Here is a 72,089-nt window from a genome sequence, read left to right on the forward strand (position 1 = left end):
AATGGGCTATGGAGATGCTCATCGATTGATGTTAATGCAAAGAGTAGGGATTGCCATGCAACGGATGAACTAGAGCTATAAATGTATGAAAGCTCAACAAAAGAAACTAAGTGGGTGTGCATCCAACTTGCTTGCTCATGAAGACCTAGGGCACTTGAGGAGGCCCATTGTTGGAATATACAAGCCAAGTTCTATAATTAAAATTCCCACTAGTATATGAAAGTGATAACTCAAGAGACTCTCTATATGAAGAACATGGTGCTACTTTGAAGCACAAGTGTGGAAAAAAGGAATAGTAGCATTGCCCCTTTTTATTTTTTATTTTTTTGGGCCTTCTTTTTCTGGACTCTCTTTTTTTGGGTGTCGGTGTACTAGAGTAGGGGTACCCTAGTATCCTGAACTTGTGCACGGGCAGTCGCAGCATCCCGCGGCAAGGCTTGCCGGGTGACCGCCAAGGTCCTCCGTGGTTCCTTTGGAGCCATTCAAGGACAAAGTATCCAAGCCAAGGAGACAAGACCCCGGCAAGAGGAGCTTGCCGGGAAGGCCAACCAAGGCATCTCAAGGAACTTGCCGCGACACGGCACGCATCCCGGCAAGGCCCGGTGAGCGACAAGCTCCCGGACGCGACGAGACAACGACCGCGGCAAGGCGCTTGCCGCGGCAAGCCACCACTCTGTGTCCGCGCTCCAGCACATCCACCAACGTGTCGCTCTGGGACCCTTCCAGGCGTACATGGCGGGAGGCTGTGCAGCCAGCGGTGCGCGGTGGCAAGAGGCGCTGACAGGATTGCCATCGTGGCGAGCGGTGGTGTCCCTGACGGTCCCTTTTGCATTATTTAGGCAACGCAGACAGGCATTTAATGCCCTGGTCCCCTGCCGTCAGGGTTAGGTATGATACACTATAGCAGGTAGCTGTACCAACCGCAACACCTTTCCATTTTTACCCTTGTCTACGTTGCCACCTGTCGGTGACCCCTTGAGCATATAAAAGGAGGCCCATGCGCAACGTAGAGGGTGGAGGAGAAAGAGAACACTCACGCTCGGTCTCGTTAGCTGTTGGGGTGTACTGTAGCACTCCGCACTCCTGAGCAAGAACTCAATACAAACCACAAAGCAGGAGTAGGGTTTTACGCATCCGTGCAGCCCGAACCTGGGTAAACTGCTCGTGTGCTTCGCCTCGATCCGCTCTTCGTGCGACCCTCGCCCCCGCCGAACCGAAAGGGACTTGGTCCGCCGGTCCCATGGGTGCTCGTGGATTGGTACCCCGACATCCTTGGCGCGCCAGGTAGGGGGTGTCGAGGTTGTGTGAACCAGATCCGGCGTTCACACGAGCTAGATCTTCATCATCTTCATCGACATGCCACCGAAGAAGAAGGCTTTAGAGGCGGCTGCTCCGTCCGCGCTGAACCCACCACCGCTGGAGCAAACGGCTGATGGGGCAGACGCCGGCGGAAGAACGGGCGTCGACGAGGGAGCTCACGGTGCTGCCAGGTCCAAGGACAAGGCTGCGCTGCCCATCGGCGGCGTAGCCGGCTCCCACAACGACCGGGCGCACTCCAAGACCTCGGCGTCCATACATGCACGGCGCCCATCTCAGGAGGCGCGGGACCGGCAGCGTCATGGTACTCACGGTACCATGCGTTTGCTGGACCAAGATCGAGCTGGTGGATCTCGGAGTGCTCAAGACCAGCATGCACGCCAACATGCTGGCACGAGCGAGGCACGGTCGCCTGGACGGGATACTACTCCTTCTAATATAGTTAGAAGTCCGAGCATCTCCTGCTCCTCACACCGTTCGCCACCGCCACCCGCCACTACAGCAGAAGCTTTGGCGCGAGCTCAACTGCTCTTGGACTACCCTCAAACGGCAGGCAAGATCGACGACTGGAGGGCCACCATTCAGAGTCTCATCGGCTTCGCCAACGGCGACACTCAACGGCAGCCGAGCACGTCGCAGCCACGGCAAGTCAGCCAGGCACGAGCCGGTGGCGACAAGACCGGTGGGGGTGCAACCACTGTGCACTCTCCGCCCCGAAGGCCAAGATCGCCGACTCGCCGGATCCACCTCGACAGCGACTCCACCGCGTCATCAGATACACGAGCTCGTCGCGATCAGCGCCAAGTTCTTCACGAACGACAGCAAGAAGACGCTCGTACTCGCATCGAGCGCCAAAGAGAAGCGTGACATCAATCGGACTAGCGCGCTGGGCCCTCTGTCGACATGCATGCGCCAGGGGAACCAGGTGACTTGCCGTATGCGGTAGGTTGCCCTGCGTTTACTCGTGAGCTGCGGCAAGTCCAGTGGCCCAGCACGAAGAATTTCAAGCCAGACGTACCAGAGAAGTACGACGGCAAGTCGCATCCGTCGGAGTTCCTCAGCATCTACACCATCGCGGTGCAGGCTGCCGGGGGGCGGGACGACAAGATCCTTGCCAACTACTTCCCGCTGGTGCTCAAGCCCAATGTCAGGTCCTGGCTCATGCACTTGCCGGACAACTCCATATCCTCCTGGGCAGACCTATGCCATCAGTTTGTCGGCGCCTTTACAGGTGGCCACAAACCTCATGGCCAAGAGAGTGACCTTCATCTGCTCGCCCAGAAGGAAGGAGAGCCCCTGCGCAAGTACATTCAAAGATTCAGCCGTGTACAGCACAACATCCCAGATGTCCACCCTGCCGCGGTCATCAGCGCGTTCCATCAGAACATGCGTAACCGCAGGATGCGAGAGGAGATGGCGATGTGCAAGATCAGAGACGTCAGTGAGCTGTATGCCCTGGCCGACAAGTGTGCACATGCTGAGGAAGGGAGGAAACTCCCCGGAGAGAATACAAGAGCAGGAGGATCTGACAGCGAGGATGCTGCCCCGGCAAAGAAAAACCGGCAGCGGAACAATAGGAAGAAGAAAGGCAAAGATGTGCTAGTCATTGAGCAGTCCGGCAACGAAGGTGGCGCCAAGAAAGCCAAAGCTGGTAGCTCCGGCAAGGAGATTGCCGCATGCACCAACTGCCAGACTGTGGCGGTCGCCGACAAGCAGGACGGCACCGACAAGCAGTACTGCAAGATCCACCGCACCAAGGGCCATGACCTCCAGAGCTGCAAGAAGGTCGAGCAGCTTGTCCAGCAGCAAAAGGCTGAATACGAGCAACGCGACAAGGAGAGGGCCTAAGGAGCCGCTGGAGAATCCGGCAAGAAGCGCGCTGGCCGGGGAGGACGCCGCGGCAAGGCCAAGCAGCGGCAAGGAGACAGACCTCCCCGCGGCCGCGACAAGGATGAAGATGACGACGACGACGAAGACATGGATGGTGTCAAGATCAGTGAGCAGGAGTTCCAGAAAGCCACAGAGGTCTTGTGCGTTGACGGCGGTGCTTCTCTGCATACTTCGCACCGCCAACTCAAGCAGTGGGTGCGGGAAGTCAATGCGGCGGAACCACCTATCGAGTCACGCTAGCTTCTGAAATGGTCCAGCACGCCTATCATCTTTGATATTGAGGACCACCCTGATCGCACAACTACGGTCGGGTGCTTGCCGATGTTGGTTTCACCAACTATCCGCAACCTCAAGGTCACTAAGATGCTAGTTGACGGCGGGGCCGGCTTGAACCTGATCTCCTCCGCTGTACTCTAGAAACTCCAGATCCCTGACAGCGAGCTTGAAGAGACCGGCACATTCCAAGGAATCAACCCGGGAAGGAGCAAGACGAAGGGGAAGGTCACGTTGCCAGTAACATTTGGCAACGAGGTGAACTTCAGGACTGAGAGGGTCACTTTTGACGTTGCCGATTTTCCATTGCCTTACAATGGGATACTCGGTCGTCCAGCACTCGCCAAGTTCATGGCAGCCTCTCACTACGCATACAACATGCTGAAGATGCCAGGCCCGATAAGCGTCATCTCTGTCCCTGGCGACAAGAAGGATGCTCTTATCTGCGCCGACAAGATCTACCGGGAAGCGGCAGCCGCAACAGATCGCAAGTCACCTGCCGTTGAAGCTCCCGGGGGGAAAAAGAAGACCAAGTCCGGCAAGAGTTCTGATGCCCACTCCGGCAAGCGCACCTCTTCGGAGTGCTGCGCTGCCGTCAAGGACGCACCATCGAGCTCCACCCGCAAGTGTAAGAAGACAATGGCAGCTCCGCCAGAGACCAAGAAGGTGTCCGCCAAGGAGGACGGCACTGGTGGGACCTTCACCATCAGTGCCACTCTCGACCCTAAATAGGAAAGCGCGCTCATTGCTTTCTGGCGGGCGAACATCGACGTGTTTGCGTGGCAACCGTCTGACATCCCCGGTGTACCCAGGAAAGTAATTGAGCACCATCTTGCCGTTTGTCCTCATGCGCGGCCCGTCAAGCAGAAGGTCAGGAAGCAAGCAGTGGAGCGCCAAGAATTCATCGAAGAAGAGATCAAGAAGTTGGAAGCAGCAGGCCTTGTCAGAGGAGTGCTCCATCCTACGTGGTTGGCCAATCCTGTAGTCGTGCGCAAGGCGAACGGGAAATGGAGACTTTGTATTGACTTTACCGATGTTAACAAAGCTTGTCCCAAAGACCCATTTCCTTTGCCGCGCATTGACCAGATTGTTGACTCCACGACCGGATGTGACTTGCTTTCATTTCTTGACGCATACTCAGGATACCATCAGATCTTCATGGCAGAAGAGGATGAGGAGAAGACTGCATTCATCACTCCATGTGGCACGTACTGTTTCATACGCATGCCTTTCAGTTTAAAAAATGCTGGTTCAACATTTGCAAGGGTAGTCCATGTCGCTCTTGAGCCACAAATACACAGAAATGTGGAAGCCTACATGGATGACATAGTGATCAAGAGCAAGGACAAGGCAACTCTGATTCAAGATTTAGACGAGACCTTTGCAAATCTGCGCAAGATCAGCCTCAAGCTCAACCCCGAGAAGTGTGTGTTTGGAGTCCCCTCCGGCAAGCTTCTCGGGTTCTTCGTGTCTCAGCGGGGAATCGAAGCCAATCCCGACAAGATCAAGGCCATTGAGCAGATTGAAGCACCAAAGCGCGTCAAGGATGTACAAAGACTTGCCGGTTGCGTGGCTTCTCTCAGCAGGTTTACCTCTAGGTCTGCTAAGCGCGCCCTGCCGTTTTTCAAAATATTGAAAAAGGCAGGTCCAATGAAATGGACTCCGGAAGCGGGGGCTGTGCTGCAAGACTTGAAGAGATACCTGTCCTCCACTCCAACACTTGTCGCACCTAAGCCACAAGAGAAGTTGCTGCTGTATATAGCAGCAACCAATCAAGTGGTTAGTGCTGCGTTAGTAGCAGAGAGGGAGGCAGATGACGAGCCAGCAACCACAGCAGGTGCATCCAGTGACAAGCAGGGGGCTTCCCCGACAAGCTCTGGTCCCGACAAGGATGGATCTGCGCAGACGCGCGAGGAGATACAGAAGAGAATGGTACAGCGCCCAGTTTACTTTGTCAGTTCCCTTCTGCAGGGGGCTAGGTCAAGGTACTCTCGCGTGCAGAAATTGCTTTTCGGCCTTCTCATGGCCTCGAGAAAGCTGCGCCATTACTCCAAGCACATGAGATCACAGTTGTCACTCGTTTTCCGCTGAAGAGGATACTACAGAATCCAGAAGCGACAGGCAGGATTGTTGAGTGGGCACTGGAACTGTCAAGCTTTGGCCTCAAGTTTGAGATTACTTCAACTATCCAAAGCAGAGCATTGGCAGAATTCATAGCAGAATGGACGCCAACACCAGATGAAGAAATTCCAGAAACGAGCTTCCCCGTCAAGGAAGCAAGCAAAGAGTGGCTGATGTACTTTGATGGTGCCTTTTCGCTGCAAGGCGCCGGCGCTGGCATGCTGCTTGTCGCACCCACCGGAGAGCACCTCAAGTACGTAGTCCAGATGCACTTTCCCAAGGAGCAAGCAACAAACAATACTACAGAGTATGAAGGCTTGCTTGCCGGTCTCAGGATCGCGGCAGACCTTGGGATCAAGAAGCTCATTGTCAGGGGTGACTCGCGGCTTGTCGTCCGCCAAGTGAACAAGAGCTATCAGAGTCCGTTGATGGAAGCCTACGTCGATGAAGTGAGAAAGCTAGAAGAGCACTTTGACGGCCTACAGATGGAGCATGTTCCAAGAGCTCAGAACGCCATTGCCGATGGCCTATCAAAGTGCGCCGCACTTAAGTTACCTGTGGAACCAGGGATCTTTGTGCTCAAGCTGACTCAACCGTCTGTAACGCCATCAACTGGACAGAGCAAGAAGAGGAAGTTGATTTCTGGTGACTATTTTCCGGCAGAGCTTCCCGAAGCCGCCGCCAAGAAGGTCCCCAAGATCAACGCCAAGAGCGCTGAGGAGCAGTCTGCTCCGGCAAGCCCTAGGGTTTGTTCCGTTGAAGCAGAAACTCCCGACAAGTTTTGCTCCGGCAAGCTTGCCGGGGGACGTCAAGCTCCGGCAGAGCCGCAGGTTCTCTCCGTAGAAGCGGATGTTCCCGCAGCAGCAGATTTGCCTTTAGTCCTTGTTGTCGAGCCACAAGCTCCAGCATGGACACAGCAGATTGTCCGTTTCCTTCAGACAGGAGAACTTCCCGAAGAGCAAGAAGAAGCAGAAAGAGTAGCCCGGCAGTCAAGTATGTACCAGTTTGTCGACAACACACTGTACAGAAGAAGACTCAACGGTGTGAAATTGAAGTATATTCACCGGGAAGACGGACAAAAGCTGTTGGCAGAGATACATGGAGGCATATGTGGTCACCACATTGGCGCAAGAGCACTTGCCGACAAAGCATTCCGGCAAGGTTTCTTTTGGCCGACAGCCCTCCAGGATGCAACTGCACAAGTAACCAAGTCTGAAGCGTACCAGTTCCATTCCAAGCAGATACACCAACCAGCTCAAGCTCTCCAGACGATCCCTTTATCCTGGCCATTTTCGGTCTAGGGGCTCGACATCCTCGGCCCCTTTCCCCGAGCAGTCGGGGGCTTTGAGTACTTGTACGTTGCAATCGACAAGTTCACAAAGTGGCCGGAAGTGGAAGCAGTGAGGAAGGTGACAGCACAGTCAGCAGTCAAGTTCTTCAGGTCGATTGTTTGCCGCTTCGGGATCCCTAACAGGATAATCACCGACAACGGTACGCAATTCACGAGCCGCACCTTCATGCAGTACGTCCAAGATCTTGGCGCCAAGGTCTGCTTCGCTTCTGTTGCTCACCCGAGAAGCAACGGTCAAGCGGAGAGGGCAAATGCTGAAGTGCTGCGTGGGCTTAAGACCAGGACTTTCGACAGGCTGCACAAGTGCGGAAGAAACTGGATCGAGGAGCTGCCGGTGGTTCTTTGGTCGATCAGGATGACGCCAAATCGAGCCACTGGCTAGACACCTTTCGCTCTAGTCTATGGAGCAGAGGCAGTTCTCCCCACGGAACTCGTATACGGGTCACCTCGAGTGCTCGCTTATGATGAGCTTGAGCAAGAGCAGCTGGGACAAGATGACGCGCTACTCCTTGAGGAAGACCGTCTTCAGGCTGCTGTACGAGCTGCTCGCTACCAGCAAGCTTTGCGCCGCTACCATAGCCGCAAAGTTAACGCCAGAAGTCTCGAGGAAGGCGACCTTGTTCTTCGGCGTGTTCAGTCCGCCAAGAATTCCAACAAGTTGACGCCGAAGTGGGAAGGCCCTTACCGGGTGAAACGAGTCACTAGGCCTGGCGCTGTCCGCCTTGAGACCGAAGATAGCATTCCGGTGAGCAATTCCTGGAACATTGAGCATCTTCGTAAGTTTTACCCGTAAGGCGCGGTTGCCGGAACCTGTTCCGGCAACCACCTTTTGTACAAGTCTTGTCGCTGTTGCATGTAATCCATTGTACAAAGCCGGGCGCAGACCCCGTGAATAAGTAAATCTCATATGCTCCGCACATCTTGTCAATTTCATGCTTTCTATTTTTTGCATATGTGATCTGACACTTTGTGCAGCACCTACTCCCCGGTAAGCAATAACGAGCCGTAAGGCTCCATATCTTTATTTTCTCCTCTTTCTTTTTTCTCAAGGAAAGGAAGGTTCCCTCGCCCACAAGTTTGCCGGGGGGGAAAGGAGAAGATAATGGTATGGACCAGGCGTCGTTCAAGAAAGTTTCGCCTTACCGGGAAGCAAACAACAGAAAAGCTAAGTTGCCAAAGTTTGAGCAATCAGATTTTTTAAATTTTTAAGTTATCTCCCTTGAACGACCGCACTTTGTATGGAAAACCTGTGCACGGAGGAACCAACTCGTAGCTAGTTGCGCCCTTACTTTGTTTCGAGTCCGCTCAACAACTTAAGTGAGCTGCGACTAGTTGCGACAAGGTTTCTTGTCGGTAGCGGCACCGCCAGCAGGCTGCTGACGTCCCACACTCAGCGCTCGCGGCTAAGGTGCCTGCACCGGCAAGTTCCCTAAAAGCGTAGGGCAAAAACATACAAAGGGAGGAATCAAGTAAAGGGAATAACATTGCAATCATTACCCGGAATAGAGTTATATTACAAGGTAGCTTGTCGCGGCTCTAACAGATTGTTCTCATAACATGACCAGCAGCGACAAGAAAAGAACAAAACGGACGGCCTAGTCTACGCGATCGCCCTCAATCCTCTTGATCCCGCTCACCTTATCCACAATGGGTGCGACAAGGGTCTTGAGTGTCTCCAGATCAGCATCCGGCGGCAGGGTCTTGAGGACGTTGGTGAGGTTGAGGCCCGGGTTGCGGAAGGCCACCTTCACCAACACCTTTTGAAGAGCTCCCGCGCAGATCTTGCGCAACTCGTCGGCCAGCTGCTTTGGGATCTTCTCCCGGAGCCGCTGGAGGGCCGTCGTCACGCCTTTGAAGAACAAGGTGAGCTTGGCGCTGGGTTGGAGGTTCTCATCAGAGGGATACCCGAGATCCTCCACCCCCAGCTACGCCAGCTCCCTATCGATATCTGCGGCAGCATTCACGAGACCCTCCGTCCAGTGCTCCACTTTCTCCCTAAAAGCATTCTGGGCGGCGGCAGCACTCGCCAGCAGCGCCTTGTCGCCCTTGATCTCCTCCTTCAAGGCCACCTCCTGCTCCCTGGCGCCGTCCAGCATCTTGGTCAAAGTGGTCAGCTTCAACTCAAGATCTGCGTTGGAGTCCTTGGCGGCGCTAAGGTCTTTGCCCTTCTCGGCGAGACAAACCTGTAGCTCTGAGTTGCTGTGGGCGTCCTTCTCCCGCTCACGCTTGAGCGCGGCAAGCTCTTCACCACTCGCCTTGAGATCGGCCTCCAGCTGCGCCACCTTCGTCTCCAGCTCCTTGGCGGCCTCGGCAACTGCGGCAGCATCCTCTGCTTGCTTAAGGGCTCCGCCGAATTTTTGCTCACGCGTAGCAAGCTCCTCCTCGTGGCTGTCGAGGTTAACTTTCCGCTGCACTAGCTCGCCCTCCTGCGCAGACAGCTTCTCAGCGGCAAGCCGCTGTTGCTCTTCAACTTCGGCCTTCTCAAGGAAGAAGGCCTTCTGCTCTTCAGTGAGTTGCTCCCGCTCCTCTGCCAGGGACCGGAGAGCTTCCTGGTTAAGACCCCGGAGCTCCTCCGCGCGCTTCTCGATGTCCGCTCCCGCCTTCGCGACAAGCGCCTCGGGGGATTCCAGCTTGGCTTGCCGCGCGCGGTAGAGCGACAACAGCTTCCGTAGCAGCCGCTCCTCCTCAGGCTCGCCACTGCTGCTGCTTGGCGCATCAACTAGCGTTAGCCCAGCGGAGGCGAGCGCCTCTCCATCAAAGCTCTCTCCCTCGACCGGCGCCCTGGAGCTTGACGCCCAGGGGAGATTGATGAAGACACCATCGCCGGCCTTCAAGTAGACGCCTGGCTGGGGCTCTTCGGAGCCTGGCGCTGCGGCAGCGGCGGACGGGTCGGCGGTCGACGTAGCGCCTGGCGCTCCTGCGGCCTCAGGGCCATCAGTGCGATCGCCAGACCCCTCGCCAGCTACTGCGGCGGCAGCTTTGGCGGCCTCATCGCCAGCGGGATCATCAGCGCCGGCTGCTTCTTCAGTGGCAGCGGCGTCGTCGGCAGCAACCTCGGTCTCCATCGGCTCCGCAGCAGATGGGTCTGATGGCCGGAAAAGTGAGAAAAGTCAAGCAAATACCCAAAAGAAGAAGAACCCAAGGGAAGCTTTGAAGCGAAGATTACCTGTACTGGGTTCGGCAGTCGTAGTCTCCGCCGCCGGGGGGACGCCGGTGCTGTCCCTTGCCGGAGAACTCTCCCTTGCCGGAGGACTCTCCCTTGGCATTTCGGGGGCGGCCTCCGGGCGCTCCTGGTGGGGCTGCTCTGCTCCTACACAAACCAAAAGTCAGATGTCAGCAAAGAAAGAGTATCCATGCGCGCCTAACAGCGTAAAGCGAACCATATACTTACGTTGGGGGCTGCTCTGGAGAACAGTTGCCGGGTCCGGCAAGGTTGTCTCGGACGCGCCCCCTGCTGTCGCGGTGGGTTCGTCCTCAATGACAATCACCGGGACCTTGGCTCTCTTCGCTGCTCTCTGGGCCAGAGTCCTAAAAAGGAATAAGTTCAGAGTAAAGCAAATGAGATACAAGACAAAACAGCAAGAATTGAAGAACTACAAGTACAACAAGAGAATCTTACCCTTCTTCTTCCTCGTCGGAGCTGAACGCGGAGAAGTCGAAGTCCGGCTCACGTCCGGCGCGAGGAGGCAGAGGAGTAGTTTCCCTTGGCCGCTTGGCGGGAACAGTGGCGGTGGTCTGAGACAACCCCGCTCCGGCTGCCGCCGCGGCGTGAGAAGCGGCAGGAGGAGAAGCGGTGGTCCACCAGTTGCCGCAGCAGCGTGAGGTGCTCCCGCAGCAACAGTGCTTGCCGCGGTGGAGCGTGTCGCGCGGCGCGGCGACTGTTCACTCGCCCGCCGCCCCGCTACGTCCCCGGCCTTGCGGAGACGCCTTCTTGGTGGGGATAGAGGCTCTGCTTGCGGCGAGCTGCCTGAAGATGAGGAGGAAGAGGAGTTGATCTCCAGCGAGCCGCTCGTATCCTCGGCGGACTTGCTCGACTCGACGTCATGCCCGGCAAGCTCTTTCTCGCTGACGAGCTCCTCTCGCTCGGCACGGCTTGCCTTCTCTGCTGCCTCTGCCTCCTCCACGGTGAATCCAAATTCGCCCGCGGCTGCGGCTGCCGCCGCCTCTTCCAGCCTAGTGGCGATGCGTGTCATCTCCGCATCGGTGGTGTCGCGGGTGAGGCTATTATTTTCGTCGGAGCGGACCGGCACTTCTACCAAGCCATCAAATAACTCCTGCACGACGTCGTCTGTAGGCTCTTGCCAAGTTGGGACAATTCCATGTGAATCGCACAGCGGCATCATTGCACGGATGCGGTCGAGTGCGGAGTTGTTGCACAGCGGAACGACACCCTTCGGCAACCTGAACACTTCGGGATGTTGAGGGTCGTACTTGAACAGCTCCTGGAGCATCGCGTTAAGCTCCAGAACAGTGAAGTTGAAGTTAAGGCCCGGACGCAGCCTCATGATATCCGCCGCATTCTTGAATTCCCAGGCGGGTCTCCTCCGTTCCTGCAGGGGGCGATGCGGCGGCGAAGAAAATATGCGCCAACAGCGCCTACAGTGAGCCTGGCAAGCCTGAGGCGTTGGATCCGGGTGACGGCAATCTTAAGCCTATCGCCTTCCGGGGCCACGTCACTCCAATCGCTGCCGTGCGCTACTGGGGCTTGGCGCCGGGCGGTAAACGGCTGCGGGTTCTCCTCGACAATCCAGCACCAGTCTGCTCTCCATTCCTCCCACTTGCCGCGGAACTCTCCCTCCAGATAAGTGTCCTTCTTGCCGGCCCTCGAGATTCAGGCGATTCCGCCGGATAAAGGCTCTCCTCTCTCTACTCGGGGCATAAAGAAGTGGCGAAAAAGGGCTACATTGGGATAGACTCCGACAAAGTTTTTGCAGAGATGTGCGAAAACTGCCATGGTCAGAACAGCATTGGGGGTGAAGTCAAGGAGGCGGAACCCGTAGGTGTTCATAATATCGCAGAAAAACTCAGAGAAGGGAGGGTAGAGCCCGCAGTAGAAGAACAAGGCGAAGAAAGGATATCCGTTTGGAGCCATTTTCCAAGCGGCGGCTGGAAGTACCTTCGTGCACAGATGCGCTCGCGTCTCCGTCGACCAGAAGAGGTAGTAATTCTCCCTCAGCTCCCTCGCGGCGAGCTTGGGGGGGAGATTGCCCATTCCTTTCGCAGCGCCGCAAGCCACTGCGCCTCGGTCGACTTCACAACCTTCCCTTTGTCGGCTCTCGGAGCCATGGTGGAAGTGGTGGAGGAGGTCGACGGCGTTGGTGGTGCTGGTGGCGATGGGGGGTGGGGCGCTGCTCTCTTTCAGCTTTGGGAAGACGAGGGAGCAGCAGAGGTTTCCAATATTGGAGTAGCAACCAGCGAATGGGCGAACTACCCCTGTTTCCCATGCTTATAAAGAGGGAGGGGGCGGACGTTCCGCCTTTCCGAATAAAGAAACCACCCACGATCTATCCCACGATGCCGCATTCAACGCGTGCCGTTTGGGGAGGGCGCGGTGGATACGGGGAGAGATACGGCGTAACCCAGGCCGCGCGTGCCCGTGCCCTGTTTTGGGCCTGGCCCAACAGCGCTCGGCACCGTGTATGGCCCAGGCCCGGGGGCTCCTGTCGGTGTACTAGAGTAGGGGTACCCTAGTATCCCGAACTTGTGCACGGGCAGTCGCAGCATCCCGCGGCAAGGCTTGCCGGGTGACCGCCAAGGTCCTCCGTGGTTCCTTTGGAGCCATTCAAGGACAAAGTATCCAAGCCAAGGAGACAAGACCCCGGCAAGAGGAGCTTGCCGGGAAGGCCAACCAAGGCATCTCAAGGAACTTGCCGCGACGCGCCATGCGTCCCGGCAAGGCCCGATGAGCGACAAGCTCCCGGACGCGACGAGACAACGACCGCGGCAAGGCGCTTGCCGCGGCAAGCCACCACTCTGTGTCCGCGCTCCAGCACATCCACCAACGTGTCGCTCTGGGACCCTTCCAGGCGTATGTGGCGGGAGGCTGTGCAGCCAGCGGTGCACGGTGGCAAGCGGCGCTGACAGGATTGCCATCGTGGCGAGCGGTGGCGTCCCTGACGGTCCCTTTTGCACTATTTAGGCGACGCAGACAGGCATTTAATGCCCTGGTCCCCTGCCGTCAGGGTTAGGTATGATACACTGTAGCAGGTAGCTGTACCAGCCGCAACACCTTTCCATTTTTACCCTTGTCTACGTTGCCACCTGTCGGTGACCCCTTGAGCATATAAAAGGAGGCCCATGCGCAACGTAGAGGTGGGGAGGAGGAAGAGAACACTCACGCTCGGTCTCGTTAGCTGCGGAGTGCTACAATACAAACCGCAGAGTTCTATTTGCAACAATAAGAACATCATTAATCCTTCCCATAGGTTTCTTAATAGTAGAATCCGCAAGATGCAAGTTTAGAGAGCAATCATCAAAATTACGGAAATCTAGCAAATCACACAAAGTTTTGGGGATAGTGGAGACACTAGCACCCAAATAACACAAAGCATAAAACTCATGATCTTTAATTTTAATTTTAGTAGTTCATTCCCACTCATCATAGAATTTTCTAGGGATAGAAACTTTCAACTCAAGTTTTTCTTCATAAGATCGCATCAAGGCATGCATCAACAATATGTTCGGTGAAGGCTTTATTTTGACTATAAGCATGTGGGGAATTTAGCACGGATTGCAACAAGGAAATACAATCAATTAAAGAACAACTTTCATAATTAAATTCCTTGAAATCCAATATAGTGGGTATAGCAACGTCTAGATTTTTATTTCTTTCAATCCCACTTTCATCAATTTCATCATAAAGATCTAAATACTCCGAATTTTTAGTACGCCTTCTAGGTGAAGGAAGATCATATTCAGTTTCATCAAGATTCATATTGAAAAACAAAGATTTAATAGGAGACACATCAATAACTTTTAGATCTTCATCTTGATTTTCATAGGAATGGGAAGAACATGCTTTAATAAAGGCATCTTTGGAAGCACGCATCCTAGCCGTTCTTTCCTTGCACTCATCAATGGAAATTCTCATGGCTTTGAGAGACTCATTGATATCATGCTTAGGAGGAATAGATCTAAGCTTTAAAGAATCAACCTCGAGAGAAATTCTATCAATGTTCCTAGCCAAATCATCAACTTTAAGCAATTTCTCTTCAAGCAAAGCATTAAAATTCTTTTGTGAATTCATAAACTCTTTAACACTATTCTCAAATTCAGAGGGCATCTTACTATAATTTCCATAAGAGTTGTTGTAGTAATTCCCATAACTATTAGAAGGATTACTAGGATATGGCCTAGGATTAAAATTCCCTCTATAAGCGTTGTTACCAAAATTATTCCTACCAACAAAATTCACATCCATAGATTCATTGTTATTCTCAATCAAAGTAGACAAAGGCATATCATTAAGATCAGAATAAACACTCTTAGTAGCTAATAATTTCATAAGTTCATCCATCTTTCCACTCAACACATTGATTTATTCTATCGCATGCACTTTTTTATTAGAAGTTCTTTCAGTATGCCATTGAGAATAATTAACCATAATATTATCTAGGAGTTTAGTAGCATCTTCTAAAGTGATTTCCATAAAAGTACCTCCCACGGCCGAATCTAAAAGATTTCTAGAAGCAAAATTCAATTCGGCATAAAAAATTTGTATAATCATCCACAAATTCAAACCATGAGTAGGGCAATTACGTACCATTAATTTCATTCTCTCCCAAGCTTGTGCAACATGTTCATGATCAAGTTGTTTAAAGTTCATTATATCGTTTCTAAGAGAGATGATATTAGCGGGAGGGAAATACTTAGAGATAAAAGCATCTTTGCACTTGTTCCAGGAATCAATACTATTTTTAGGCAAAGACGAAAACCAAGCTTTAGCACGATCTCTAAGCGAAAAAGGAAATAGCTTCAATTTAATGACATCATTATCGACATCTCTTTTCTTTTGCATATCACATAAATCAACGAAGCTATTCAGATGAGTAGCGGCATCTTCACTAGGAAGGCTGGCGAATTGATCTTTCATAACAAGATTCAACAAAGCAGCATTGATTTCACAAGATTCAGTATTGGCAAGAGGAGCAATCGGAGTGCTAAGGAAATCATTATTATTGGTATTGGTGAAGTCACACAATTTGGTAGTATCTTGAGCCATCGCGGTAAAAACAACCAAACAAACTAGCACACGAGCAAACAAGGGCAAACGGGCAAAAGAGGCAAATAGAGAGGGAGGATAGAGAGAGAGGGTGAATAAAACGGCAAGGGTGAAGTGGGGGAGAGGAAAACAAGAGGCAAATGGCAAATAATGTAATGCGAGAGATAGGGATTGTGATGGGTACTTGGTATGTTGACTTTTTGCGTAGACTCCCCGGCAACGGAGCCAGAAATTCTTCTTGCTACCTCTTGAGCTTGCGTTGGATTTCCCCGAAGAGGAAAGGATGATGCAGTAGAGTAGCGTAAGTATTTCCCTCAGTTTTTGAGAACCAAGGTATCAATCCAGTAGGAGGCCACGCTCAAGTGCCTCGTACCTGCACAAAACGATAGCTACTCACAACCAACGCGATTAGGGGTTGTCAATCCCTTCACGGTCACTTACGAGAGTGAGATCTGATAGATATAATATTTTTGGTATTTTTGGTATAAAGATGCAAATGAAAAGTAAAAGGCAAAGTAAATAGCAAAGCAAAATTAAAGTAATGGAGACTAATATGATGAGAATAGACCCGGGGCCATAGGTTTGACTAGTGGCTTCTCTCAAGAGCATAAGTATTCTATGGTGGGTGAACAAATTACTGTTGAGCAATTGACAGAATTGAGCATAGTTATGAGAATATCTAGGCATGATCATGTATATAGGCATCACATCCGTGACAAGTAGACCGAAACAATTCTGCATCTACTACTATTACTCCACTCATCGACCGCTATCCAGCATGCATCTAGAGTATTAAGTTCAAAAGAACAGAGTAACGCTTTAAGAAAGATGACATGATGTAGAGGGATAAACTCAGGCAATATGGTATAAATCCCATCTTGTTATCCTCAATGGCAACAGTACAATACGTGCCTTGCTGCCCCTTCTGTCACTGGGAAAGGACACCGCAAGATCGAACCCAAAGCTAAGCACTTCTCCCATGGCAAGAACTACCAATCTAGTTGGCCAAACCAAACGGATAATTCAGAGCGACTTGCAAACATAAGCAATCATACATAAAAGAATTCAGAGAAGATTCAAATATTATTCATAGACAGACTTGATCATAAACCCACAATTCATTGATCTCAACAAACACGCCGCAAAAAGAAGATTACATCGAATAGATCTCCACAAGAGAGGGGAGAACTTTGTATTGAGATCCAAAAAGAGAGAAAAAGCCATCTAGCTACTAACTATGGACCCGAAGGTCTGAGGTAAACTACTCACACTTCATCAGAGGGGCTATGATGATGTAGAAGCCCTCTGTGATGACGGCCCTCTTTCGGTGGAGCTCCGGAATAGGCCCCAAGATGGGATCTCGTGGATACAGAAAGTTGCGGCGGTGGAATTAGGTTTTTGGCTCTGTATCTGTTCGTTTGGGGGTACGTAGGTATATATAGGAGGAAGGAGTATGTCGGTGGAGCTCCGAGGGGCCCACGAGGCAGGGGGCGCGCCCTAGGGGGGCGCGCCCCCCACCCTCGTGACCGCCTCTCTGATGCCTTGGCATAGGGTCCAAGTCTCCTGGATCACGTTCGGTGAGAAAATCACGTTCCCGAAGGTTTTATTCTGTTTGGACTCCGTTTGATATCCCGTTTCTTCGAAACACTGAAATAGGCAAAAAAACAGCAATTCTGGGCTGGGCCTCCGTTTAATAGGTTAGTCCCAAAAATAATATAAAAGTGGAAAATAAAGCCCAATATAGTCGAAAACAGTAGATAATATAGCATGGAGCAATCAAAAATTATAGATACGTTGGAGACGTATCAAACGCCAGCAGTGAAGTCAAGCCATGCTATTGCTAAAGTGATCCCACATTTAACTAATGCCGCACTCAGTCTAATGCCACCAATAAATTTAAGCAATGCCATTTAATTTCACTGGATTATTTCAGGGTTAGCTGTTGATTGTTGATGTATTAAGGATTTTTCAGCTAAGGCATTCTAATGTTGTTGCACAGCCAGTATACGAATGATGAAACTTGTTACTACCTTCAAATTTTTGCACTGTTAATGCTTATAGATTACATACCTGTCGATTACATACCTGACATCATGATGTAATGTTAAGTCATTTCTTTTTGTACAGTGTCACTGAATTGTCAAGGCAGTGATGGCATTTTATTGTAGTTGAACTGCACAAAATATTCTTAAAATAACGGGAATGGTTCACTTTTTCAGAAAAAAAATTATGTATGCCTTCCTGACATTAGCCATTGTTGCCTTATTTTATTCCTTCAAACAGGTGGTTAGAAACAGGCTTGCTACCTTTTCCCATTAAGAAATTGGAATGCTTATATTTGTGAGTCTATGCTTCAACTAGTGCCACTTTTATAGTGATCACACTTTCAATATCTATGCAAACAGGGATGCTCGATTTTAGTGGAACTGCACAAAAAATCCAAATGGTTCAACATTAGGAGCATGTTTTCTTCCAAACCTTTATATCCAATTGGTGGCACTATGAGTTGTTCATTACGAAGGTACATGGTTTGCTACTATATTGCTACTCTTTTGTACTATTATTAGATAGTAATATTGGTGGTTTGCATGTTAATTTATTGGCAGGGTGGACCTACATTGGACGTGCAGGACATGATTCAATGATTGGATGCTCAATTTCGGTTGTATCGATTTCACCTCTTCCATCATTGGGAACATGGATATCCTTGGTCTAATGAACAATAAGAGCTATATTTCTGCTCTGAACCAGCAAATCAGTTCAGTACGAAATTGTGCAAGGCCAAACATGACAGTATCAAATTGTCCAGTGCAAAACATGACAGATGCTAAGAGGAAGAAGCATGTTTAGACCGAAAATACAAGGTGGGTATATGTTTACTAGCTGGTTGATATTTGTGCAGATAGATGTCTGCCCAAACAAACAAATTGACCGCAATTTTGGTGGAACTGCACAAAAGAGTAGTATAGTCACTGCATGCAGTGCCATTTGAAAATAGACACGGAAAGACTGGATAGTCACCTCATGGACTGCACAAAAGTAGTATTGTACTATTTATTGGCCAACACTAGGTGTCGTGGTTCTAACTCTGAAAGTGATGTAGGGGGGTATGTATGGAGAGGCTAGATCTTAGCTATGGAGGAGTTGTAAGCACACGAGGATTACGAGTTCAGGCCCTTCTCGGAGGAAGTAACAGCCCTACGTCTCGGTGCCCGGAGGCGGTCGACTGAATTATGTGTGTATGAATAACAGGGGTGCCAAACCTTGATACTGAGGAGGGGAGTGGCTTATATAGAGTTCGCCAGGCCCCTCCAGCCCTCAGTAATGCAAGGTTTAAAGTACATTAAGACTGGGGGTTACTGGTAACGCCCCTAATAAAGTGCTATGATGACCATAAAAGCTACTTAATGACCGACCGTTTGCGTGCAGGGTGACTTTAGATCTCCTGGCAGTCGAGTGGTTGGAATTTGGTCGAGTGATTGCTTCGTGGTCGAGTGTCTTGAATCTGTCGAGTGGGATACCTCCAAGTCGATTTAAAGGTGACTTCTTCTAGGGATGTCCTTGGGTAGGGTACTTAGGACAGCTCCATGCCCCTATCCTAGGTACATAGCTTCATCATTAGCCCCCAAATGGATCGAGGTTCGAGTGGGGAAGGAGTTGGGGATCTTTCTGACTGGTTCTTCATGTTATATGAACGTCTTGTTTTGGATCAATTGTCACGGATGACGTCGTCAACTTCTTTCAGTTGCCTTGATCCATTCTTGGCCTCTTGTCGAGTGAATTTCTTTACTTGTGAAGTTCCGAGTGACGGTGTGAAAGGGATCTTCTGTTTGACGAGTTGTTCTGCGGCCCGCGGATTTTGCGGGATTTGAATTTCAGGAAGCGCGCGGGACGGGGGCGGCCACAGTAATCGGATGGGATAGGACGGAAGCTCCTCGATCCCCGCACCACCTTTTTTGCCACGAACCGCGCGCGCCCGTTGCGGGATTTGACGGGATTGCCTGGGCCTACCAGTCAGCCACTCGGAAGCGACCTCTTATAAGCTGCCGGCTCGGGACCCCCGAACAGTGCGCCTTCACTTTTCCCCCTTCCTTCACAAGATCCTCCGCCACCTCCGCTCCCACCTTGGTGCCGTAGGTCTGTTCGAGCTTCGCCGGCGACGATGGTGAAGGAGAAGACGTCGGCTCTGGAGCGCGCGAAGAAGGCGGCGGTGCAGGGGAAGGGGAAGAAGTCCGCTCGGGGCGGATCTTCCTCGAGGACTGCTCTGCCCAAGGATTGGATCCAGGGCGACTGGATGCCGTCGGTGATTCGGCAGGATGATCTCGATGATCTGGTCGAGGAGGGATTCATTCCCCACGAATCTGCACGCCTCTCGGGGAAAGAAGTCGAACCCCAGCCTCTTGATGGTGAGTGCGTCCTCCTCGCCACCCATATCGATCGTGGATTCTCTCTGCCTCCTCATCCTTTTTTCCGGAGCTTCTTGAACTTCTTCGGAGCGCAGCTCCATCACTTTACTCCCAATTCTATTGTGTATCTTGCTGCTTTCGTTTCCTTGTGTGAAAAACTTCTTGGGTTGCCGCCCCCATTGGGGACTCTTCAAGCACATCTTCACTTGCCGCTCTTAGTCGGTCAAGAAGGCCAAGTCGAGTGATGAACGGACGCAGGTGATCCAGCTGTGCGGGGGTCTGGTGATCCAGATGAGGGGAAAAAGTTCCTTTCCGTCTATCACTTTTCCCGAGTCAGTCCGTGGGTGGCAGTCGACTTGGTTTTACTGTAAAGACCAGGTGACCCCAGGACAGTCGACTGGGCTTCCCCCTTTTTCTCTGAATCGAGCACAAAAACCTGCCTCTCTGAAAGTGACGCCGGAGGAAAAGGCGCAAGTCAAGGTGCTGGTCGGTCGAGTGGTTCAGCTTGTCCGTGAGGGTGTGACTGGCATGGACTTGTTGGAAGTCTTCCTTCGGAGGCGCATCCAACCGCTTCAGGCTCGTGACCACCCGATGTGGCTGTACTCGGGTCTCGAAGACACCACTCGGATTCACCCAGGGGAGGTCACTGACAAGATGCTTGAAGGGTGGCTGTCGAGTATCACAGGGAACAAGGACAACCCCCGAGGAGCCAGGAGGATTCCTCCACTCGACCAAACATACGAAGTGGACAAGGTCTGACATTGCGTTTCCGACTGTGATCTTGCTTTCTTTATTTGTTCTTTTTGGATCAGTCGATTGACTTTTGTCTCGTTTGTTGTCCTCTAGGCCACTACTGAGATGTACTCGACACCCAATGGAGCACAGGAGCAGGCCGGGGAAGGGGAGGCGAGTGGAGGCGAAAGTGGAGACGAGGGAGAAGAGTGGGAATCTGACGGCGAAGGAGAGGGGGATGACGACGACGACTCCAGTGAAGAGGAGGAGGAAGAAGTCGAACCTCCCCGCTCGGAACGGCGATCCAATCTTACACACGACCCTGCGCGGGAACGTGGTAAGGCGACTGTCCCTGTTGGGCAGTCGTCGAAGCGCCCTCGGACCTCATCTCCAGCGCCGACAGAAAAAGCTCCCAAGCACCCACGCGCGACGCCGTCCAAGCCGCCCAAGGCTCTGCCCAAGATGAAGATGACTGTCCCCACCATTTCTGGGTAATAGTAGAATTTGTTTTCCTTTGTCGAACGTGACGGACTCTTGGTCGACTCATTGAATAAGCTGACTGACTTTCGAAATTTGCAGTGCTGCCACCTAGGAGATCTCCGCCAAGGACGATGATCAAGAGATGGAAGACGCTGTTACCTCCAACCCCGGTATGATTACTGATGCTCTGCTTTTAGTCGACTGATGATTTCTTATAATTCCGGTCGATTGGATTTTTCTTGTAGCTCCTCCTCATTTCATTGACCTCCCTGATGATGACGACAAAGTGCCGCTGAGGGCGTGAAGGAACAGGAGGGCGCCGGCTGGCAAGACCCCACAAACTACTCCGGTGCCTGAGGCCGCAGTCCGGGAGGGTGGTGATACCACTCGAGTTTCTGTGACCTTTGCTGAACCTCTGACGAGTGTCCGGCCTTCGACGTCGACTGCAAATCCGCCTTCGCTTTTTGCCACACACCACGTCCCTGAGGACCAAGTGGGTGCCGCTAAAGAGGCTATACGCCAGGCGGGGATCATGATGGAGCAAGTGAAGGTGGTTCGGGAAGCCAGCCAAGCAGCTTATGACACGAGCTCAGCTCTTCAGAGCAACGTCCAGGTCAGTCGATTCACCGCTTGTTCTGTTAGGATATGCTATCTGAAGAATCTCTTTTCCGAAGATATTTATATCTGTACACCCACTGGGTGTGTCTATTAAACTTTTTGACGAGTGGGGGCACGCTAAGTGCACCCACTAGGTGTAGTCCCCGAGACTACGGTGGACTGCTGGCAGTCGACTGTAGTCTTTATATTGTGTTGCTTTAGCTGAACTTCTTCACTCGGTCTGGTCAGGCCATGTCGAATGGAACTATACACGGTCGGCTGCGGGCAGTCGATTTTTTTTGGTCGAACCAGTGGGGGCACGCTGAGTGCACCCACTGGGTGTAGTCCCCGAGACTACTGTCGAATGTTTTTGATTCGGCTGTAGTCTTAGAAACACCATCATTGTCTCTTGGTTACTCGAAAGCAACTTATCTTGGATGTCTGTCGACTGATTTTTTGCAAATATCCTGCGAACTTGTGGCTCGCTACACTGAGTTGGAGAACAAACAGATCCAGCTGAACCTTGACTTGAAGCTTGCTCAGGAGAACTTGCAGAAGGCAAGGGACGAAGAAGAAGGATCAAGACCTTGCCGAAGAGCAGAAGGAGGCCCTGAACAAAACGAAGCTTGCTGAAGAAAAACTGGCTTCAGTCGGTACTCTTGAAAAGGAAAACTCCAGGATGAAAACTGCTCTCGACGCGGCTAATCGAGAGGCCAGCCGTCTAAAGAATGGCAATATAGCTCTGAATGACAAGGCAAGTGAACTGGAGGGGAAGAGGAACGATCTGGAGGCTTATCTCGGTGGACTCGCCAAGAAGCTGTTCGTCATGCTCGAGGGTAATTACTCCGGCCCGACTGACTTGCAGTTACCAAATCTGCGTAGAGCCACTGACTTATCCTTGAATTGTGTTTACAGAATTCTGCCAGAACTTTGAAGAGGAGACCAGTCGAGTGGAGACAGACTTGCACCCCATCAATTCTCCAGTGAAGGACGAGGCTGCTATGAACGTGCTCCGACTGGAATCTCGTGTTGCCGGCGTTGTTGACTATCTTGCTTAGTTGAAGGTTGCAATGTCACGGATCGACACGTCGCTCTGGCCTAGGACGACGCTTCAGAATGACCTTGAGTCCCTGATCACTCGACTGAATGAAGTCCCAGGTCGAGTGGCGGAATGGAAGAAATCTTCTGCTAGATGTGGCGCTGACGTTGCTCTATCTCTGGTCTGCATCCACTGCAAGGAGGCGCGAGAAGAAAAGTTGGCCGCCATCCAAGTTGCCAATACCAGGAAGCACAACTTTCAAGACTTCATGGAGACTTTCATTGCTGCTGCCACTCGCATTGGAGACGGGATCGACTTGGACGAGTTCGTCGCCCCTTCCAGTCCTCCGCATGAGGAATAAAAACTTTTATGCTTCACTTTAAATTTGCCTCGGAATGCCGAGTGGATTTTGTAACCGTTAAACTCTGTCGAGCTGGAGGCTCGAGTACTTTGATCTGCGGTCTAGAACCTTTGGATCTTATCTGAACTTGATTTATCGTTGAATATCTTCATGAATTATCTGTCGAGTGGAACTTGTTCTTCACTCGAAATAACTTTGTATTTGTGGTGCAACTCCGAAGGAGAAGGTAGCAGTCGATTTGCACCTCGTCGTCCTTGCGGATTGGGATGTGTTCCGTACTTAGGCGAGCACTGGGTTGCAGCTAAGCCTCCGAGTGGAAGGTCTGCTCTCACTCGGTAGGATTTTAAAAACTTAAGCGAGTACTGGACTGCATCTAAGCCCCCGAGTGGGAGGTCTGCTCTCCACTCGGTAGGATTTTTTCAAACTTAGGCGAGTACTGGACTGCAGCTAAGACCCCGAGTGGGAGGTCTGCTATCCACTCGGTACGATTTTTTCAAACTTAGGCGAGTACTGGACTACAGCTAAGCCCCCGAGTGGGAGGTCTACTCTCCACTCGGTAGGATTTTTTCAAACTTAGGCGAGTACTAGACTGCAGCTAAGCCCCCCGAGTGGGAGGCTGGCTCACCACTCGGTAGGATTTTTAAACACTTAGGCGAGCACCGGGCTGCAGCTAAGCCTCCGAGTGGGAGGTTTGCTCTCCACTCGGTAGGATTATAAAACACTTAGGCGAGCACTAGGCTACAGCTAAGCCTCCGAGTGGGAGTCTGGCTCACCACTCGGTAGGATTTTTAAACACTTAGGCGAGCACTGGGCTGCAGCTAAGCCTCTGAGTGGGAGGTTTGCTCTCCACTCGGTAGGATTTTTAAACACTTAGGCGAGCACTGGGCTGTAGCTAAGCCTCTGAGTGGGAGTCTGGCTCACCACTCGGTAGGATTTTTAAACACTTAGGCGAGCACTGGGCTGCAGCTAAGCCTCCGAGTGGGAGTCTGGCTCACCACTCGGTAGGATTTTTAAACACTTAGGCGAGCACTGCGCTGCATCTAAGCCTCCGAGTGGGAGTCTGGCTCGCCACTCGGTAGGATTTTTAAACACTTAGGCGAGCATTGAGCTGCAGCTAAGCCTCCGAGTGGGAGTCTGGCTCGCCACTCAGTAGGATTTTTTTTTACAAACTTAGGCGAAACGGATTCGCAGCTAAGCCACCCACTGGGGGATTTCACATGCAAACAAAAGCAACAACAATTATAGGAAAATTTGTAACACTCTTGTCTTTGATAAATAGACTACAGAAGTTTTTCTTATTACATCTCATCCGAGTGAGAATTCAAGTGTGAATGGGGCGGAGCAGTTCTGCATTCCAAGCTCGTGGCTCATCGATCTGGCGATCGACATTGTAAAGGTGATACGCTCCATTGTGGAGGACTCTGGTGACGATGAAAGGACCTTCCCAAGTAGGAGCGAGCTTGTGTGGTTTCTGTTGATCCACTCGGAGGACCAAATCTCCTTCTTGGAAGGCTCGACTCTTCACATTTCTGGCATGGAATCGACGCAAGTCTTGCTGATAAATGGTCGATCGGATCATAGCCATTTCTCTTTCTTCTTCCAGGAGGTCGACTGCGTCTTGCCGGGCTTGTTCTGCTTCATCTTCGGTATAAAGCTCGACTCGGGGTGCATTGTAAAGTAGATCACTTGGCAGGACTGCTTCCGCTCCGTAAACCAGAAAGAACGGAGTTCTTCCAGTCGACCGATTCGGGGTAGTCCTCAATCCCCACAGAACCGACGGAAGCTCGTCGACCCAAGCGCCTGCTGCGTGCTTGAGATCACGCATCAGCCGAGGCTTTAGTCCTTTGAGAATCAGACCATTTGCCCTTTCTGCTTGTCCATTCGACTGGGGGTGGGCGACCGATGCGTAGTCGACTCGTGTGCCTTGAGAGGCGCAAAAAGCTCTGAACTTGTCTGAATCAAATTTTGACCCATTGTCGGTGATGATGCTATGCGGGACTCCATATCTGAATGTTAACTCTCTGACGAAACTGATAGTAGGGCAAGCATCAAGATTCTTGATAGGCTTAGCTTCAATCCATTTGGTAAACTTGTCGACTGCCACAAGCACATGTGTGAAACCGCTCCTGCCTGTTCTCAATGGGCCAACCATGTCCAGTCCCCAAACAGCAAAGGGCCAGACGAGTGGAATGGTCTTCAGGGCTGATGCAGGCTTGTGCGACATGTTGGAGTAGAACTGGCACCCTTCACACTTGTCGACTATCTCTTTTGCCATTTCATTCGCTCTTCGCCAGTAAAATCCTGCTCGGTATGCTTTAGCCACAATGGTCCGAGAGGACGCATGATGACCACAGGTCCCCGAGTGGATATCATCAAGGATTATCTGACCTTCTTCTGGTGTTATACACTTCTGACCAACTCCAGTCGCGCTTTCTCTATACAACTGTCCCTTTATGACTGTAAAGGCCTTGGATCGACGGACGATCTGTCGAGCCTCTTCTTCGTCCTCTGGGAGTTCCTTTCTCAGGATATACGCGATGTACGGTATCGTCCAGTCAGGGGTGATTGCCAAAACTTCCATGATTAGGTCGACCACTGCCAGAATTTCAACTTCAGTCGGATCTGTGGCACTCTTTGGCTGCGGGGCTTCATCTGTAGAAGGATCTTCTTGGACTGATGGCGAGTGGATGTGTTCCAAAAACACATTGCTGGGGATGGCTTCTCTCTTGGAGCCTATCTTTGCCAAATCATCAGCCGCTTGATTTTTCAGTCGGGGGATGTGATGAAGCTCTAACCCCTCGAATTTCTTCTCTAACTTTCTCACTGCATTGCAATAACCAGTCATAGCTGGACTTCTGACGTCCCATTCTTTCATCACCTAATTAACCACCAAATCTGAGTCGCCATAGACCATGAGGCGACGGACGCCGAGTGAAATGGCCATGCACAACCCATACAAAAGTGCTTCATATTCTGCTTCGTTATTGGAGGAATCAAAGTGAATCTGGAGAACATATCTGAGCTTATCTCCTCGGGGGGAAACCAATACTACCCCAGCACCGGAACCATTCAGCATCTTAGATCCATCAAAGAACATGGTCTAGTGCTCTGAGTGAACTTGAGTCGGAAGTTGTTGTTCGATCCACTCGGCGACGAAATCTGCAATTGCTTGGGACTTGATAGCTTTCTTTGCCTCAAACTTGATATCTAGGGGAAGAAGTTCAATCGCCCATTTGGCCACTCGACCAGTTGCATCTCTGTTGTGCAAAATCTCTGATAGTGGAGCGTCGCTGACGACTGTAATGGAATGATCAGAGAAGTAATGTGTAACCTTCTTCGTGGTCATATAAATCCCATATACAAGCTTCTGGTAATGAGGATATCTTTGCTTTGAAGGAGTCAAAACTTCAGAAACATAATATATTGGGCGCTGAAGTTTGAAGGCCTTTCCTTCTTCTTGCCGCTCGACCGTAAGTACTGTACTGACAACTTGTCCTGTGGCTGCAATGTAAATCAGCAAAGGCTCCTTGCTGATTGGGGCAGCAAGCACTGGCTGGGTGGAGAGCAGAGCTTTGAGCTCTGTAAACGCTGCATCAGCTTCTGGAGTCCACTCGAACTTGTCGGACTTCTTCATCAGTCGGTAAAGAGGCAATGCCTTTTCACCGAGGCGAGAGATGAATCGACTTAAAGCGGCCAAGCATCCTATAAGCTTCTGGACGTCATGCACACGCACAGGACGTTTCATCCGGAGTATAGTACCAATTTTTTCAGGATTTGCGTCGATTCCCTGTTCAGAAACGAGAAAACCGAGTAACTTCCCACCTGGAACTCCGAACGTGCACTTTAACGGATTGAGCTTGATATCATACCTCCTGAGGTTGGCAAAGGTTTCAGCAAGGTCAGTCAGCAGGTCGGAACCCTTCCGTGACTTGACCACAATATCATCCATGTATGCCTCCACATTCCAACTGATTTGAGTGAGCAAACACTTCTGAATCATCCTCATGAACGTGGCTCCGGCATTCTTGAGGCCGAACGGCATGGTGACATAACAGAAGCACCCGAATGGAGTGATGAAAGCTGTTCCGATCTCGTCGGGCCCGTACAGACGGATCTGATGGTACCCGGAATAGGCGTCTAGGAAAGACAAACGCTCACATCCCGCAGTCGAGTCGACTATCTGGTCGATGCGGGGGAGAGGAAAATGATCTTTCGGGCAGGCCCGATTGATATGCTTGAAATCAATGCACATGCGAAGTGACTTGTCCTTCTTGGGAACCATGACAACATTGGCGAGCCACTCGGAGTGGTAAATTTCTCGGATGAACTCCGCTGCTAAGAGCCGAGCCACCTCCTCGCCAATGGCTTTCCTCTTCTGGAAGGCGGACCGTCGAAGATGTTCTTTCACAGGTTTAAATTTTGGGTCGACTCGTAGACGGTGCTCAGCCAGCCCCCTGGGAACTCCAGGCATGTCAGCAGGCTTCCATGCGAAGATGTCCCAGTTCTCACAGAGGAACTGGATGAGTGCTTCTTCCTATTTGGAGTCGACCGTCGTTGAGATGTGAGTCGGAGCAGCGTTTGGATCGGTCGGGTGAATGTGAACTGCCTTTGTTTCATCGGACGACTGAAAAGCTGATTCTGAAGCAGGCTTCTTAGCTCGTAGCAACTCACTCGGATCTGCAGTCTTCTGATACTCTTGCAGCTCGACCACCGCCATCTGAGCGTCAGCAATCTTTGAGCCTTTTTGAAAACACTCTTATGCTTTCTTCCGATTGCCTGTAACAGTGATCACACCTTTGGGACCAGGCATCTTCAATTTGAGATACACATAACATGGTCGAGCCATGAAGCGTGCATAAGCTGGCCTGCCCAAAATAGTGTGATAAGCACTTTGGAAATCCACAACTTCGAATGTCAACTTTTCCTTGCGGTAATTCTTGGAATCACCGAAAACCACATCGAGAGCAATTTGGCCGAGTGACTCGGCTTTCTTCCCAGGAATGACTCCATGGAAACTCATGTTATTGGTGCTGAGCCTGGACATCGGAATGCCCATCTCTTTCAATGTTTCTGCATATAGTATGTTCAAACCGCTGCCTCCATCCATCAGGACTTTGGTCAGTCGAGTGCCTTCGACAACTGGGTCGACCACCAGAGCTTGCCTCCCAGGGGTGGCAATGTGCGTAGGGTGATCAGACTGGTCGAATGTGATGGCAGTCTGGGACCACTTCAGATAATTGGGTGTTGCCGGAGCAACCATATTTACCTCACGGTTAATAACCTTCAGTCGACTTTTGCTCTCAACATCAGCAAAAATCATTAGGATGGAATTGACCTGGGGGTATCCATCGTCACTATCTTCCTTGTCCTCAACTTTGTCCAACTCCTTTTCCTTATCTTTGGACTGCTTGCCCTGAAACTGATGGATCAGAAGCCGACACTGTCGAGTGGTATGCTTTGGGTAAATGAGTTTACCCTCTTCATCTTTCTTGGTGTGGATGTGACACGGTAGACCCAAAACATCATTTCCATCTTGGTCTTTAACTTTCTTGGGGTTCCAAGGTCCTTTGGGTTTTCCCTTAAATTTTCCCTGGGTTACGGCCAGGGCCTCCCCAGGAGCGGCTGGCTCGGCTTTCCGCTTCTGTTTCCGACTGGAATTTCCTCCGGTTTCCTGGGCGACTGCTTTATGCTTGCCACTCTGGAGTCGATCCTCATCTTCACCATTAGCGTATTTGGTGGCAATCTCCATCATCCGATTCAGAGACATCTCTCCGGTTCGACCGAACTTCAGATTCAATTCTTTGTACTTAACGCCTTCTTTAAAGGCACAAACTGCTTGATGATCTGGTACATTTTCAACTGTGTGATGCAATGTGATCCACCTCTGGATGTAATCCCTCAGAGTTTCATTCGGTTTCTACACGCAAGACCGTAATTCCGTAAGGCCTGCAGGTCGCTTGCATGTTCCTTAAAATATGGTGACAAACACTCGGGAGAGATCCTCCCAAGTGTAAATGCTGTTGGGTGCTAACTGATTCAGCCACGCTCTGGCCGAGCCTTCTAACATGAGAGGCAGGTGCTTCACGGCTACCTCATCGTTCCCACCGCCAATCTGGACAGCCACTCGGTAATCTTCGAGCCAAGTATCGGGCTTGGACTCACCGGTGAACTTACTAACTCCAGTCGCCAACCTGAAGTTGGGAGGAATTACACCGGCTCTGGTGGCTTGACTGAAACACTCCGGCCCTGAAACATGTACTCTACTACTGGTAGGCGCATCTCTGTCGTGGCCTTCTCGGTGAGCTCTATTCCTGTCGACCAAACCTTGAACGAGAATGGATCTCGCATCAAAGCCTGGTTCCCTGGGGTCGACTGGAATTCTCCGCCCAACACTATGACGGCGTCTGTCCACCTGCTGTCGAGGCACATATGATCCACTCCTCGGGGGAGGGATTGGCACTCGACGTCGATCATCACGATCGAATCGGTGATCATACTGCTCATTCCTTCTGTACTGATCACGCCGGTCTCCCCGTCCCTCACGCCTCGGAGGCGATCTTGGGCTGTGAGCCGACTGGGCTGTATCCGCTGCAACGGGTCGACTGTGGATCCTGTTCCGCGACTGAGAAACAGCGGAATTCTGGTCTCCCCCTGCCCGGAGCAACGCTCAGATTTGCAACAAGCCTCTGCCAGCCTCTGACTGGGAGGGCTGAATTGACTCTGCTATACGGGCCGCAGCCGCCAAATTCTGAATCGGAGTATGATATACCTGCGGGGGCGGAAAGAGTTGACGTCGACTGGATTCTGGAGCCTGTTGATGCGCTCGCCCGTCGAGTATTCGCTGGAGATTCTCCAGTCGAGTGCGCTCGGCCAAGTTAGCCAAGCGCGCGTCCTCCAAGGCTCGGGCCTCGGGGGTTTCTCCAATGATAGGAGTGTGGACTGCATCCATGTTCCGGCGGCGAAGTTCCTCCCACTGCAACGACGTGAGAGGCTCAGGGAGATACTCCTCGTGAGGACGCGACGGGTCGCCCCCATCCGCGCCTCTGTCAGCGCGGGGGAAACCGGGAGGACTGTGTGGCCCATCGATCACCAGAACCTCTGTAGCTGGGTCACTGCTGTCGCATTCGGATGCGGTCTCTGCGGAGCCAGTCGACAGGTCGAACAGGCCATAGAGGGATTCGTCGGGCTCGATTGCCGCGACTTGTGGGGTGGCCGACTGGCGGGCCACCGCATGCCTCACCCACCTCTGAAGCCTCGACTGACCGGAGTGCTTGCGCCGGCGAGAAACAGGGCGGGGACATGCCACGGGAGCCGACCGATAGTGGGTCGACGGCTGCCGCAGGAGGACACCACGGACGCATGCACGAAAGTGCGTCTCCCCGCGGACGGGAGCGCGTCGACGTCGAGTGGAGCCTCCTGAAGCCAAGCGGAGTCGTCGGCGATGAACGTGAGCGCGCCAAGACGGATCTCGCGGCCCTCCACCAAAGCTCCGCTCGAAACCATGATCAAGGAGATCGGAAAAAATCGCAACTTCTCAAACTAGGCGCTAAGACTCCTAGCCCCACGGTGGGCGCGAACTGTCGTGGTTCTAACTCTGACAGTGATGTAGGGGGGTATGTATGGAGAGGCTAGATCTTAGCTATGGAGGAGTTGTAAGCACACGAGGATTACGAGTTCAGGCCCTTCTCGGAGGAAGTAACAGCCCTACGTCTCGGTGCCCGGAGGCGGTCAACTGAATTATGTGTGTATGAATAACAGGGGTGCCAACCCTTGATACTGAGGAGGGGGGTGGCTTATATAGAGTTCGCCAGGCCCCTCCAGCCCTCAGTAATGCAAGGTTTAAAGTACATTAAGACTGGGGGTTACTAGTAACGCCCCTAATAAAGTGCTATGATGACCATAAAAGCTACTTAATGACCGACTGTTTGCGTGCAGGGTGACTTTAGATCTCCTGGCAGTCGAGTGGTTGGAATTTGGTCGAGTGATTGCTTCGTGGTCGAGTGTCTTGAATCTGTCGAGTGGGATACCTCCAAGTCGATTGAAAGGTGACTTCTTCTAGGGATGTCCTTGGGTAGGGTACTTAGGACAGGTCCATGCCCCTATCCTAGGTACATAGCTTCATCACTAGGTGCTTCATTGCTTTGGTCTGATTATACAATTGGCATCATTTTTCCTAAGTTAAAGTTTGTATTCCAAAAATAGTCTCGTCGTGGGATCGAAAGAAGACCAAATCATATTGCAGTGGATGTTCCTCCGTCATGTGTGGATCATTCTCATGGTTCCAGCTATTGGTGAAACCACTTATGTTTGCAAGAGGAATTGTAGACTTCGCAAACAAATTTGTCTTTCACTCTGTACTGAATGTTGGCCCAGAGAAGCATCGATGTTAGTCGGAAGAACAGATGTTTTTTTCTAGATCTTTGCTTTTGGAGCTACATATTTGTATATGATCTGTGAATCACTGAGATGCATTAACATGTTACTAGTTGGTTGTGAATTCGGGCTACTAATGTGAACACATTACAATGCCAGGCATGTGAGTCTCGTGTGAACATTTCGAATGGATCGGCTCTTACTACTGTGCATAGCATGATCCTGATTTCTGTGTTCTCGGTGTTTACAAGTTACTAGCAGTTCCTTATTTATGTTCGCTCAGTGTTTATGAGTTACTTATCGATCACTAGCTAGCCTACTAATATGCTCCTGGCAGTTTTAGTTGTGACACAAGATCCAAAGGTGGCAGTTTTCTGAATAAAAATGCATATCTCTGAAGAAACTGACAAGCTATTCTGAAGAAAATGCCATGCGAATCTGAAGAAACTGCCAGCAAAAACGTTCGCAAATGCCTTATCTCCCAGCGAACATTCATTAGCTAATGCAATCCTACACGTAAACTATCCGACCTAATCGATCCTACACGTACACTATCCGACCTACTCGATCCTACACGAATAAATAGTGGATCACGCACGTACTACCTCCTTTCCGGTTTGCAGGCTCAATTCAAAAATCTCACCAACCAAGGTAGATGTTGAGTGGTGGAATCATTTTTGACAAGGAGGGAGTACCTCATGTGGATGATTCGAGTGCACTGGTTTGACCATCATGCCGATGTGCGACCCAGCACGGACGGGACGCACCACTGACGGGACGGGATGGCACATCAGTTTTTCCATTTTTCCACGGTAAGCTGGCGCGCTAAGCCATGTCTGCTTATGCATTGAATTCTGATGACCATCGTGTTTCCCGCGACGTGCTGCTTCAACTACCTTCTGCCTATAATTACCGGTTCCCGGCGTTCTCCGGTAGCACCGTCACCCAACTCGCCCTATCGGCTCCCCTCACAACCCCCACCGGCCCGATGTCGCTCGCCACTTGCCCTTGCTCTCGCCACGTCTGTCATGCCCCGACCGTCCACAATAGGTGACGCCAGAGGCGCTCACCGCCGGAGCTAGTGTTCGCTTATTCACCGGAAGGAAGACGGAGGGAGGAGGCATTCTATCAGTCTTTAGATGGCAATGAGGACTACGAGGACTTGTTGCAGCGCGAGTGCCTGGCGGAGGAGCAGCGTATCGCTGATTTGCGCCGCCAGCGGGGCATGGAGCAGCAGCGCACCGCCGCTTTGAGTCGCGGCAGAGCGCCCGCGAATGGGACGACTACGTGCAGGTCGGCGCCCGACAAAGAGCCCTAGAGGCTGTCGGGCACGCACGCATGCGCGACACCGAATTTTACTACCTGCTTGTCAAGTGGGTTCCCCGCTTAGATGTCGAAGCTTCGGTGGACCATGCCGGCATGGAAAGGGCCAACGTGCGCGAGCAACACGCCCTATTACACCTCTGGCAAGTCCGGGGCGAGGAGGAGGACGTCGGTGCCAGCATTTAGCGTGTACCAAAGATGGCAGCCGACATCGTCTAGTTATCTAGGAGTAAGTCAGTACTTGTACACTAGAGTATTAGTTGGAGTAGATAGTTAACTTGGCTATGATGGTTGTCAACGTGGAAGTTCAGTACTCTATATCTAGTTAGACATGTTACTTTGCTCCATATGTTGAACTTTCCATGTGAACATATGGAATGGGTTGTTATTTTTTTAAATGGGTTGTATTTGCCCGCCACGGGTTTAGAGGCTGACTTCTGGGCCTACTAGGTTGACGCGTACACAATCAGGAGATGACTGTATGTGGAGAGGATGACAGCAGGGACCCACCAGGGTCATGGCAGTACGCAAGCAAGTGCCTCCTTATTTCAAGCTAGAAAAATGGTTCCTCCTAATGGATTTCTGACATCTGAGTCCCATGCCATTGTCAACGTAGTCAATAAATAAGAGAATTGCACAACGAGTGGCTAACACAAGGGACCCAGTAGCTTGCCCAATTTTTTTAGGGAAGTAGCTTGCCCAGTTATCTTTGTTTTTTAGACAGAAGCAGGGTGTCAACTGGGTTGTGCGGGGCACTCTGGCCTGTCTAGACAGCCTTTTATTTTATGTTTACCACAAGACCAGCTCAGTAGTTTTTTTTCTTTCTTCAAATGGCTAGCCCAGCTTTTTTGTTCTTTTGCAGAATACTCAACCGAGGCCTACTTGCTTTGTCAACCCTGCTGGGCTGCAAATCTTTCAAGACGAGAAAATGGGCTATCAGTAGTGAGAAATGGGTTGTACATTTTTAAAACAAATCAAACCAGCAATTAGTTTCAAATTTCTTTTTTCATTTCAAGATTTTAAATTCCATTGATTTTTATGAGTGGACAATTATTTGGATTTTATGTGGGTATGAATTTATTTATCAAATTAGTTTGAATGTGACTCGAAATATTGGGATTAAAAATAGTTGACCGCACTGAAATATGCAAAAATTAGTATACTTTTTAACCCTGTCCACAATATGGGTTGTAATGCTAACAAAAAGAAGATGGGCTCCAAAAAATCCTTAAGAATTAGCGAATGGGCTGTAAATTATTAGAAGTAATGGCAGATGGGTTGTATGCTATTTTCCACACATTTGAGGCTGACTTGTGCGCCTACTATAGGTTGACGCGTACGCTTTCCTAAAAAAGGTTGATGCACACGCAATACCATGTCAACTTAGTCAACACACGAGAGTAGTGACTGTTGGATGTCCATCCAACGGCTGTCGTGCTTCTTCAATCTTTGCTCTTCCTGCTCCAGCCGCTCAAACAAGTGCCGGCGGGACTGCCTGCTCCCTCCTCCCGCGGTCGGCTGTGCTGCCGGGCAGGCCTCACCGCACCATCGTACTCCCATCGCTGGCCTAGCCATCCCTCTACTCACCCACACTTATTGTTATTCTCCGACCATCGTGCTTCTTCAATCTGTGCTCTTCCTGCTCCAGCCTCTCAAACAAGCGCCGGCGGGACTGCTTGCTCCCTCCTCCCGTAGCCGGTTGTGCTGTCGCGCAGGCCTCATCGCCCCACTGTACTCCCATCCCTGGCCTAGCCATCCCTCTACTCACCCACACATGTTTTATTCTCCGGCGACGGCAGATGAACCAGTAAACCCTCGTACTCCCCTCCACGTGGGAAACAACTGTCAGGTCTTCTCTGGCTCCATGTCGTTCCCTTCCTAGGCCTCACCATCATCCACCGCCGTGGTGCTCTCGGCGCGGCGTGTTCAACATGGTTAACGAACGACATCCATCGGAAGTGGACTATACGTGGAGAGGTTGACAGCTGGGTCCACGGCCGCATGCAAGGAAAGCCTCCTTATTACACGCTGAATAATGATTCCTCCATGAAAGGATCGAGAAGAGGAGTCTAGAGGGGGTGATTAGACCCTCAAGAAAGAAAAGTAGTAGTTTTTAATATCTTCAAGTTAAGGTGGAGTTTTAGCACAAGTTTAACCATTCACAATACATTTCAAGCAAGCATGGCAAGAGTATATGAGAAGTGGAAAGTAAAGCATGAAATTTGCAAGAAAGTAAAGGGATGGGATTGGAGTATGCAAACGCAATTGGACACACGGAGATTTTTGGTGTCGTTCCGATAGGTGGTGCTATCATACATCCACGTTGATTGAGACTTCAACCCATGAAGGGTAACGGCTGCGCGAGTCCACAGAGGGCTCCACCCACGAAGGGTCCACGAAGAAGCAACCTTGTCTATCCCACCATGGCCATCGCCCACGAAGGACTTGCCTCACTAGGGTAATTCTTCACGAAGTAGGCGATCTCCTCGCCCGTACAAACTCCTTGGTTCAACTCCACAATCTTGACAGAGGCTCCCAAGTGACACCAAACCAATCTAGGAGACACCACTCTCCAAAAGGTAATAGATGGTGTATTGATGATGAACTCCTTGCTCTTGTGCTTCAAATGATAGTCTCCCCAACACTCAACTCTCTCACACAGATTTGGATTTGGTGGAAAGATGATTTGAGTGGAAAGCAACTTGGGGGAGGCTAGATATCAAGATTCTTGTGGTTGGAATGGAATATCTTGGTCTCAACACATGAGTAGGTGGTTCTCTTTCAGAAAATGTATGCCGGAAGTGTAGGCACGTTCTGATGGCTCTCTCCACAAATGAAGAGTGGCTAGAGGGGTATAAATAGCCTCCACACAAAATCTAACCATTACACACAATTTACCAAACTCGGTGGGACCAAATCATGAAACTCGGTCAGACCGATTTAGTTCAAAATGTGAACATTAGGATTTTCGGTGGGACCAATATGATCAACTTGATGGGACCGATGTGCTAGGGTTAGAGTAAAACCTCAACTCGGTTTGACCGATTACACAAACTCGGTGGGACCGAGTTTGGTAATGAGCAAAACAGAGAGTTGGTCAAGAAAACTCGGTGGGACCAAAATAATCACAACAGGTAACAGAGAGTTTGCAAGCCCATCTCGGTGAGACCGAGATCCCATCGATGAGTCTGAACTTATTAGGGTTTCTGGCAGTGGCTATGTCAAGTGAACTCGGTGGCGCCGGATAGATAAAATCGGTGGGGCCGAGTTTGACTTTTGGTTTGGGACATATGTGGATATGAGAAAGTGGTTGAGGGCTTTGGAGCATATCACTAAGCACTTTGAGCAAGCAAGCCATTAAGCAGCACCTCATCCCCTTTTAATAGTATTGGCTTTCCTATGGACTCAATGTGATCTTAGATCACTAAAAAGTAAATTGTAGAGTCTTGAGCTTTTGTCAATCTTTTGTCCTTAGCATCTTGCAGGGGTTCCACATCCTCTTGTCCACGCCACTCCACTGTTGAAATCATCTGAAGTATACTAGATGAAAGTATTAGTCCAACAAGAGATATGTTGACATTAATTACCAAAATCACCCATGGAGCACTTGTGCTTTCAATCTCACCCTTTTTGGTAATTGATGACAACATACATCAAAGCTTTAGATAAAGATATAAAGAATATCAAGTAAAGCTTTGGAAGAACATGTAACACGCCTAGGCCCCCCCTACATGTATGCAATCATGTAAATATGGAATATAAGATCATGTGACTACATAAGAATGACAGAGCAAGCAATGTGTTACATGTATCTTGGCTATATGCATCAGAGCAAATGATGTGAATATAGGAATTGTACCTTCATGTTCATGAGTCCTTCTTGCAAACAATATATACATCAGTAAGAGATCATCATGCACATGAGTGTGATGCATGTACTTACCTTGTGGTCTTGAGCTAGCTTTGGAAGAGATGAACCTGAGTAAACAAGGTTAGATAACACAGAAACATCTACTAAACAGAGCAAGAACAGCAAACCACAAGAGTACCAAGATTGGGTTGGCATGTAGAGAGTGAGTACTAGGTACTCTATTGTATATAGACATGTCCCCAAAGATAAAGATATGCAATGAATTCAAAGATTTCCTTCCCTTACAAGTCTTTCTCCCCCTGAATCTTATATTGGATAATGGGAGAATATAGGGAAAGGAGAACCAGAGTAAAACAAATCAGAGCTCACAAAAATATAACACAAATTAACATGTCTTTCCCCTCTTAAAGACATGTGACTTATATCCTCTTGAATACCAAGCATCTGGGGTTCTTTGATGTGATTAAGCACTCTCCCCCTTTGAAGTATTCTCCCCCTTTTGAAGTGATTAAGCTTTGATGTGATCTCTCTCTCCCCCTTTGACATCAATTTCCAAGAAGGGTCTTCTGGAGTTTGATTCGAATAGGTTTGGTCCTTGAGTCGCATAACAAAGCAGTATGTATAATGTGATGCAGGTAGAGGACAAGAATCATCGAGTGGAGCTGTGTAACACCCCAAAAATTTTAACCATGATTTATTAATTAAAAAATTCCATGGTAAATTTATTTTTTTATTTTCTGGATTTTTCTTTCAGAACCACTCTTTTCTTCTGAATTGTGGATTTGTCCCTCCAAAAAAACCTTTCAGAAATATTGATGGACTTGTATATCTTCCCAAGAACATTTCTTCTATCAGTGGAATTATTTCAATAATTATTTTTCCTGAGCTTTATTTCGTTTAAAGTGTTTTTTTCATAAGTTTTAGGGTTCCATTTGCACTACGACCCTTTCAAATACTTCTTTAAAATCCCCACCAAAATTTGGGGATGACATGTGATATTCCTAAATCACTTTTATGCAAAAACCTCTCTTAATCATTGGGGATTTTGAGCCCTACCTCAAGTTTTCAAATCTGGATCAGTTTGTGGTTTGCACTGCAACCTATTTAAATATTTCTTTAAAAATTCCACCAAAGTTTGGAGATGTTAGTAGGACTATATAATTCAACTTTATGCAAAAACCCATTGGTGTTCTTTGAAAAATTTGAGCAAATCATCCTCTTTTGCTCTCTGGCCCAGTTTGGTATTTTCTACTGCAACCCTATTTTGTTTTGCTCTAGTGCCCATGAGATCTTTCCTGCTTATAGTCCACCCTATCAAACCCTTAAGTACAGGAGATTGGACCCATTGGAATATTTTTGGTCCATGCAATAATGCCCTTTACTTTCTGTCCAGATTTGGTTTTCTCAAAAACTTGCACTAGGGACTTTTTGTTTTTGTCAAACTAACCTTGCCACCCTCTTTATCATTTAAAGAGACTCTGATCTGGAGTTTTTGGCCACCCCAAGAGATGCCTAGATGACCATAGCATTTTGTTTAACACCTTGAGTTCATGAACAGAATTGGCATGAAACCTAGTTTGCATTTTGAACCTGCTTGCTTTGCCTAAACAGCATGTCTCATGGCTCTACCTTAGTCTATAGCACCACCCTGCTAAACCTCAGGTGGATTAGAGCCCCCTGGCAGGCATTGGCATTTTGCCGAGCACCTCGGCCAGAGGAGGAAGGAGGCGCGGGCGACTGGTCAAACCTAACAAGTGGGCCCGATGGACCCACTGTCAGTGACCCAGCCCCACCGAAGCGTGTTTTAAGTGGAAGCATATTCCACCAAATACGCCTTCGCTAGAGGAAAACGCAAGTTCTACCGAACCGTTTTCTTTTTCTGATTTTTATTAAAAACAGAATTTTGACTAAACTTTGACTGGCTATAGCTTTTAAAATACAAGTCCAATTGATTTGATCTTTTTCTGTTGTTTCTCAAATTTTGTCTAGTTTATTTTCATATTTATTTGAAAATTGTCCGAACAACTTTTTTGTACTGTTTTGAAATTATGTGTTAATTTGAAATTTTCTTAAATAGGATTTTGGAGAGGGAAGCAACTTTCAAAAAGTGCACCCCCACTTGCATACTCTTGAAGGCAAGCATTCTGAACCCTGGCATAATATTGTTGTGTGTTGTTTAACACGGTTACAACACCACCTTGACACGAAGTATTCTTTATTTTATGTGACAATATGATCATACCCATGAGTGCACAAATGAAGATTTCTTGCTGTTGGAATTTGATATGCTTGTGATAGTAATCACCCTCGTATGCCTTTCATGCCCACCAGGAGGAATCTGGGAAAGTCTCTGTCCTGGATAGACACGAGCTTGTCTCTAGTCCTTGGTCGAGACGATCATGTCCAGTAAAGCATGGTGAGGTATGATGAGTGGTGATTCTGTCTGATTTGTGTGAAATATATTTCTTATGCTTATCATGCAGGAAATGCTTTAACCTCCTGAGTCGACCATAGATCGAGTCTTGTTCCAGTAACCCCCATACTTGTTTCGTACTACCACTTGTCCCTGCCCTAGGTAGGGTACGGTTCAGTAAGTTGTCAACCCCTTCCTAGCACACACCGTACAGAGAGGCCATGGTGGAAGATACCGGCTGCATCCGGTAGGCGTGCCACCTGGTCCGGGGGCATGGGTGTTTCTGGTTGGAGCCGGGGGGTAGCTACCCTAGTTTGCGCGCGTTATAAATTTGTGATCCCATGCTAGTCGAGGTTGTAGCCTCCCCACTTAGAGTTTCGCTTAACGGGTGTCGTGGGTGATTCCAGACACCGGTAAGTTAGGCTGGTGTGTGCTGTCAGGTGTGTTTTCAATTAAAAGACCGTAGACGGAATTAGTCCCGATGGACTAAAGGAATCCGTTACTCGTGGGTAAAGAATACACCCTCTCCAGGGATTATATCTATTCGAATAGCCGTGTCCATGGTTAAGGACTACAGTCTGGGATGGTCAAGTGTCGGTCTTAGTGTCGGTCTTCGGAGAAAAAAACTGCTAAACCAAAACATGGATCATGGCTTGTGACTCATGATGACTATGATTATTATTATTATTATGGACTAACCATTTACATTATTTGAATTATTGAGTATCCCTGGGACGGTTCTACCTCCTGGATGTTCATTGTGATTACTCTCATATAAGCCATTTATGTGGTGTCGCGGAGACGCCCGACTATGGCATGCTTGTTATTCAGTTACTTTATAAGCCCTTTTATGTGGTGTCGCGGAGACGCCCGACCGTGGAATGCTTGTTATTCATTTACTTTATAAGCCCTTTATGTGGTGTCACTCAGACGCCCGACTATGGCATGCTTGTTATTTAAATTATTTATAAGCCCTTTATGTGGTGTTGCACAAACGCCCGACTGTGGCATGCTTGTTATTTCTTTTATTTATAAGCCCTTTTTGTGGTGTCGCTCAGACGCCCGACTGAGGCATGCTTTATATTATTATCCTTTCGAGGTGTCGCTTCAGACACCCGATCGGTGCATTCTATTTCTACTCCCTTATTGCATATTCATGTTGTATATGAAAAACTTGCTTACGTGCATCCTGGATTTTTATTTTGTGACTGATGTTGTGATCTTAAAATATTTTAGAGCATGATTATCATTTGTTGTATTATACCTGTGTTCATAATGTTTGCGAGTACATTCAAAGTACTCACTGGCTTGTCCCTGGCTATTGTCTTGGCCAGATTTCTTGCGTGGAGAGGAGCGTTGCGATGACAGCCCCGGAACCTACGCAATGGTGATAGCAGCCTCGCGAAGATAGGAGTTATCCAGGTCAGTTGTTCCTGTGGGAAATGGAGTCCCATAGACGCTGATGAACCGCAAACCGCTTCAGCCATCAGCCACTAGAAACCTTGTGTTGTACTCATAGGCCAGAATGGTCTTGTACTACATATTTTGTATTTTTCTTGGAATTTCTATATCAAGTTGGTGCCTCATCAGCTAACAGTAATCCTGGGGCTGGTGAGCACAAGGGCTATTTTCTAGGAAATTGATATCCCGAAAATCCGGTCCTCACAACCTTGGTATCAGAGCCAGGCTGGCCATTGGCTAATCATATCTTGGCAAGGTCAATAAACCTAGGTTAATCAACCCACCAGACCTTAACCTAACCCCGGCCAAGCTTCTCGTGTAAGATAGCCACACAGTAGCCCCGACACCTTTTTGGCAGTCAGTGCCCAACCTATCAGCCTAGCCTGTCGATCATGCGCCAGTGACCGACACCTAAATTGTCTCTTTCACAAGCGTGCAAAGGAAGACTCCGTTCCCTTGTTCTATAAAAAGGGCACGCTAGCCCCAACCCAGCACAGCACAGCCTCTACGCCAAAACCAAGCTAAAATGCCTGGCCCCATTGTGCATAATGAGACCACAGCAACCAACCTTGGAGGTTTTGTGACCGTGCTAGCAAACCTCACCTGCCGTGCCTTTGCATTAGAAGAGCCCCCAGAGTATGTTGTATACCAAGGGCCCATGAGCGGTGAGAGCCGTCAATTCTGGGCCACTATGCACGTCTATGGTAGGGGTCTATCGCCAGAATGCCCCTACAGGTTCACCAGAAGGACAACTTCCTTTGAGCCACAAGCCATCCAACTAGCTGCTCAAGAGGCTATAGTTCAACTCCGGCACTTGTCGCCTAGAGTTAATTGTTGCTCGTTCTACTACTACCCCAGCCGTGACGGGTATGGTAAGCCACCCCAGGTTGCCAATGGAGATCACGAGATGGATCCTGCATTATTGCATCTGGTGCGCTATGTAAGTGCACTAGAGGAACTGTTCGATCAAATCACCCTTGATCTGATCGCAGCTCGTGGAGAACTGGTTCGCCGAGCCCCGGCAAGAGGAGAAGATGAGCCCGACGCCGACAACCCAGTCATGCTGTTCGGACAACCGATCGAGTCCTTGAGGTCTGCCCCAGCCATCGACCAAAATGCTTTGGTGTCCCTAGAAGTGCTTCGTCGCCTTTTGGGAACACGCTCCAACGAGATCGTGGCCAACAACCCCCGCGATGGTCATCATCGCTACCTCGACCCTACAGCTCCTCCGCCCCATCCAGCTAACCCTGATGGAGAAACCCGTGGAGAAGCCTCGACGTCCACAAGGCACGCCCGCTTAGATATAAACGAGGTAGACTAAGTCACTCGAGTAGTACTGAGTCTTAGTATGTACACGCCCTGTAATTGTGTGATCTTGTATCGCCATAATTAAATGTTGTCTGCTGGTGCACCCCTATTTTTAATAGTGGCCATGCATAAGTATGTTGGTGTACGGTTGCATTTTTAATTCCGGGCGTAGCTACCAAAAACCACCCCGACGACACCCACAGTAATACATCACTTTTGTGAGATATGTGTATCTGTGGCATTGACCCCGACCCCTTAGAGCAGAACCGACAAACTAGTTGCCCCTCACCGTGATAGATGACCCAGCCTCGATGCTATATAAAAGGCCACCTCGTGACCTTGCCAAGCACCCCTCACCTTGTGCACAACCCTCACAGCCATTTACTTGCCATGCCGAGCCCTAGTATTTATCTGAGAACTCCAAATGCAACCCCAGGTAGTTTTGTTAAAATATTGTGGGACTTTACCTGCAGTACAATGAGTTCTACCCATCCACCCCAGTACGAGTTGCTCAAATCGAGGATCACCCCTTCCACCTCGAAATATTGGGCAGTGGTGCACATCCCTCCTGCAAACCCAAACCAAGACCCAACGGAAGTCTCCTTCGTGGGGAAATCTATGTCGACTCCGCAAATGGCCGTAGAAGCTGCTGCGTACAAAGCGCTTGTTCGCCTTTGATTCGCGGTGCCCTATGCCAGCGAACGAGGGTATTATTACTTTTCGAGTCATGCAGCACCCGGAGAAGTAGCATCTTTTCCCGGTGGACGAATTGAGAGAGATCCAGTGCTGGCCAACCTTGCCCAGTATGTCATCGCTTAAGAGCGTTTGACCAAGCAGGTAATGGGATATCTCCAGAGCCTCACTGATTTAAACCCTCAGATCGCTATTGGCAGACCACTGAGGCCCGACCAGGAGACACACATCCATTGACTAGTCAATCCGCTTCCCCCGATATAAGAGGAGTGTGCCCCAGTACCAGAGACGTTTTCTCAGGACCCTGTCTATTTACCGTTTTCATTGTAGACGTCACTGCTATGTTTATTGTTCCCCGGCATTTATTTATGTGTTGCAACATATGTGTGGTATCCTAAATTTGTGCGATGAATTAAATATCTGGTTTCAATTAATGTGAGTAGTTTTTACTGTTGTTAATTTTGATTAACTAATTTCACTCTCGATAAATTCTGAAGTGAGATTTTTCCCTGAGTTGTTGCAGCGCATATCTCTTCATGACATAGATTTTTTATTCACGCAGCTCCACGATAGCAGACTCACAACCACAACCACTCGACCACGTGCACTAATTGCAAATCCACGTGCACATGTTACACCTTACTGATCACCCCCCTGGCACACCACAATCTCTGAAGGAGATATTTGTGGGTAATTATTTGGGTGCAAGTTGTTTCCAGAACTAACGGCAGTTAGCACCCGACACCGCACTTAATCCTCATGATCACCGCCACCGCGGAGAGCTAACACTCGAGCAGCAGCATCACGACGGTCATCGAGGATCATTGCGCACAAGAGCACGGAGAACCCCAGCAATGCCGCCAGCCCTCCGCACACCAGGATCATGTACCAGTCCGGCACCGCCTCCACCATTAGAGCCTCGTCTCGAGCTCCTGCAAACAGAAATGGAGGAGAAGGAAGGAGAAGGAGAAGCGAGGCCAGGTGTGAGGAAGAAGAAAGGAGCACCTCGGTCATTTTATAGCTCAAGATCGGTGTACGGTGGGCGAAGTCCACCAGCACCGCTCGTCGCTCGATCGCCGGTGTTCGGAGGTGAATCCACGAGCAGTGCCGACAGCGCACTGGCCCGTGAGGTGAGTGCATGCTGCACCGGCAGCTAGCGCGTCGCGCACTACCGCAGTACGGACTAGATGCCCTATGCGCTAGACGTCGCTGGTGGAGAAAGTGCGGGAAAGCGTGAGAGAGAGAGGAAGAAGAGAGAGCCAGAGGTAGAAGAAGAGACTGACAGTGGGCCCCGGGTCCATCTGTCAGCCAGAAAGAGCACTGTGCTCTCGGGTACGACCAACGTATTTTAGAAATTTATAAATTTATTCTAAATTTACTGTAACCAAAAGTAGGAATTTCTCGTTTTCCCCCGACCATGGATTTTTCCACGCAGCGCCAGTATTCTGCACTGTAGTTTTACACCACCTAATTGCCCTTTCACTGTAGCCACATTTTATTACTTGGGTAGGATGGTTATTTTTGTGATATTACTTTGAGATAGTAGGAGTAATTCTTTTTCAAAACAGCCCCTAGCAAATCTCGAGGACGAGATTTTTCTTAAGGGGGTAGTGTTGTAACACACCAAAAAATTTAACCATGATTTACTAATTAAAATTTTGCCATGGTAAATTTATTTTTTTATTTTCTGGATTTTTCTTTCAGAACCACTCTTTTCTTCTGAATTATGGAGTTGTCCCTCCAAAAAAAGGAAAACCTTTCAGAAATATTGATGGACTTGTATATCTTCCCAAGAACATTTCTTCTGTTAGTGGAATTATTTCTACAATTATTTTCCCGAGCTTTATTTCTTTTAAAGTGTTTTTTTCATAAGTTTTAGGGTTCCATTTGCACTACGACCCTTTCAAATACTTCTTTAAAATCCCCACCAAAATTTGGGGATGACATGTGATATTCCTAAATCACTTTTATGCAAAAAAAACCTCTCTTAATCATTGGGGATTTTGAGCCCTACCTCAAGTTTTCAAATCTGGATCAGTTTGTGGTTTGCACTGCAACCTATTTAAATATTTCTTTAAAAATTCCACCAAAGTTGGGAGATGTTAGTAGGAGTATATAATTCAACTTTATGCAAAAACCCATTGGTGTTCTTTGAAAAATTTGAGCAAATCATCCTCTTTTGCTCTCTGGCCCAGTTTGGTATTTTCTACTGCAACCCTATTTTGCTTTGCTCTAGTGCCCATGAGATCTTTCCTGCTTATAGTCCACCCTACCAAACCCTTAAGTACAGGAGATTGAACCCGTTGGAATATTTTTGGTCCATGCAATAATGCCCTTTACTTTCTGTCCAGATTTGGTTTTCTCAAAAACTTGCACTAGGGACTTTTTGTTTTTGTCAAACTAACCTTGCACCCTCTTTATCATCTAAAGAGACTCTAATCTGGAGTTTTTGGCCACCCCAAGAGATGCCTAGATGACCATAGCATTCTGTCGAACACCTTGAGTTCATGAACAGAATTGGCATGAAACCTAGTTTGCATTTTGAACCTGCTTGCTTTGCCTAAATAGCATGTCTCATGGCTCTACCTTAGTCTATAGCACCACCCTGCTAAACCTCAGGTGGATTAGAGCCCCTGGCAGGCATTGGCATTTTGCCGAGCACCTCGCGTGCATGCTCTGGGCGCGGCCAGAACGCGTGTGTTGCACGTGCTTGCGCCCGAGTCACCGCGTCCCGTTGCCGCCTCCCCGCGTTCGTTCTGATCCGTGCCCGCTCACAGCCATCGCACCCTCACGTCGTGTTCGACTACATCATCCCCGTTCTTTGAACGCTTCCGCTCGCGATCTACAAGGTACGTAGATGCATCCGATCACTCGTTGCTAGATGAACTCCTAGATGGATCTTGGTGAAACCGTAGGAAAATTTTTGTTTTCTGCAACGTTCCCCAACAAATAGCCCTCCCGATCACGCCTAAGCTCGTCAGCAGCCTTTCGGGTAGTAGGAAGCCCCCCCTCCTCCCCAGTTGGCCAGAGGCCATCCTCTCTCCCATCTCCGGCAGGTTCGCCCGCCGCCACATTCCGGTAAAATCCGGCCAATACCGAGGGCCCTAACCCCTCCCGTGCTCCCATCCTCTTCCCCTCGACATTGCGGAGCCACCCACCTCTCAAACCCGATCAGGAGCCACCGTAGCTCGAGACCCCAAATCCTTCCGAAGCCACCGTCCGCCGCCGAGCTCGCCGCCGGCGACCCCCTTTGTCCCCACGACCCTCTCGACCACTAGGAGGACTGCCCTGGACTAGCGGATCCATCCCTGCCCTCAGAATCCCGTGGGGAGCCGCCGTTCGTCGATGGCGATCGCCGGAGCCCCGCCACCGCTCGGCCAGAGGAGGAAGGAGGCGCGGGCGACTGGTCAAACCTGACCAGTGGGCCCGATGGACCCACTGTCAGTGACCCAGCCCCGCCGAAGCGTGTTTTAAGAGGAAGCGTATTCCACCAAATACGCCTTCGCTAGAGGAAAACGTAAGTGCTGCCGAACCGTTTTCTTTTTCTGATTTTTATTAAAAACAGAATTTTCACTAAACTTTGACTGGCTATAACTTTTAAAATACAAGTCCAATTGATTTGATTCTTTTTCTGTTGTTTCTCAAATTTTGTCTAGTTTATTTTCATATTTATTTGAAAATTGTCCGAACACCTTTTTTGTACTGTTTTGAAACTATGTGTTAATTTGAAATTTTCTTAAATATGATTTTGGAGAGGGAAGCAACTTTCAAAAAGTGCACCCCCACTTGCATACTCTTGAAGGAAAGCATTCTGAAACCTGGCATAATATTGTTGTGTGTTGTTTGACACAGTGACAACAACACCTTGACACGAAGTATTCGTTATTTTATGTGACAATATGATCATACTCATGAGTGCACAAATGAAGATTTCTTGCTGTTGGAATTTGATATGCTTGTGATAGTAATCACCCTTGTATGCCTTTCATGCGCACCGGAAGGAATCCGGGAAAGTCTCTGTCTTGGGTAGACACGAGCTTGTCTCTAGTCCTTGGTCGAGACGATTATGTCCGGTAAAGCATGGTGAGGTATGATGAGTGGTGATTCTGTCTGATTTGTGTGAAATATATTTCTTATGCTTATCATGCAGGAAATGCTTTAACCTCCTGAGTCGACCATAGATCGAGTCTTGTTCTAGTAACCCCCATACTTGTTTCGTACTACCACTTGTCCCTGCCCTAGGTAGGGTATGGTTCAGTAAGTTGTCAACCCCTTCCTAGCACACACCTGTACAAAGAGGCCATGGTGGAAGATCCGGCTGCATCCGGTAGGCGTGCCACCTGGTCCGGGGGCATGGGTGTTTCCGGTTGGAGCCGAGGGGGTAGCTCCCCTAGTTTGCGCGCTTATAAATTTTGTGATCCCATGCTAGTCGAGGTTGTAGCCTCCCCACTTAGAGTTTCACTTAACGGGTGTCGTGGGTGATTCCACACCGGTAAGTTAGCTGGTGTGCGGGTCAGGTGTGTTTTCAGTTAAAAGACCGTAGACAGAATTAGTCCCGATGGACTAAAGGAATCCGTTACTCGTGGGTAAAGAGTACACCCTCTGCAGAGATTATATCTATTCGAATAGCCGTGTCCATGGTTAAGGACTACAGTCTGGGATGGTCAAGTGTCGGTCTTAGTGTCGGTCTTCGGAGAAAAAAACTGCTAAACCAAAACATGGATCATGGCTTGTGACTCATGATGACTATGATTATTATTATTATTATGGACTAACCATTTACATTATTTGAATTATTGAGTATCCCTGGGACGGTTCTACCTCCTGGATGTTCATTGTGATTACTCTCATATAAGCCATTTATGTGGTGTCGCGGAGACGCCCGACTATGGCATGCTTGTTATTCAGTTACTTTATAAGCCCTTTTATGTGGTGTCGCGGAGACGCCCGACCGTGGAATGCTTGTTATTCATTTACTTTATAAGCCCTTTATGTGGTGTCACTCAGACGCCCGACTATGGCATGCTTGTTATTTAAATTATTTATAAGCCCTTTATGTGGTGTTGCACAAACGCCCGACTGTGGCATGCTTGTTATTTCTTTTATTTATAAGCCCTTTTTGTGGTGTCGCTCAGACGCCCGACTGAGGCATGCTTTATATTATTATCCTTTCGAGGTGTCGCTTCAGACACCCGATCGGTGCATTCTATTTCTACTCCCTTATTGCATATTCATGTTGTATATGAAAAACTTGCTTACGTGCATCCTGGATTTTTATTTTGTGACTGATGTTGTGATCTTAAAATATTTCAGAGCATGATTATCATTTGCTATATTATACATGTGTTCATAATGTTTGCATGTACATTCAAAGTACTCACTGGCTTGTCCCTGGCTATTGTCTTGGCCAGATTTCTTGTGTGGAGAGGAGCGTTGCGATGACAGCCCCGGAACCTACGCAATGGTGATAGCAGCCTCGCCAAGATAGGAGTTATCCAGGTCAGCTGTTCCTGTGGGAAATGGAGTCCCATAGACGTTGATGAACCGCAAACCGCTTCCGCCATCAGCCACTAGAAACCTTGTGTTGTACTCATAGGCCAGAATGGTCTTGTACTACATATTTTGTATTTTGCTTGGAATTTCTGTATCAAGTTGGTGCCTCATCAGCTAACAGCAATCCTGGGGCTGGTGAGCACAAGGGCTATTTTCTGGGAAATTGATATCCCGAAAATCCGGTCCTCACAAGCTGGATCAATTATGCAGGATGCAAATGACAAAGTGTCTTCTCAGCATTGAAATCGGTAACACTGAGTCGTTTTCTTCGGTTGCACCGAGATGGTTCGGTTTGACCGAAAGAGACAAACTGGTGTGTCCGAGTTCATCATAGAGAAAAGAACAATTGTCTTCTTAGCTCACTAGGCAAATAAGATCTCACAAAGATTTGCAAGGAATTAACCAAAAGATCTGCAATGAATTGGATGCAGGGAATGCAGAACAAAGAAAGGAAATGAAATATATATGAAAGGGGAACAAATATGCAAGAGACAGATGCAAGAACTCAGAAAAACATTAGAGAACTTCATCTATAATTGGTCGGCGACAAAGTCACCTATGTTAGATTATATTGACTTAGGAGTCAAGTGAAGGCACTTGATCATAGGTCATACTCATCGTTTAAGCTCAAAATGGGGTTACCATTTTTCGTTTAAGCATTTTGATGTATTCACATCTTGTTGGGATGCTTTGACCCATGACTTGGTGTAAAGCTTCTCTAAGATGGAATGACATACGTTGGGTGGTGGTGTTGAACTTGATCATGTAGTTGAACTTGTGTGGGATGCTCAAGGTTGATGTAGCTCATCAAGAATTGGGAGCACCACTTGTAGTTTGAGTTCATCTACCTACATGGGTTAGTCTTGCAAGGAAGAGCACTTGTGTATCCAAAATGACAATCATGAGACTTGATACCAAATGAAATTTGATATAGAAAAATTGTCAAATGATATGTTGAAAGGATTCATGCTTCCTTGTCTTCAACCACCATAATGTAGAGACTTGGTGATGTAGAGATTGCTCAAGATGTGAGTGATTTGCAATCTCATAGATTTAGATTCATCCAAGTACCTACAAGGGTTAGATAGCATGCAAGGGTACAAGTATATATCCAAGACATATGATCATCATCATAAGAGAAATATCAAGGATCAGTCAAAGGCCCATGCCTTGCATGTAACCAAATGGAGTTTCTACTCCAAGTTTGAAGCATCAATGATGTTCAATTCACCTCTCAAACGGCAAAATACTTTCTCATCAAGCGGTTTGGTGTATATATCCGCCAATTGCTTATCGGATCGAACATGCTTAAGATCAATGTCCCCTTTAGCAACATGATCTCGAATGAAATGATGACGAACTTCAATATGCTTAGTTCGAGAATGTTGCACGGGATTGTGAGCAATCTTAATAGCACTTTCATTGTCACAAAGCAATGGAACATGTTTCACATAGATCCTATAATCTTTAAGATTTTGGGTCATCCAAAGTAACTGAGCACAACATGAACCAGCGGTAATGTATTCCGCTTCGGCAGTAGATAAGGATACTGAGTTTTGTTACTTGGAAGATCAAGACACAAGAGATCTGCCATGAAATTGACACGTACCCGAAGTGGACTTTCTATCAACCTTGTCTCTGGCATAGTCCGAGTCGGAATAGCCAACAAGATCAAAAGAAGACCTCTTAGGATACCAAATGCCAAAATTTGGTGTATGAATTAAGTATCTCATTATCCTTTTCACAGCCTTAAGATGGCATTCTTTGGGGGCCGCTTGATATCGTGCACACATGCACACACTTAACATAATATCGGGACGGAGGCACATAGATATAACAATGAACCAATCATAGAGTGATAAACCTTTTGGTCAACCGGTTCGCCATCCTTAGTCAAGTCAAGATGTCCACTAGTAGGAATGGGTGTATTCATACCTTTGCATTCTTGCATGTTGAACTTCTTGAATAAGTCCTTGGTGTACTTTGTTTGAGAAACAAAGGTGTCTTCCTTAGTTTGCTTGATTTGCAAACCAAGAAAGAACTAGAGTTCACTCATCATAGACATCTCAAACTTCTCCGACATTAGCTTTCCAAACTTTTCACTAAAATGGGGGTTAGTTGAACCAAATATGATATCATCAACATAAATTTGGCACACAAATAATTCACCATTAACCCTTTTAGTAAAAAGAGTAGAATCAATCTTTCCAATCTCAAAGCCTTTTTCAATAAGGAACTTGGTCAAGCATTTATACCACGCTCTAGGAGCTTGTTTAAGACCATAAAGAGCTTTGTGAAGTTTGTAAACATGATTGGATTTCTTAGGATTAACAAAGCGGGAAGGTTTTTTAACATAAACTTCCTCCTCAATTTCACCATTTAGAAAATAACTTTTAATGTCCATTTGGTATAAGGTGATATCATGGTGATTAGCATAGGCAAGTAAGATGCGGATGTACTCAAGTCTAGCAACGGGGGCATATGTCTCACCATAGTCCATGCCTTCGACTTGAGTGTAGGCTTGGGCAACGAGCCATGCTTTGTTGCGAACGACTTGTCCATCTTCGTCTTGCTTGTTGCGAAACACCCATTTGGTACTGATGATGTTGTGGTTGTTATCGGGCTTCTCAACCAATGTCCACACTTGGTTTCTTTCAAAGTTGTGTAGCTCTTCATGCATGGCATTTATCCAATCCAGATCTTCCAATGCTTCTTCAACCTTCATAGGTTCAATGCTAGAGATGAATGAATAATGTTCACAAAAATTTGCCAAACAAGTTTTAGAGCGAGTGATTCTCCCGGTTTGGATATCATTGAAGATTTGCTCGATGGGACGGTCTCTTGAGACTCTTGCTCGAACTCGTGAGAGCTTTTGCTTGGGTCGGGGTGGAACATCTTCTTCATCATCTCGTTCTTCTTCTTGGCCTTCTTCATTGTTGACGTTATCGTTCTCTTATCATGGTGGAGAAGGAGGTTCATGAGGTTCATCTTGGTGTACTTCCTCGTTTTCTTCATCTTGGCATGTCCCACTTGTGGATGCTTCCATGTCAAATCTTGGTTCACCTTGTCGTGAGGTAGAAGCTTCCACTTGGACATACGAGGTAATCTCCTTCACCTCCGTTGGACGAACATTACCAATAGACAAGTCTTGGATTGCTTCTGAAGGTTCTTTGTCTCCTACATCAATTGGCAATTGCTCTACTTGCGAGCTGTTAGATTCATCAAACTTCACATCCATTGTCTCTTCAACCTTTTAGGTGAAATTGTTGTAAACACGGTAAGTGTGAGAGTTTGAGCCATAACAAAGTAGGAAACCCTCATGAGATTTAGGAGCAAATTTAGAACGATGATGCTTATCAAGAATATAGCACTTTGAGCCGAATACTCGAAAGTATCCAACTTGGGGTTTGTTACTAGTGAGAAGCTCGTATGTCGTCTTGCCGGGTAGCTTGTGAAGATACAAGCGATTTGTTGCATGACAAGCTATGTCAACCGCTTCCGCCCAAAATTATTTTGGAGTCTTGTACTCATCAAGCATCATTCTCGCCATCTAAAGAGTTCGGTTCTTCCTCTCAACAACTCCATTTTTTGAGGTGTGTACGTAGCCGAGAACTCGTGTGAAATCCCCTCTTCGTCAAGAAAGGTATCCACATTTGCGTTCTTGAACTCCATTCCGTTGTCTCTTCGAACCTTCTTGATATTCACTTCAAATTGATTTTGGTCCTTCCTAGCGAAGTTCTTGAAGATCTTTTGGACCTGCAATTTATCATCAAGAAAAACCCACGTAAATCTTGAAAATCATCAACTATGACTAGACCAAATGAGTTTCCACCGAAACTTTTGTAGGCGTTGGGACTAAAGAGATCCATATGAAGTAGCTCGAGCGGTCTTCTCGTGGTCATGGTGTTCTTCACGGGGTGACTTCCTCCAACTTGTTTTCCTGCTTGACAAGCACTACACAATATATCCTTGTTAGATATAACTTCTTTTACTCCAAGGATATGATCACCTTTAATTAGCTTATCAATATTTCGCATGCCCACATGACCTAACCTTCTATGCCACAACCAGCCTTTAGAAAATTTAGCAATTAAGTAAGTTCTAGGTTGAGCCTTTTTAGTGAAATCAACAATGTATAGATCACCTTTACGTATACCGGTAAAGACCATTTTATGATTATCTCTACGAAACACTTGGCAATCTACTTTAGTAAATAGGACATTCAAACCAAAGTCCGCAAGTCTAGATACAGAAAGTAAATTATAGCCAAGAGATTCAATGAGCATGACATTTTGTATGGAGCTATCATGTGAGATGGCCACCTTACCAAGGCCAACCACCTTACCCTTTGAGTTTTCACCAAAAGTGACATACTTTCGAGGGCCATCGTTTTCAGCAAGTTCACGAAACATATCCTTGTCTCTGGTCATGTGATCGGTACATCCACTATCAAGAACCCATTCCTTTCCTCCAGCCATGTAGCCGTGAAGATTAGCCATAAGACCAAAGTGTCTCATAGACTCATCGAGATCAAAGTCACTATCATCATCCTCATCATAGTATCCATGTTCAACATCGTCTTGTGATTGATCAATTCCTAGAGAGGATAATTCATTAGATAAATGGTCATCACAATGGTCATCTTTATGAATTCTAATAGCTTTGGAGATGATATTGCTAATGATTCCAATATCTCCTTTGGCACGCATAAGATTAGTAAGCTCAAATAGACAATCACCAAATTTAGGATCATTGGAACTCATCTTACTCAAAGCAATAGACTTATGAAGAATTGTAGACGGGCCACCAAGTGCAGAGGTTTGTAGGACAGTAGAAAATTTCCCTCAAGTGGATGACCTAAGGTTTATCAATCCATGGGAGGCGTAGGATGAAGATGGTCTCTCTCAAGCAACCCTGCAACCAAATAACAAAGAGTCTCTTGTGTCCCCAACACACACAATACAATGGTAAATTGTATAGGTGCACTAGTTCGGCGAAGAGATGGTGATACAAGTGCAATATGGATAGTAGATAATAGTTTTTGTAATCTGAAAATATATAAACAGCAAGGTAACTAATGATAAAAGTGAGCACAAACGGTATTGCAATGCTAGTAAACAAGGCCTAGGGTTCATACTTTCACTAGTGCAAGTTCTCTCAACAATAATAAAATAATTGGATCACATAACTATCCCTCAACATGCAACAAAGAGTCACTCCAAAGTCACTAATAGCGGAGAACAAACAAAGAGATTATGGTAGGGTACGAAACCACCTCAAAGTTATTCTTTCCAATCAATCCGTTGGGCTATTCCTATAAGTCTCACAAACAGCCCTAGAGTTCGTACTAGAATAACAACTTAAGACACAAATCATCCAAAACCCTAATTTCACCTAGATACTCCAATGTCACCTCAAGTATCCGTGGGTATGATTATACGATATGCATCACACAATCTCAGATTCATCTATTCAACCAACACATAGAACCTCAAAGAGTGCCCCAAAGTTTCTACCGGGGAATCCAGACGAAAACATGTGCCAACCCCTATGCATAAGTTCATGGGCGGAACCCGCAAGTTGATCACCAAGACATACATCAAGTGAATCACGTGATATCACATTGTCACCACAGATACGCATGGCAAGACATGCATCAAGTGTTCTCAAGTCATTAAATACTCAATCCGATAAGATTACTTCAAAGGGAAAACTCAATCCATTACAAGAGAGTAGAGGGGGAGAAACATCATAAGATCCAACTATAATAGCAAAGCTCGCAATACATCAAGATTGTGCCAAATCAAGAACACGAGAGAGAGAGAGAGAGATCATACACATAGCTACTGGTACATACCCTCAGCCCCGAGGGTGAACTACTCCCTCCTCATCATGGAGAGTGTCGGGATGATGAAGATGGCCACCGGTGATGGACCCCCCCCCCTCTGGCAGGGTGCCGGAACAGGGTCCCGATTGGTTTTTGGTGGCTATGGAGGCTTCTGGCAGAACTCCCGATCTATTCTGCTCTCCGATCGTTTTAGGGTATATGGGTATATATAGGACGAAGAAGTACGTCAGGGGAGCCACGAGGGGCCTACGAGGGTGGAGGGCGCGCCCTAGGGGGGTGGGCGTGCCCCCCTGCCTCGTGGCTCCCTCGTTTCTTTCCTGACGTGCACTCCAAGTCTATCAGGTAGCTTTCCTTCCAAAAATAACTTCTCCAGAAGGTTTCATTCCATTTCGACTCTGTTTGATAATCCTTTTCTTTGAAACACTGAAACAAGGGAAAAAACAGAAACTGGCACTGGGCTCTGGGTCAATAGGTTAGTCCCAAAAGTAATATAAAAATGCATAGTAAGGCCCAATAAACATCCAAGATGGATAATATAATAGCATGAATACTTCATAAATTATAGATATGTTGGATACGTATCAGCATCCCCAAGCTTAATTCCTGCTCGTCCTCGAGTAGGTAAATGATAAAAGAAATAATTTATGAAGTATGAATGCTAGCAGGTGCACAAGTTTGATCAATGATAATTTCAATCACCTTTTCTAGCATCATTATATCATTACAATAGTTCATCTCATAAAGCTTCTCATGATCGAGTAATAAGCTATTCACATGTTAAAGTATAGATCGTAAACTTTCTTGAAAACTAACAAACCATGTTATCAGTCATCAAACAATTACAATTCATCTTATTTTAAGGAAGAGTCTATGTCAGAGCTTTGATTTAGCAAACCCCACATACTCAACTATCATGTAGTCTTTCACAATTGCTAACACTCACGGGATATTTATGGGTTCAAAGTTTTAATCAGACACAGAGAAAGATAGGGGCTTATAGATTCGCCTCCCAACCTTTTACCTCAAGGGTAATGTCAACAATAATAGTTCATGATGCCTTACATCCAGTTGGATATATATATAAGAATCTTTCCAACACAATGTGCTTGCCAAAGGATAAAATGTAAAAAGGAAAGGTGAAGATCACCATGACTCTTGCATAAGGGTAGAAAAAGTAAAGATAGGCCCTTCGCAGAGGGAAGCAGAGGTTGTCATGCGCTTTTATAGTTGGATGCATAAAATCTTAATGCAAAAGAAAGGTCACTTTATTGTCCCCTGTGATAGGGACCTTTATTATGCAGTCTGTCGCTTTTATTGCTTCCATATCACAAGATCGTATAAAGCTTATTTTCTCTACACTAAAAGATCATACATATTTAGAGAGAAATTTTTATTGCATGCACCGATGACAACTTACTTGAAGGATCTTACTCAATCCATAGGTAGGTATGGTGGACTCTCATGGCAATACTGGTTTAAGGGATGTTTGGAAGCACAAGTAGTATCTCTACTTGGTGCAAAGAATTTGGCTAGCATGAGGGGGAAAGGCAAGCTCAACATGTTGGATGATCCATGACAATATACTTTATTTCAGATATAAGAAAACATAACCCATTACGTTGCCTTCCTTGTCCAACATCAACCTTTTAGCATGTCATATTTTAATGAGTGCTCACAACAACAAAAGATGTCCAAGATAGTATATTTATATGTGAAATCTCTCTTCCTTCAATATTCTTTCATGAATTGTTCAAGTGACCAATACAATGTTTGCTAACCTTCAACAAATTTACCACTTCTACTTCTTATATGTGAAGTCATCACTCCCCATGGGATAAGCATATGAAACATATATAATTTCAGATTTATGATATTCGCTCACTCAACTATTTACTCATAGGATATAAGTGAAGCACACGAGTAAATGACAAATTACTCCAAAAAGATATGAGTGAAGATCAATGAGTAGTTTAAATAATTATGTAGCTATGTGAAGACTCTCTCTCTCATTTAATAATTTCAGATCTTGATAATTTATTCAAACAGCAAGCAAAGAAAAATAAAATAAAATGACACTCCTAGCAAAACACATATAATGTGGTGAATAAAAATATAGCTCCAAGTAAAGTTACCGATGAACGAAGACGAAAGAGGGGATGCCATCCGGGGCATCCCCAAGCTTAGGCTTTTGGTTGTCCTTGAATATTACCTTGGGGTGCCTTGGTAATCCCCAAGCTTAGTCTCTTGCCACTCCTTATTCCATATTCCATCGAATCTTTACCCAAAACATGAAAACTTCACAACACAAAACTTAACAGAAAACTCGTAAGCTCCGTTAGTATAAGAAAATAAATCACCACTTAGGTACTGTAATGGACCCATTCTAAATTCATATTGGTGAAATATCTACTGTATTCCAACTTCTCTATGGTTCATACCCTCCGATTCTACTCATAGATTCATCAAAATAAGCAAACAACACAATGAAAACAGAATCTGTCAAAAACAGAACAGTCTGTAGTAATCTGTAGGTTTCGACCACTTCTGGAACTCATAAAATTCTCAAATAAATTAGTGGACCTGAGGAATTTATCTATTAATCATCTGCAAAAATAATTAACTAAATATCACTCTCCAATAAAAAATGGCAGCAAAACTCGTGAGCGCTAAAGTTTCTGTTTTTTACAGCAAGATCAAAAAGACTTTCCCCAAGTCTTCCCAAAGGTTCTACTTGGCACAAACAGTAATTAAAACATAAAACCACATCTAAACAGAGGATAGATGAATTATTTATTACTAAACAGGAACAAAAAGCAAGGAACAAATATAAAATTGGGTTGCCTCCCAACAAGCGCTATCGTTTAACGCCCCTAGCTAGGCATGATGATTTCAATGATGCTCATATAGAAGATAAGAATTGTAACATAAAGAGAGCATCATGAAGAATATTACTAGCACATTTAAGTCTAACCCACTTCCTATGCATAGGGATTTTGTGAGCAAACAACTTATGGGAACAATAATCAACTAGCATAGGAAGGCAAAACAAGCATAAGTTCAAAACTTTAAGCACATAGAGAGGAAACTTGATATTATTGCAATTCCTACAAGCATATATTCCTCCCTCATAATAATTTTCAGTAGAATCATGAATGAATTCAACAATATAACCAGCACCTAAAACATTATTTTCATGATCTACAAGCATAGAAAATTTACTACTCTCCACACAGGCAAAATTCTTCTCATTCGGGATAATGGGAGTATCATAAGAGACTTGAATACTATAAATTGTTTCCACATTAAAAGAGTAATGTTCAGAAAAAGGGTAATCATAATCATGACAAGTTTTATAAATATAATCATCACTACTCTTTATATCATAAGTTTCATCACAATAATCATCATAAGTAGCAACTTTGTTCTCATCACAATCAATTGAAACCTCTTCCGAAATAGTGGAAACGTCACTAAATAAAGTCATGACCTCTCCAAATCCACTTTCATAAATATTATAAGATTCAACATCCTCCAAAATAGTGGAATAATTACTTCCTAAAGTTGACACTCTTCCAAACCCACTTTCATACATATAATTATCATAGGTAGAAGGCATGCTATTATCATAACAACTTTGCATATCAAAACTTGGGAGGCTAAAAATATCATCATTATTAAACATAGCATCCCCAAGCTTGGGACAAACATTAATTTCAGCAAATATATTCTCAAATATGTCATACTCATCAAACATAGCATCCCCAAGCTTGGGCCTTTTCATATCATAAGCATAATCACTCTCATCATTAATATTATAGATAGCACCAATAGTATAGCAATTATCATATTCTTCCAAGCAAGTGCCAAAAAGATTTTCAAGATCATAAGAAGTATTATTATCTTCCCAATCATAATCATCACAACAAGCAATAGGCATAACGAGATCATCATCAAGTGCATCATCTTCATTTTCATGAGGCACAACAATAATAGGAGCAACATTATTTGGGAGAGATATCTGTTTACCTCTCCTCCTTTTTATTTTCTTCTTCTTCACCACATCATGTGTGGGTTCAATCCTATTTTTGGAGCTCCTTATTAATGAAATTGGTTGAATAGAAGGCTCCTCCTTGTTACCTGATTCATCATAAGAAATAATAGGAAAATATTGGGAAGTCTCTTCCCTTTCGTTAGTATTCTCTTCATCCTCTATTTGTTTTCTTTTCTTTATGTAATTGGAAATATAAGGATTTTCAATGCAATTCACTGCACAATACATATAAATTTCCTCTAGATCAAAATGAAGAACTCTATCAAGGTCAAATTTTGGAATATCCTTAGTTATACGTTTCATTTCTTCATAACCCAAGAGCAAACTAAGTTCATTATGATGTGCAAGGGAAATAAAATCATTACAATTTTTGGAGATGATACGATCATGAAAAAATTTGCATTGGGTACTAAAACGATCACGTCCATAGCAAAGTTCACAAGTATGGCTAAGAAAGTTTAAATTTTCAGCACAAGCATCTAGCCTTTCTTGCAACCATTTAGTTTCCAAGTACTTATGCCTCTTGCAATATCTATCTTCCCTATTTGGTGTGTACTTGCAAACCCAATATACTCCACAAAAATCAACATGCTTATAAGAGATATTTTCATCATGACTAGTGCAATCATCATTAGTACCATGGATATTCAAGGAGTACATACTAACAACATTGCAATCATGCTCATCATTCAAAGATTTAGTGCCAAACATTTTAATGCATTCTTCTTCTAACACTTTGGCACAATTTTCCTTTCCATCATACTCACGAAAGATATTAAAAAGATGAAGCGTATGAGGCAAACTTAATTCCATTTTTTGTAATTTTCTTTTATAAACTAAATTAGTGCTAAAACAAGAAACAAAAAGATTTGATTGCAAGATCTAAATATATACCTTCAAGCACTCACCTCCCCGGCAGCAGCGCCAGAAAAGAGCTTGATGTCTACTACACAACCTTCTTCTTGTAGACATTGTTGGGCCTCCAAGTGCAGAGGTTTGTAGGACAGTAGCAAATTTCCCTCAAGTGGATGACCTAAGGTTTATCAATCCGTGGGAGGCGTAGGATGAAGATGGTCTCTCTCAAGCAACCCTGCAACCAAATAACAAAGAGTCTCTTGTGTCCCCAACACACCCAATACAATGGTAAATTGTATAGGTGCACTAGTTCAGCGAAGAGATGGTGATACAAGTGCAATATGGATGGTAGATATAGGTTTTTGTAATCTGAAATTATAAAAACAGCAAGGTAGCAAGTGATAAAAGTGAGCATAAACGGTATTGCAATGATAGGAAACAAGGCCTAGGGTTCATACTTTCACTAGTGCAAGTTCTCTCAACAATAATAACATAATTGGATCACATAACTATCCCTCAACATGCAACAAAGAGTCACTCCAAAGTCACTAATAGCGGAGAACGAACAAAGAGATTATGGTAGGGTACGAAACCACCTCAAAGTTATTCTTTCCAATCAATCTGTTGGGCTATTCCTATAAGTGTCACAAACAGCCCTAGAGTTTGTACTAGAATAACACCTTAAAACACAAATCAACCAAAACCCTAATGTCACCTACATACTCCAATGTCACCTCAAGTATCCGTGGGTATGATTATACGATATGCATCACACAATCTCAGATTCATCTATTCAACCAACACATAGAACCTCAAAGAGTGCCCCAAAGTTTCTACCGGAGAATCAAGACGAAAACATGTGCCAACCCCTATGAATAAGTTCATGGGCGGAACCCGCAAGTTGATCACCAAGACATACATCAAAGTGAATCACGTGATATCCCATTGTCACCACAGATACGCACGGCAAGACATACATCAAGTGTTCTCAAATCATTAAAGACTCAATCCGATAAGATTACTTCAAAGGTAAAACTCAATCCATTACAAGAGAGTAGAGGGGGAGAAACATCATAAGATCCAACTATAATAGCAAAGCTCGCAATACATCAAGATCGTGCCAAATCAAGAACACGAGAGAGAGAGAGAGAGATCATACACATAGCTACTGGTACATACCCTCAGCCCCGAGGGTGAACTACTCCCTCCTCATCATGGAGAGCGCCGGGATGATGAAGATGGCCACCGGTGATGGATCCTCCCCCCTCCGGCAGGGTGCCGGAACAGGGTCCCGATTGGTTTTTGGTGGCTACGGAGGCTTCTGGCGGCGGAACTCCCGATCTATTCTGCTCTCCGATCGTTTTAGGGTATATGGGTATATATAGGAGGAAGAAGTACGTTAGGGGAGCCACGAGGGGCCCACGAGGGTGGAGGGAGCGCCCTAGGGGGGTGGGTGTGCCCCCCTGCCTCGTGGCTCCCTTGTTTCTTTCCCTATGTGCACTCCAAGTCTATCGGGTAGCTTTCCTTCCAAAAATAACTTCTCCAGAAGGTTTCATTCCGTTTCGACTCCGTTTGATATTCCTTTTCTTCGAAACACTGAAACAAGGGAAAAAACAGAAACTGGCACTGGGCTCTGGGTCAATAGGTTAGTCCCAAAAGTAATATAAAAATGCATAGTAAAGCCCAATAAACATCCAAGATGGATAATATAATAGCATGAATACTTCATAAATTATAGATACATTGGAGACGTATCAAGAATTTCATCTAAGTTTTACAAGGAATAATTTGGAAATCATTCCTCAAGAAATCTCCATATAGTATAGGCACAATCAAGAGCAGGCAAGCTAGCAAGCAAGTTTCTAGGTAATCCTCTAGTGATTAAAATGATGGTTCTAAGATTACGGATCATGTCAATAGACTCATCAAGGTTAGGATGCATGGGGTCAACAAGACGCACACAAGGGGTAGTAATGTACTTGTTCAAGTGATATTCATTGAAAATCTCAAGCATCTCATTTTTTCACTCATGAAAGACCTCTCCATCAAATATAGGCACTCTACATCTAAGACTCACCAACATAGACTCATCCATCTTCCTCCAATGGTGTTTAAACCAAAGCAATGGAGACCAATGCTCTGATACCAATTGAAAGGATCGAGAAGAGGAGTCTAGAGGGCGGGTGATTAGACCCTCAACAAAGAAAAGTAGCAGTTTTTAATTTCTTCAAGTTAAGGTGGAGTTTTAGCACAAGTTTAACCATTCACAATACATTTCAAGCAAGCATGGCAAGAGTATATGAGCAGCGTAAAGTAAAGCATGAAAGTTGCAAGAAAGTAAAGGGATGGTATTGGATTATGCAAACGCAATTGGAGACACGGAGATTTTTGGCATGGTTCTGATAGGTGGTGCTATCGTACATCCACACTGATGGAGACTTCTCCCACGAAGGGTAATGGCTGCGCGAGTCCACGGAGGGCTCCACCCATGAAGGGTCCACGAAGAAGCAACCTTGTCTATCCCACCATGGCCATCGCCCACGAAGGACTTGCCTCACTAGGGTAGATCTTCACGAACTAGACGATCTCCTTGCCCGTACAAACTCCTTGGTTCAACTCCACAATCTTGACGGAGGCTGCCAAGTGACACCTAACCAATCTAGGAGACACCCCTCCCCAAAAGGTAATAGATGGTGTATTGATGATGAAATCCTTGCTCTTGTGCTTCAAATGATAGTCTCCCCAACACTCAACTCTCTCTCTCAGATTTGGATTTGGTGGAAAGATTATTTGAGTGGAAAGCAACTTGGGGAAGGCTAGAGATCAAGATTCTTGTGGTTGGAATGGAATATCTTGGTCTCAACACATGAGTAGGTGGTTCTCTTTTAGAAAATGTATGTTGGAAGTGTGGGCATGTTCTGATGGCTCTCTCCACGAATGAAGAGTGGGTGGAGGGGTATAAATAGCCTCCACACAAAATCTAACCGTTACACACAATTTACCAAACTCGATGGGACCGAATCATGAAACTTGATCAGACCGATTTAGTTCAAAATGTGAACGTTAGGATTTTTGGTGGGACCGATATGATCAACTCGGTGGGACTGGTGTGCTAGGGTTAGGGTAAAACCTCAACTCGGTTTGACCGATTACACAAACTCGATGGGACCGATTTTGGTAATGAGAAAAACAGAGAGTTGGTCAAGAAAACTTGGTGGAACCGATTGCTTACCTCGGTGGGACCAAAATAATCACAACAGGTAACAAAGATTTTGCAAGCCCATCTCGGTGAAACTGAGATCCCATCGGTGAGACCGAACTGATTAGGGTTTCTGGCAGTGGCTATGTCAAGTGAACTCGGTGGCGTCGGATAGATAAAATCAGTGGGGCCGAGTTTGACTTTTGGTTTGGGACATATGTGGATATGAGAAATTGGTTGAGGGATTTGGAGCATATCACTAAGCTCTTTGAGCAAGCAAGCCATTAAGCAACACCTCATCCCCTTTTAATAGTATTGGCTTTCCTATGGACTCAATGTGATCTTGGATCACTAAAAAGAAAATGGTAGAGTCTTGAGGTTTTGAGCTTTTGCCAATCTTTTGTCCTTAGCATCTTGCAGGGGTTCCACATCCTCTTGTCCACGCCACTCCACTGTTGAACTCATCTGAAGTATACTAGATGAAAGTATTAGTCCAACAAGAGATATGTTGGCATTAATTACCAAAATCACCCAGGGAGCACTTGTGCTTTCACTCCACCTGACAGCTGGGACCCACCGGAAGGGCCTCTGTATTTCGTGAAAAAAATATTACCCTTGCTGTCAGCTCAGACCCACCAGTTATATCTTTGCATGCAAGGAAGTGCCTCCTTATTACGCACAAAAAAATTAAATACTCCCCCTGCTAGCTGGGACCCACCGTAGTGGGAGGCTGAATTGTGGGCCTAATAAGTTGATGAGGATGGAGGGCATTGTCAACTTAGTCAATTTGAACGATTCTAGCTCCAGTGACCGTACGATGTCCATCCAACGGCCGTAGTGCTTCTTCAACCTCTAGTCTTCTTGCAACAGCTGCCCAAACCAGCGTCGGTCGTGCCGCGTGCTCCTGTCTCCCGTGGCCGGCTGTGCTGCCACGGAGGCCTCACCGCCCCCTACTACTCCCACTGTTGGCCAGGCCATCCCTCTACTCACCCACACCCCCTGTTATTCTGCGGCGACGTCAGCCTCACACCACAGCCGAATCAGTGAACCCTCGTACTCCTCTCCGCGTGGGCATTCACTGTCGCGTCTTCCCTGGCTCCGCGTCGTCTCGTTCCTAGGCCTCGCCGTCGTCCACCGCCTTGGTGCTCTCGGCACGGCGTGATCAATATGGTCGAGGAACGACTTCCATCGGAAGAGTACTATATGTGGAGAGGCTGATAGTTGGGTCCACGGCCGCAGCAAGGAAGTGCCTCCTTATTATGCGGAAAATAATTATTGCTCCACCTGATAGCAGGGACCCATCGGACGGGCCACCGTATTTCGCAAGAAAAATGTTTTCCCCCTGACTCCTGGGATCCACCAGCTACATCTTCGCATGCAAGGAAGTGCCTCCTTATCCTCCCTGATAGACGGGACCCACCTGGTCGAAGCGTACGTAGCATTGTCATTCTGGTCGCGAACATGTACGTACATACTGGTCGATCGGTCTGTCTGCAGGCTACAGCGACGAACCGTGGCCGAGTAAGGAAGGGGACGTGCCATAGTAGAGGCGCGCACGTAGCATGTACACGTACGTATAGCCAAGGTGCGAGAAAGTAAATATGGCCACGTACGTACATACAGGAGGGGTCTCGAATGCCTACTCACGCATACGTACGGCCAGGGCTCATATACATGGAGAGGCAGTGACAACGTCCTGTTCATCGGCAACCAACCGGCTGGGTCAAAACGGAGAAATTGTGTCGTCGTGTTCATGGGGAGGCAACGGAATGCGTCGTGTTCATCGGGAGGCAACGGAATACGTCGTGTTCATCGGGAGCCAACCGGCTTGGATGGAACAACCGATCGAAACGAGGCCTGGTGTACCACAGAACGGAGGAAACAGCCTTCTGTTCGATCGGCACAGTCGAAAAGGATCATGTTCATTGGGAGGGGTCTAGCGTACCGCAAAACGGAGGAAACGGACTTGTGTTTGAGTGCCTATGGTCGAAACAGGATCTTGTTGATCGGGAGGGGTGTGGCGTACCGGAAAACGGAGGAAACAGACTTGTATTGGAGCGCTAAGGTCGAAACGGGGGTCCTGTTCATCGGGAGGGGTGTGGCATACCGCAAAACGGGACTCCACAGGCCACTGTTCATCTCCACCGTCGACCTCTTCCAGCCTCCACGGGCTACTGTTCATCCACCGTCGACTTCCTCCAGCCTCCACCTGCGACTGTTCATCCACGGGCTCCTATTCATCCAACCTTCACCGCTCCTCCACCGGCTACTGTTCAACCAGCCCACTCCACGCGGTACTGTTCAACCACCCCTCCACTGGCTACTGTTCATCCAACCCTCCACCGTCTATTGTTCATCCAACCCTCCACGGGGTCCTGTTCATCCACCCCAACCGGCTCGATCGGGGTCCTGTTCATCCAGTGGCAACGGCATCTACTACCACGGGGTCCTGTTCATCCAACCCCCCACAGGAAATTGTTCATCCAACCCCCCCCCCCAACATGCTCACTATTCGTCAAGAGGCAGCAGGTTCGATCGGCTTCAGTTAGTAGCAGTAGCGAAGGAATCACTTGATCGGGTTCAGTTAACAGCTAGGGATCGATCGCTCGGGTTCAATAATGCGTGGCCTGCATTGCAATCGCTCGGGTTTAGTAGGCGAACGCCTCGCTCGGGTTCAGTTAGAGCGCAACGCCTCGCACGCACGTGCATACGTGTACAAGAGAAATGCGTAAACCTTCATGCATTGCTTGGCCCTGACCACCCACCGTAACTAGAAACTCCCCGATATTTTCCTCACCCTCTCTTCTACCACGGTTTTTTCCATCATGGACGGCCCAAAGAATGTCATGCAGCTGTGTCTCTGGCCCGCCCAGGACGAAAAGCCCATTTTCTGTCATGATTTTTTGTCATAGAAGTAGGAGCCCGCCGCATCTATGATGATACCGGGTTTAGTCACAATTATCGTCATAGAAGTGTCATAAGCATGACAAAAAAAGATTTCATTCGGCCCAAAATGTCATGGATGTGTCTTTTTTTGTAGTGTTTGTCTTCTATTGGCGGCTCTTCTTTGGCGTTATGCTTGGCCAAGACAGAAGGATTCCTCGGCTCTGTATAGCCTGTGCCAGTGATAATGATATCCTCAGCGGCATGGTTAGAAGGAACTTCTTTAGCAATCTTGGCAGGGCTGAGGGGTACAGGACTTGGCGGGTTATGCGTGATGGTCGGATCAACTTCAATGTTCACTGGATCAAAGATTGTGGTGTTAGTTTGTGGCGGCGGGTCATTAGCAAGTTCTTCAGGATTTGGAATTGAAGCCCCTGCGACTGTGATACGTCTCCAACGTATCTATAATTTTTTATTGTTCCATGCTATTATATTATCTGTTTTGGATGTTTATGGGCTTTATTAAACACTTTTATATTATTTTTGGGACTAACCTATTAACCCAGAGCCCAGTGCCAGTTTCTGTTTTTTCATTGTTTTAGAGTATCGTAGAAAAGGAAAATCAAATGGAGTCCAATTGACCTGAAACTTCACGGAACTTATTTTTGGACTAGAAGAAGCCCATGGAGTATCGTAGATGGACTAGGAGAGTCCCGGGCTGCCCACGAGGGCGGGGGCGCGCGCCCCTGCCTCGTGGATAGCCCGGAGGTCCACCGACGTACTTCTTCCTCCCATATATACCCATATACCCTAAAAACTTCGAGGAGCAGAATAGATCGTGAGTTTCGCCGCCAGAAGCCTTCGTAGCTACCGAAAACCAATCTAGACCCGTTTCGGCACCCTGCCGGAGGGGGAATCCCTCTCCGGTGGCCATCTTCATCACCCTGGTGCTCTCCATGACGACGAGGGAGTAGTTCTCCCTCGGGGCTGAGGGTATGTACCAGTAGCTATGTGTTTGATCTCTCTCTCTCTCGTGTTCTTGAGGTGTTACGATCTTGATGTATCGCGAGCTTTGCTATTATAGTTGGATCTTATGATGTTTCTCCCCCTCTACTATCTTGCAATGAATTGAGTTTTCCCTTTGAAGTTATCTTATTGGATTGAGTCTTTGAGGATTTGAGAACACTTGATGTATGTCTTGCGTGGGATACCCGTAGTGACAATGGGGTATTCTATTGATCCACTTGATGTATGTTTTGGTGATCAACTTGCGGGTTCCGTGACCTTGAGAATCTATGCATTGGGGTTGGCACACGTTTTCGTCTTGACTCTCCGGTAGAAACTTTGGGGCACTCTTTGAAGTTCTATGTGTTGGTTGAATAGATGAATCTGAGATTGTGTGATGCATATTGTATAATCATGCCCACGGATACTTGAGGTGACATTGGAGTATCTAGGTGACATTAGGATTTTGGTTGATTTGTGTCTTAAGGTGTTATTCTAGTACGAACTCTAGGGCTGTTTGTGACACTTATAGGAATAGCCTAACGGGTTGATTGGAAAGAATAACTTTGAGGTGGTTTCGTACCCTGCCATAATCTCTTCGTTTGTTCTCCGCTATTAGTGACTTTGGAGTGACTCTTTGTCGCATGTTGAGGGATAGTTATGTGATCCAATTATGTTATTATTGTTGAGAGAACTTGCACTAGTGAAAGTATGAACCCTAGGCCTTGTTCCCTATCATTGCAATATCGTTTATGCTCACTTTTATCACTTGCTACCTTGCTGTTTTTATAATTTCAGACTACAAAAACCTATATCTACCATCCATATTGCACTTGTATCACCATCTCTTCGCCGAACTAGTGCACCTATACAATTCACCATTGTATTGGGTGTGTTGGGGACACAAGAGACTCTTTGTTATTTGGTGCAAGCTTGCTTGAGAGAGACCATCTTCATCCTACGCCTCCCACGGATTGATAAACCTTAGGTCATCCACTTGAGGGAAATTTGCTATTGTCCTACAAACCTCTGCACTTGGAGGCCCAACAACGTCTACAAGAAGAAGGTTGTGTAGTAGACATCAGACTGCTGGCGCTTGCTTCTCTGGTTCAATAACTTTGGGGTCCTTTGATGAACTGCCCATTTTCAATTTCTTGCCCGCTTTGGCTATGCCTCTGTGATGAAGATATAAGAGTATGAGCATATCATTATAACATATTGACCAACAAATGAAAGTTTTTACCCCTGGGCAATCTTGAAGGCAGGCATTTGGGTCCCGGTAGAGTCGCCAGACGATGAATGTGATGTTCCCTGATAGTTTGAGTCGAATGAGTTAAGTGATTGATGAATGAGACCCGCCTTTGGAAAGGAGGGAGATGGCTTTTGAGGCACCTCGTTACGGCGCTTGCGAGGGACATGTGTGTTGGGTAAGCCGGTTGCAAGGTCGCCACCACTGCTGCTTCGGGTTGTACGCTTCCCTTCATGCTGCTATTTTTTTCAAAAGAAAATTGGGGTCCAGATAAGCAAGAGGATGGGAAAATCTTACTTTTCGGAAGACCCGCCAAGTTTTTTGTCTTGACAAAGGTTTTGAGCCGGAGGAGATTATGGTTACCTCTGTTGCGTCTGCTTGACTGGTCTCCGCATCATTCTGAGGGGGGGTCAGCGTCAATAAGTTGCATAAAAATAAAGCCAAGAGAATCGAGTTCTACCTCCGACTCATTGTCCAGAGCAAATATATCTTCAGCATCCTGTTTCTTTCCTGGTCTTTTTTGGAGCTCGGGACTTTACTTTGGTCTTTTTGGACGGTTTATCTTGCAGTTTCTTGTTCCAGAAGGAAGAGACGACCTGAGAATATAAATGACAATGAGAAGATGTGTAGTTTATGAGAATGACGAATGAGTTGGATAGTGACTTAAAATACTTACATCAGGAGCCGGATTAAGAGTGTAGAAAGGGTTCAGGCCTGTTTTACTGCAGCTCTTGAAGGTTTCCCCTAGCAATGACTTGGTCATCTAATTGATTTGCTGATCATCAAGACGCACTTGATTGTACGCTGCGAGTCCTTTACATCACATGTATATTGGCAAATTAAGTCGGGGTGGCGGCTCAAAGGCAAAATCCTCCAAGCGACCTAGCAGCGGACCAGGTCAACTACGGTTAAGTCATTGGATAATAAATCCCTTGTTTTTGAAAAAGTGGGTGCGTACTTGGCCCATTTTGTAGCACTGATCCGATCAGGAAGTTCATGCCTGGGGCTAAGCCGAAAGGAGCGGTAACCCGGCAGAGGATTCTCGTCAGCTGGAGAGGTATCTTGGCAATAGAACCAAGTCCGGTTCCAATCTTTGCGGTGACTGGGTAGTACGGCAGCAGGAAAAATGGCGTCTCTCCGCCTCTGGATAGAAATCCCGCCGAGTTCAAGACTATGCCCGTCTGTCATCTCGGTTTGGCGGTTAAGATAGTAGTACCCTCTGAATAAGTCAACGCTGGGCTCCTCTTGAAGGTATACCTCACAGAAGACTTGGAAATTGCATATATTGGACACAGAGTTGGGGCCAATGTCTTGGGGTGTAGCTTGTAGAAGTTTAGAACATCTCGAAATAATTTGGACCCGGGTGGTGAGAACCCACGGAGAAGATGATCTGAAAAGACTATAACCTCGCTTTCTTTGGGTTGAGATTTAGCTTCAGCCCCAGGAACTCGCCAGTGGATGACGTCCTTTGCTGGTAAAATACCCATCTCAACATACTCATTGAGAGATTGTTCGGTGACAGTAGAAACAACCCAATCGCAAGAGGTGGTGGACTTAGTCATTTTTGACAGTGGATGCCTGAGAATAAAGTGTGGCGGGTTAATATTATGATGAAGGACCGGCTCAGTGATTACAGGATTTATCCTTGAACCGGCCGTTAGTTACAAATTTATGGTTAAACTGGTCAGAAGTTGGCGGGTTACAAATTTAATATTAAATCGCCAAGGGTTGGCGGATTATGAGTTTCATTACGGAGCCGCTAAATGACGCGTGCATAAATGGCGGGTCACGTAAGCAAGGATGTGCCGAAGATATTGCTAAGTATAGGCAAACCAGTTTCACAAGTTGCGACTATATTCATGGATCTATGTACATTTCAGAAAGGAAAATAATGATGAAACCAAAAAGTAACAGTGGAAGAACTATTGGGATGTTTATCGATCTTGGAGAGGAAGAGATCTCTTTGAGATTCAATATGGATGCTAAACTGGCTACTGTGTTATTTCTACGGTATTTTTGGATTGAAAGACAAGTTCTATTCAAAGCCATGAAGAACTGCGACGAACGCCGTCGAACTTATGAGAAGTTGGTGACCTAATGCGGATCTGAAAAGGCCGAGAAGTGGTACCTGATGGCGGTGACAATGAGCGGGTGTGTGCCGCAGTTCTCTGGTTCATTCAGGTTGATGCAGCGGCCTTTGTTGAAGTCGCCGGGGAGGGACGGCCGAAGTGGCAGAGCTCTGGCAGGGGAGGTCGCAAGGAGGAAGAAGAAGTGGAAGCAGAAGGGGGTAGAAGTGAAAAGGAAACCCCTTTGGCCTATTTATAAGGGAAAAGGTGAAACAGCGAAATGGCAGGTGCGGGAATCAAGGAGATGTCATGATTATCTAAACACTGGAAGACGCCTCGACTCTCTGACGACCAATTGATAACATTCGAGATTATGCAGGATTATACACGAAAGATCCTTTTTTGGCTCTCTCTCTTTAGCCCTATGTCTCTTATCCCTAGGAGGCCTTCCTCCACTAGCAGGTTTCTTCGGAAAACTCTATCTATTCTGGTGTGGATGGCAAGCATGCCTATATTTCTTGGTTTCAATAGGACTCCTTACGAGCGTTCTTTCTATCTACTATTATCTAAAAATAATCAAGTTATTAATGACTGGACGAAACCAAGAAATAACCCCTTATGTGAATGAAAAAAGATATGTTGTGATGTCACGAGTTTTCTCCATATTTACTTGGCATGACGTCATGGTAGGTTACACGGTTGGTTCAGTATTTGAAAGGAAGAATTGCCAATTTGAAGCAGTGAAGATTGACATGAACAAGTTCAAATCAGCCTAATGTTGGAGATATAACCCCGAGGTGTGACCCGCCCAGGAGGGGTCGGGTTACACCGTTGGCGGCTTAATATGAAGAAGGCCCAAGGGGGGCCAAGAAGACAAGATGTGAAGACGGCGACTCATAGGCAGACTTATTTGAGCCCCAAGACCCGGAGACGATTCTAGACCCGAAGGTATGAGCCACCCGATGATGACTTGTTCTGTAAGGCAAGGAAGTTTAGAACCAGAGTCGGTTACGTTGTGTGACCCGACCTAGACTCTTGTAAGCCGCCGGACCTCGACCTGTGTATATAAAGGCGAGACCCGGCTGCGGGTTAACTCAAGAAATAATAGATCGATAACTAGGTCAAGCGTAATCGCTCCCTTGTAATCGAAACTCAAGCAATACAACTAGAAGCAGGACGTAGGCTTTTACCTCGTTGTGAGGGGCCGAACCTGGGTAAACTCTTATGTCCTTTGTCCCGCTCAACCCCTTCGAGCTAAACCTATGTTGCGATGGCTCCACACCGAAGTCCTTTTGCAAGGGCATCTGCCATGACAAAATCACGACAGTCTGAGTAATGATTGTTGCAGTAGGCTCCTGGAAAATAGAGCGAATTAAATCATTGTTCCAGACTTTTTGACCTGGAATCCAAAGATCACTAACTTTAGCAGGGTAAGTGAAATTGTTAGGTTGGATGATGAGATGATCATGAATATCAGACCAGGCTGAACACAAGGGGGTACTCCATATGGAAATGTTTCCTTGTGTGATGTGATAAAAAGAGTGTGCTTTTAATTTAGGGAACAACTTGATAACAGAGGACCAAAAAGCAGATTTAGGGGTATTGGAAGTGGCAGTCCAGAAAGAGGAGTCCGAAAAGTACTTGGATTTGACAACAAGATGCAATTGAGAATTTGGGGAATTTTCAATTCTCCAAGCCGAAGCCAAAATTAAACCTTGATTCATAGCTTGAAGGTTTCTAATACCTAGACCCCTTCTTGCTTAGATGTGCAGATATCCTTCCAAGCTCGAAGGCAAAGACCTCTTGATGAATTGTCTTCTTTAATTCCTGTCCACCAAAAAGTTCTAATGATAGCGCTAAGTTTAGCAATGAACTTCTTGGTAAACAATATGTTAGACATGTAATAAACCGGAATGGAAGAGAAAACAGATCTAATTAATTCCAATCTAGCTGCATGGGAAATATACTCGTCTCCCTTCTTTCCTTCTTTTTGTCACTGGTGCTGAGCTTGAAGGGGTAAGTTTTACGAGAGATGGGCAATTCAGTGGAGATCGGAGCAAGAGCTCTTCGAATCAAGGGATGGAACTTTACGTGGGATGCAAAACGGCTTGGAATTGACCTAGTGTTTCCAATACGAATCTGTTGTACTGCCAAACATCCGTATTGAGGTCAGCTGATTACCAATTTCATTTCTTGCGCTTCAATGAAGACATCCAAACACATCGTAATGTGCTTTATTAGAGATGGATGCTCTCTAATAAACTCATGAAGAGGCCCTAGAGTATGATGTATATGCTCCTGCACGAGGGGAAGCTTTTCAATGGCCTAGTATTAGTTAAGGATTTACGTGCAACTTTTCTGCACAAAATTTGTAGCTCAAGGTGTAGTGCACCGTTCATGTTGTAAATGAGTGTAGCGTCGAGTTTCAGATGAAAATTTAACTTAACAGTCTCCACTAGTACACCAATATATAATGTTTTAAACCATAGATAAACTCCAGGTGTCTCTGGTTTTACACATTATTATTTATAATACTTTCTAGGAAAGATCTCACATGCCATGTGGCCCATTCATGCATGGCAAGGGGAGTGGAAAAATATAGTCTCATCACGTTAGTGGAGGATGTGGAAGACCAACATATAAGGTAAGAGTTTGAGAGGAGGACACATGCACGCGCCCTCCTCGTCTGCCACACTTCGCCACACCTCACACGCTAGTCGTGTTTCGTGATCAAGGTGAGCTAGGACCTATGCCACATGTACGCGTTGCCTTTATTTTTGTCACAGAAGAAAGAAACTGAAATGCTTGGCCTACTAGTAAACTCACCTATAAGAGGTCACTCCTTTTTCCGGACAAGACACACTTCATCTCCAACGTGTCTTTATTTTTGGCAAGAAATGAGGCATCAGTCTTTCGAAATTAGGTCTCATGTCATCACGTACGGGAGAAAGATAATCAGGTTTTCGGAGAATGCTATAGGACGACTATTGGATCTTCCTCCATCGTGGCTGAGCACGATTGCTTCTTTCCCAACGTTGATCACCTCCTCCGTGACATGACGAACGGCACACCGTCATCTATTTTTTTAGGACAACACTTGCATCTTCTTTCACCGCACTGTATGTCTTCTGCTCGCTTCTGTTAGGCATT

The sequence above is a fragment of the Triticum urartu genome, chromosome 5 (genome assembly GCF_003073215.2).
Source record: "Triticum urartu cultivar G1812 chromosome 5, Tu2.1, whole genome shotgun sequence".
NCBI classification, from domain to species: Eukaryota; Viridiplantae; Streptophyta; class Magnoliopsida; order Poales; family Poaceae; genus Triticum; species Triticum urartu.